The following is a 72089-nucleotide window of genomic DNA, read 5'->3' as shown; positions in this document are numbered from 1 at the left end:
AGAGATTCCCCTCTATTTCTTTTTTAAATTTAAATTCAATTTGCCAACAGATAGTATAACACCCAGTGCTCATCACATCACATGCCCTCCTTAATGCCCGCCACCCATTGACCCTATTTAGCCCATTTACCCACGCACCTCACCGTCAGCAACCTTCAGTTTATTTCCCAGAGTGAAGAATATTTCATGATTTGTCTTCTTTTCTGATCTTAACCCATTCAGTTTCCCTTCCTTCCCTTATGTATGGTCCCTTTCACTATTTCTTATATTCCACATAATGAGTGAAACCGTATGATAATTATCTTTCTCTGATTGACTTATTTCACTTAGCATAATAATCTTCAGTTCCATCCACGTCAGTGTAAATGGTAGATATTCATCTTTTCCATGACTAATATTCTAGTGTGTGTGTAACATATATATATATATATATACACATATATACATATATATATATTCATATGTATATCACATCTTTATCCACTCATCTGTTGAAAGACATCTCAGCCTCTTCCACAGTTTGGCTATTGTGTACATTGCTGAAATTAACATTGGGGTGCAGGTGCCCTATGCAGAAGACACGAACAGACATTTCTCCAAAGAAGACCTACAAATGGCCAACAGGCACATGAAAAACATGATCCACATCACTTGTCATCAGGCAAATACAAATCAAAACCACATTAAGCTCTATTTCTGTTTGGTTCACTGTTATATTCCCAGTCCCTGGTATAGAATCAGAAGCATTAAATGTACACAATAAGCATATGTTCAGTACCTACTATGTGCTTAATATATATATATATATATATATATATATATATATATATATGATGTGCCTATTATATATATATTTTTTTCAATTTACCAACATATAGTATAGCACCCAGTGCTCATTCTACTGACCTTGTAAAGCCAGACCTAGCAAAGCCTTAACAGACAAACAGGTCTGTGATATCCAAACTATGCAATCTATAGACCCCTTTCAGAAAAATGACATGTTAGAACCCCAATAGATGTAGTAGAAAATATCAGAGTTGTTCTGGTTAATGTGGCTTTAGGGAATTGAAACCAGCAGTATATGGGTAAATGTTTAAAATCAGTTCTCTGACGGGGAAAAAATAAGTAGCCCTGTATTATGGCATTCCATGGTTTTTGTGATGTAAATTTTTCCACCATGGTGGATTTCAAACTACCAACATGATGTTACTGAACATGGATTTGGGATGAAATATGCATAATTAGCTCTTTGGATTCAAGTTGGCTCCAGTACCCATCGGTTAAAAGAGTCATCTAAATCTCCCAATTCCCCCCTAAAGTGACACTCTTACAGGACCCCTAGAGATCCCCCATAACGTAGCTTAAAAATCCATGGGTTAAGATGACATCGCTATGGTACAGATGGGAACACTGAGGCACAGAAAAGATGAATCCAGGCCTCCCAATGCCTGTTAAAATGCTCTTTCCATTATTATGCTGCCAATAGCCTAATAGTTTCCCATTACCTTGCTTCCAATTTTTCCACTTTATTCCATTGGTATTCTGCCAGCAGATTTGGCCCTGAAACACCTCTTTCAGCAGAAGCAGCAGCAGCAGGTGCCAGTTGTACTCTAAAACCTTCTATCACTGCCATAGAAGCCTATTAAATCAAGTAGAGGCATCATGGCTTGATTTTCAGGAACTGCCTAAATCCAGCCAAGCTTTTCCTGTCCCTACATTTCTATATATACAGAAAGCTTAAGTCAAATTTTCTCCTTCTTTACCAGGATTCTTCTTACCCTTGCTGCCTCTGGTCTTTGGCCCTCTCTCACCTTACTTCTTGCCTGGAATTCCTTCCCCTTCTCTTTGCCTTATTAATGCTAATTAAATTTCAGGTCTCCACCCATATTATATCGTATTTGGAGAGACTTCTTAGATCATTGAAGTCCATGGGGTTTGTTATCACCTCTGTATTCCCATTATGCAAATGAGATTCTCTTATTCCCCTATTCCTTAGTATGAAATCTGTTCTGGTTGGTTTGCTTTTAAACAAATCTGCCTATCTTTTTATGTATCTTTGGTCTAATGTTTATATGTGTGTATCTGCATGCTTGCATGAGTGTTTATATGCTTATATGCATGTGTTCTCTGATTATGTCCTGCTTGAGTGTATCGATCTGTGTTTCAATGCTTTTTTGGGTGCCTATGTATGGCTGTGTATATTTGTGTGTCTGTGTTCTATGTATCTCTGCATTTATATTTTGTGTGCTGTGTGTAAATGTGCTAATATTTTATGTCTATGGCCATTTTGTGTGTACATATATGTGTGTATTTCTGTGCATCTCTGTTTATTTTATTTTTTAGTGATTTTATTTATTTATTTATTTATTTATTTATTTATGAGAGACACAGAGAGAGAGAGGCAGAAACATAGGAAGAGGGAGAAGCAGGCTCCCTGCAGGGAGTGTGATGTGGGACTCAACCCCAGATCATGACCTGAGCCAAAGGCAGTGCTCAAACACTGAGCTACCCAGGTGCCCCTACTTCTCTGTTTATATGTGCATACGCATACAGGAGGGGTCTCAACTAATATTTGCATACTGATGAATTAATGATGAATTACCAATATGTCTTTTCAAACTTTTTCCAGGAAAGTAAGCTACGGAGGTGCAAGTAGGCAAAGTCATAATGACCTCTGAATACTGGTCCTTAAAGGATATGGGTCATTTTACCTGCTACTCACCCACAGTATCTGAGCTATTATCCCATACATATCATCATCTTAGGAAGCACTGGATTTGAAGATAAGAAAAAGGTGAACTCCTTAGATTAAGGTAACTATGCATCTTCCATGATGCTTCTTTTCAACCACCTCATCATTTCTGGCTCAGTTCAACCATAGCCCTAGGGAATGGAAGAGGAAGGCACAGACTTTGAAAATAACATGAATTGAAAATCTCCTTTCTGACACTTAGCAACTATGTTACTGTGGGAATGTCCCTTTGTGTCTCTAGACCTCAATTACCTTAACTAAAAAAAGGGATTAATAATGTCTTTCTTGCAAGGTACAGCCACAGATAATGTGCCCAACCCAGAACAGAAGTGCTAAAAATGGTTGTCATATTCCTCTGGGAAGTCTTTCCACACTATTTACTAGATGCTGTCTAAGCCACATTAATTAATTATCCAAATTAATAATCCATCATGTATCACTGTGTACATGTGTATGCACATCCATTAGTGAGTCCACAATGTATATCTTGACTCTATCTAGAACAAAATCTCATAAGACGGGGTTAATGTCTAAAATTTCTTTTCTCTCCCTTATAATATCTAAAGAAGGTCTGGAAATACTCCATATGTGGTCACTAAAGGCATAAAAGGAACACAATATATTGATGCTTAACAGTATCACTTTGGGAGACACAAAGAGATGAGTTGACATCTTGTCTAGGCAGCTTCTATTCAAGTAAGTGATGTCATGTTTCTGGGCCTCAGTCTCATTTGTAAAATGGTGATTTATTCAACTTACTCATTAAAAATAGTGTCTATGACTATCTATTATATGTCAGACACTGTTCTAGGCACTGGAGATATAGCGGTGAGCATGAAATACAAAGTTTCTTCCTTTCATGAGACTTATAGTCTACAGTAGGAAACAGACAACCAACGAGTAAACTGGGAAATATACAATATGCCAAGTAGTGGTGAATTTTATGAAGAAAAAGAAAAACAACGTAAGAGAGTAAGATTAACAAAAAGGAAAGCACTAAAAGGAAAAGTGACCCAGACTCGACAGCAGAGAGTAGGCAATACACATAGGATACTCTCCCGAAGTGCCAGGTTCTGGAAAACAAGGGACATGGCAGAGCAGGGCACTCCAGGACCTCTTCTTCATAAAATCACTACTTTCAAGATCAGAACACATAGCTGACTTTCTTAACACAGAGAAGCAGACAAAATGAGGAGACAGAGAAATTTATTCCAGATTGAAGAGCAGGACAATACTGTGGCCAGAGATCTAAGAAAAACAGATATAACTAACATGCATCACGGAAAATTTAAGGCAATAATCATAAAGATACTCACTGGACTTGAGAAAATAATGAAAGACATGAATGAAACCCTTAACACAGAGATACAGAATAACATAGCAGAGATAAAGGGTTAAATAAATGAAAAGAATAAAACAAATAATAGATGAACAGCAGTACAGAAGAGGAATGAATTAGTTACCTAGAAGACAGAGTAATGGAAATTAATCAAGCTGAACAAAAGAGAGAAAAGGGAATTACTCAAGAAGAAAATAGATGTAGGGAAATCTATGACATCAAATATAATAACATTCATAATATAGGAGTCCCAGAAGACAAAAAGAGAGAAAAGGGGGCAGAAAATTTATTTTAAGAAAAAAAATAGATGATAACTTCCTTATGTGGGTAAGGAAAAGATATCCAGATCCAGGAGGCACAAAGAATCTCTATCAAAATCAACAAAAGCAGATCCATATCAAGGCATACTATAATTAAATTGGCAAAATATAGTGATAAAAAATTGAAAAGTATTAATAAAAAAGAAGACAGTAACTTACAAGAGAAAACCCATAAGGCTGGGAAGTGCCTTTTTGGTAGAACTTTGCAAGCCAGAAGGTAGTGACATGATATATTTAAAGTGTTGAATGGGAAAATCTGCACCCCAGAACACAATCCAGCATGGCTATGATTCAGAATAGTAGGAGAGATAGAGTTCCCCCAAACAAACAAAAACTAAAAAGTAGATGACCACTAAAACAGTTCTGCAATAAATGTTAAAAGGGAATTTTTGAGTGTAGAGGAGAGACCAAAAGTGACAGTATAAAGGTAGGAAACACAAAATCAGTAAAAACGAATTTTTCTATAAAATATTGATTAAAGAACTCACATGAAAAGGCTATAAAATATAATAACATCTATCTAAAATGTGGAGAGGAAAGGGAAAAGGAATGGTCAAACTTGCAATCATCAATTTACCATTGACTGTTCTTTACAGAAGAGGTTATATACAAACACAATGGTAATTATATATCAAAACCACTAATGAGTTTGCAAAGAATAAAGAGAAAGAAAAATATATCATTAAAGAAAATCAGCAAAACATGAGAGAGAGAAAGAAAAGAAAGGACCAGGGAAGATTTCCAGAAACAGTGACAAAACAAGTAATAAAATGGCAATAAATACATATCAACAATTACTTTAAATTTAAATGGACTTTGGACCCTAGTTGGCTCAGCGGTTTGGCGCCTGCCTTTGGCCCAGGGCAGGATCCTGGAGTCCCGGGATTGAGTCCGTGTTGGGTTTCCTGCATGGAGCCTACTTCTCCCTCTGCCTGTGTCTCTGCCTCTCTCTCTCTCTGTCTTTCATGAATAAATAACTAAATAAAATCTTAAAAAAAATTTAAATGGACTAAGTGCTTCGATCAAAAGATATAGGGTGTCAATCGAAAATCAACAAATGCAGGCCAACACCAAGACATATTATAATTACATTTACTAAATATCGTGATAAAGAAAAAATATTAAAAGCAGCAAGAAAAAAGGAGTCCCTAACTTACAAAGGAAGACCCATAATGCTAACTGCAGATCTCTCAACAGAAACTTGGCAAACTGGAAGAGAATGGCATAATATATTCAAAGTGCTGAAAAGGAAAAATATGGACCCAAGAATAGTCTATTCAGCAAGATTATCATTCAGAATAAAAGGAGAAATAATTTCCCAGGCAAACAAAAACTAAAGGACTTCATGACCACTAAACTGACCTGCAAGTAATATTAAAGGGGATTCTTTGAGTACAAAGGAAAGACCAAAAGTAACAAAAGAAAGAAAAAAATGAAAATTGCAAGTAATAAAATGACAATAAATACACATCTATCAATAATTACTTAGACTATAAATGAATTAAACACTCTAATCAAAACATAGGGTGTTAAAATGAATAAGAAACAAGACCCATTTATATGCTGTCTATAAGAGACTCATTTTAGATCTAAAGACACCTGCAGATTTTAAATGAGGGGACTGAGAAACACTTATCATGCTAATGGATGTCAAAGAAAGCCAAAGTAGTGATGCTTATACTGGAAAAACTAGACTTTAAAACAAAGACTGTTTCTGAAGCCTGTATCAATAATTCATTTCTATACCACAATATAGTATGGTTTACTGAAAAAAAAAGAAAAAGAAAAACACAGACTATTACAAGAGACAAAAAAAAGACAGTATAAAATCATGTTTTAAAGATTTTATTTATTTGACAGAGAAAGAGAAAGCACACAAATGGAGGAGAGGGAGAGGGAGAGGAAGAATCAGGCTCCCACTGAATAGTGAGCTCAACTTGGGGCTCAAACCTAGGACCCTGAGATTGTGACCTGAGCTGAATGCAGATGCTTAACTGACTGAGCCACCCAGGTGCCCCAGGACAGTATAAAATCATTAAGGGGACAATCCAACAGGAAGATCTAACAATCATAAATATTTGTGCATCAAACATGAGACCACCTAAATATATGAAACAATTAATACCAAACATAAAAGAACTCACTAATAATACAATAAGAGCAGGAGACTTTAACACCACACTTACATCAATGGGCAGATTATCTTAAGAAAAAATCAACAAGGTAAACACTGGCTTTGAACAACACCCTGGATCAGATGGACTTAACGAATATATCCAGAACATTACATCCTAAAGGGGTAGAATACACATTATTTTTAAATGGGCATGGGAAGTTCTTCAGGATAGATCACATATTAGGACACAAATCAGGACTCAACAATTACAAAAAGACTGAAGTCATACCATGCACATTTTCTGACCACAATGCTATGAAACTAAAAGTCAACCACAAGAAAAAAATCTAGAAAGATCACAAATACATGGAGGTTAAACAATATGCTACTAAGCAATGAATCGGTCAACAAGGAAAGCAGAGAAGAAATTATAAAAATGCAGAGAAACAAATGAAAAGACAATGACCCAAACCTCTGGGATAGAGCAAAAGTGGTCCTAAAAGGAAAGTATATAGCAATACAGGTCTACCTCAAGAAACAAGAAAAGTTTCGAATAAATTAACTGACTTTGCACCTAAAGGACCTAGAAAAAGAACCACAAATGAAGCCTAAAGTCAGGAGAAAGAAGAAAATAATAAAGATTAGAGCAGAATAAATCATATAGAAACTTTTAAAAAATGAACAGATCTATGAAACCAGGAGCTGGCTTTTTGAAAAAATTAATAACATTGATAAACATCTAACCAGATGTATGAAGAATAAAACAAAAAGGACCCAAATAAGTAAAATCACAAACGAGAGAGAAGAAATAATTAAAACCAGGGAAATACAAACATTAATAAGAGAATATTATGAAAAACTATTTGCCAACAAATTGGACAACGTAAACAAAAATGGATAAATTCCTAGGAATGTATTAACTACCAAAAATGAAACATGAAGAAATAGAAAACTTGACCAGACTGATAACAACCAATGAAATTGAGTCATAATAAAAAAAAAAAATCCAAAAAGCATAGAAGTCCAGGATACATGACATCACAGGCTAATTCTATCAAACTTTTGAAAAGAGTTAATACCTATTCTTCCAAACTCTTCTAAAAAATAGAAAAGGAAGGAAAACTTTAATTTCATTCTAAGAGTTCAGCATTACCCTGATACCAAAACCAGATAAAGACACCATGATAAGAGAGAACTACAGGCCAATATCTCTGATGCATATGGTTGTAAAAATTCTCAATAAAATACTAGCAAATCAAATCCAACAATACATTTTAAAAAATTCACCACAATCAAGTGGAATTTATTCCCTGGTTGCAAGGGCAGTTCAAAATGCACAAATCAATCAACATGCTGTATTACAATAAAAGAAAGAATAGAAAACATGTGATCATTTCAATAGATGGAGAAAATATTTAAAAAAAATACACATTCACGATAAAAACCCTCAACAAAGTTGATTTAGAGGGGACATTTCTTAATAAAAGCCATTTTTGAAAAATATGAAGTTAATATCATTCTCAATGGGGAAAAACTAAGAGCCTTTTCTCTACCATCAGGAATGAGACAGGGATATTTACTCTTAGCATTGTTATTTAACATAGTACTTGAAGTCCTAAACTAGTAATCAGACAACAAAAATAAGTAAAAGATATTGAAATCAATAAAGAAGATGTAAAACTTTCACTATTTGCAAATGGCATGGTACTTTATAAAGAAAATGGGGAAGGTTCCACCAAAAAATTCTAGAACTGATCCATAAAATCAATAATGATGAAGGATATAGAGACAGCATACAAATATATGTTGCATTTCTATGCACCAATAATGAAGCAACAGAAATAGAAATTAAGATATCCTACCCGTTTACAATTGTCCAAAAACAATAAGATACCTGGGAATAAACCTAACCAAAAATGAAAACATAGGTACTGTGAAAAACATAAAATACTAATGAAGGAAATTTATGATCAAATACAGAAATGGAAAGACATTCCATGTCATGGATTGGAAGACTAAACATTATTAAAATGTCTTCACTACCCAAAGCAACCTATACTACCCAAAGCAACCTATATTTAATGTAATCCCTATCAAAGTACCAACAGCATTCTTCACAGAGCTAGAACAAATAGTCCTAAAATTTGTATTGAACAACAAAAGACCCTTAATAAACTAAGCAATTATGAAAAAGAAAAGAAAAGCTGGACACATTCCAATTCCTTTTTCAGGTTATATTTCAAAGCTGTAGTGATCAAACACTATGGTACTTGCACAAAAATAGACACATACATTAATGGAATAGAATATAAAACCCAGGAATGAATCTAAAACTATATGGTTAGATAACCTTCAAAGAGCAGGAAAGAATATCCAATGGGAAAAAGACAGTCTTTAAAACAAATGATGTTGGGAAACTGGATGGCTACAATCAAAAGAATGAATCTTGACCATTCCCTTAACACCATACACAAAAATGAATTCAAAATAGATTAAAACAGGAAACCATCAAAATCCTAAAGAAGAAAACAGGCATTAATCTTTTTGACATTGGCTGTAGCAACTTCTTTTGAGATATGTGTCCTGAGGCTAGGGAAACAAAAGCAAAAATAAATTACAATGACTTAATCCAAATAAAAAGTTTCTGCAAAGTAAATTATCAAGCCGAGAAATCAGTGGCATTTCTATACACTAACAATGAGACTGAAGAAAGAGAAATTAAGGAGTCAATCCCATTGACAATTGCACCAAAAAGCATAAGATACCTAGGAAAAAACCTAACCAAAGAGGTAAAGGATCTATACCCTAAAAACTATAGAACACTTCTGAAAGAAATTGAGGAAGACACAAAGAGATGGAAAAATATTCCATGCTCATGGATTGGAAGAATTAATACTGTGAAAATGTCAATGTTACCCAGGGCAATTTACACATTTAATGCAATCCCTATCCAAATACCATGGACTTTCTTCAGAGAGTTAGAACAAATTATTTTAAGATTTATGTGGAATCAGAAAAGGCCCCGAATAGCCAGGGGAATTTTAAAAAAGAAAACCATAGCTGGGGGCATCACAATGCAAGATTTCAGGTTGTGCTACAAAGCTGTGGTCATCAAGACAGTGTGGAACTGGCATAAAAACAGACACGTAGATCAATGGAACAGAATAGAGAACCCAGAAGTGGACCCTGAACTTTATGGTCAACTAATATTTGATAAAGGAGGAAAGACTATCCATTGGAAGAAAGTCTCTTCAATAAATGGTGCTGGGAAAATTAGACATCCACATGCAGAAGAATGAAACTAGATCACTCTCTTTCACCATACACAAAGATAAACTCAAAATGGATGAAAGATCTAAATGTGAGAAACATTCCATCAAAATCCTAGAGGAGAACAGGCAACACCCTTTTTGAACTCGGCCACAGTAACTTCTTGCAAGATGCATCCAAGAAGGCAAAAGAAACAAAAGCAAAAATGAACTCTTGGGACTTCATCAAGATAAGAAGCTTTTGCACAGCAAAGGATACAGTTAACAAAACTACAAGACAACCTACAGAATGGGAGAAGATATTTGCAAATGACATATCAGATAAAGGGCTAGCTTCCAAGATCTATAAAGAACTTATTAAACTCAACAGCAAGGAAACAAACAATCCAATCATGAAATGGGCAAAAGACATGAAGAGAAATCTCACAGAGGAAGACACAGACATGGCCAACATGCACATGAGAAAATGCTCTGCATCACCTACCATCAGGGAAATACAAATCAAAACCACAATGAGATACCACCTCACACCTGTGAGAATGGGGAAAATTAACAAGGCAGGAAACCACAAATGTTGGAGAGGATGCGGAGAAAAGGGAACCCTCTTACACTGTTGGTGGGAATGTGAACTGGTGCAGCCACTCTGGAAAAGTGTGTGGAGGTTCCTCAAAGAGTTAAAAATAGACCTGCCCTATGACCCAGCAATTGCATTGTTGGGGATTTACCTCAAAGATACAGATGCAATTAAACGCCGGGACACCTGCACCCCAATGTTTATAGCAGCAATGTCCGCAATAGCCAAACTGTGGAAGGAGCCTCGGTGTCCATCGAAAGATGAATGGAAAAAGAAGATGTGGTTTATGTATACAATGGAATATTACTCAGCCATTAGAAACGACAAATACCCACCTTTTGCTTCAATGTGGATGGAACTGGAGGGTATCATGCTGAGTGAAATAAGTCAATTGGAGAAGGACAAACATTATATGTTCTCATTCATTTGGGGAATATAAATAATAGTGAAAGGGAATATAAGGGAAGGGAGAAGAAATGTGTGGGAAATATCAGAAAGAGAGACAGAACATAAAGACTCCTGACTCTGGGAAATGAACTAGGGGTGGTGGAAGCAGAGGAGGGCGGTGGGTGGGGGTGAATGGGTGACGGGCACTGAGGGGGGCACTTGATGGGATGAGCACTTGGTGTTATTCTGTATGTTGGCAAATTGAACAACAATAAAAAATAAATTTATTTTTTTAAAAAAAAGAACAATGACGAATCTGAGCAGCCCTGGTGGCTCAGCGGTTTAGCACTTCCTTTGGCCCAGGTTGAGATCCTGGGGACCCAGGATCGAGTCCCACATCAGGCGCCCTATGTGGAGCCTGCTTCTCTGCCTCTCTGTGTCTCTCATGGATAAATAAATAAAATCTTAAAAAAAAAAAAAAAGAAACGAGAGTTTTAAATGATACACTGGACCAGATGGATTTCACAGATATCTACAGAACTTTTCATCCAAACTCAACTGAATACACATTCTTCTCAAGTGCACATGGAACTTTCTCCAGAATAGACCACATACTGGGTCACAAATCAGGTCTTAACCGAAACCAAAAGGTTGGGATCGTCCCTGTATATTTTCAGACTATAATGCTTTGAAACTAGAACTAAATCACAAGAAAAAGTTTGGAAGAATTTCAAACACGTGGACATTAAGGACCATCCTGCTAAACAATGAAAGTGTTAACCAGGAAATTAAGGAAGAATTAAAAAGATTCATGGAAACTACTGAGAATGAAGATACAACTGTTCGAAACCTTTGGAATACAGCAAAAGCAGAGTTGAGGGGGAGATACATCGCAATACAAGCATCCATCCAAAAACTGGAAAGAACTCAAGTAACAAAAACTAACTTTCCCCCTAAAGGAGCTGGAGAAAAAACAACAAATAGATCCTACACCCAGCAGAAGAAGAGTTAATAAAGATTTGAGCAGAACTCAATGAAATAGAGACCAGAAGAATTGTGAAAGAGATAAAAAAAAAAAAAAACAAGAGTTGGTTCTTTGAAAGAATTAATAAGATAGATAAACCATTAGCCCGCCTTATTAAAAAGAAGAGAGAAAAGACATAAATGAATAAAATCATGAATGAGAAAGGAGAGATCACTACCAATACCAAGGAAATACAAACGATTTTATAAACTTATTATGAGCAGCTACACACCAATAAATTAGGTAATCTAGGAGAAATGGATGCATTTCTGGAAGACCACAAACTACCAAAACTGGAACAGGAAGAAACAGAAAACCTGAACAGGCCGATAACCAGGGTGGAATTTGAAGCAGTCATCAAAAACCTCCCAAGACACAAAAGTCCAGGGCCAGATGGCTTCCCAGGGGAATTCTATCAAACGTTTAAAGAAGAAACCATACCTATTCTACTAAAGCTGTTCAGAAAGATAGAAAGAGGTGGAATACTTCCAAACTTGTTAATTGAAGCCAGCATCACCTTTTTTCCAAAACCAGACAAAGACCCCACCAAAAGGAGAATTATAGACCAATATCCCTGTTGAACATAGATGCAAAAATTCTCAACAAGATACTAGCCAATAGGATCCAACAATACAAAGAAGATTATTCACCATGACCAAGTGGGATTTATCCACTTGGATAAATGGGCTGCATTGAGTGGGATGCAGGGCTGCTTCAGCACTCAAAAGCAATCAATGTGATAGATCATATCAGCAAGAGAAAAAACAAGAACCATATGATCCTCTCCATAGATGCAGAGAAAGCTTTTGACAAAACACAGCATCCATTCCTCATCAAAACTCTTGAGAGTGTAGGGATAGAGGGAACATTCCTCAGCATCTTAAAAGACATCTATGAAAGGCCCACAGCAAATATAATTCTCAATGGGGAAACACTGGGAACCTTTCCCCGAAAATCAGGAACAAGACAGGGATGTCAACTCTCACCACTGCTATTCAACATAGTACTAGAAGTCCTAGCCTCAGCAATCAGGCCACAAAAATAAATAAAAGGCATTTAAATTGGAAAAGAAGAAATCAAACTCTCCCTCTTTGCAGATGACATGACACTGTACATAGAAAACCCAAAAGACTCCACCCCAAGATTGCTAGAACTCATACAGCAATTCGGCAGTGTGGCAGGATACAAAATCAATGCCCCAAAGTCAGTGGCATTTCTATACACTAACAATGAGACTGAAGAAAGAGAAATTAAGGAGTCAATCCCATTGACAATTGCCCCCAAAAGCACAAGATACCTAGTAATAAACCTAACCAAAGAGGTAAAGGATCTGTACCCTAAATACCACACAACACTTCTGAAAGACATTGAGGAAGACACAAAGAGATGGAAAAATATTCCATGCTCATGAATTGGAAGAACTGATATTGTGAAAATATCAATGATACCCAGGGCAATTTTCACATTTAATTCAATCCCTATCAAAATACCATGGACTTCCTTCAGAGAGTTGGAACAAATCATCTTAAGATTTGTGTGGAATCAGAAAAGACCCTGAATAGCCAGGGACATATTAAAAAAGAAAACCATAGCTGGGGGCATCACAATGCCAGATTTCAGGTTGTGCTACAAAGCTGTGTTCGTCAAGACAGTGTGGAACTGGCACAAAAACAGACACATAAATCAACGGAATAGAATAGAGAACCCCGAAATGGTCCCCCAACTCTCTGGTCTACTAATATTCAAAAAAAGAAGGAAAGACTATCCACTGGAAAAAGGACAGTCTCTTCAATAAATGGTGCTGGGAAAATTGGACATGCACATGCAGAAGAATGAAACTAGACCATTCTCTTACACCATACACAAAGATAAGCTCAAAATGGATGAAAGATCTAAATGTGAGACAAGATTTCATCAAAATCCTAGAAGAGAGCACAGGCAACACCCTTTTTGAACTTGGCCACAGCAACTTCTTGCAAGATACATCCATGAAGGCAAGAGAAACTAAAGCGAAAATGAATTATTGGGACTTCATCAAGATAAGAAGCTTTTGCACAGCAAAGGATACAGTCAACAAAACTCAAAGACAACCTACAGAATGGGAGAAGATAGTTGCAAATAACGTATCAGATAAAGAATTAGTATCCAAGATCTATAAAGAACTTATTCAACTCAGTAGAAAAGAAACAAAAAATCCAATCCTGAAATGGGCAATAGACATGAACAGAAATCTCACAGAGGAAGACATAGACATGGCCAACAAGCAAATGAAAAAATGCTCTGCATCAATGGCCATCCAGGAAACACAAATCAAAACCACAATGAGATACCATCTCACACGAGTGAGAAAGGGGAAAATTAACAAAACAGGAAACAACAAATGTTGGAGGGGATGTGGAGAAAGGGGAACTGTCTTGCATTGTTGGTTGGAATGTGAACTGGTGCAGCCACTCTGCAAAACTCTGTGGAGGTTCCTCAAAGAGTTAAAAATAGATCTGCCTTATGACCCGGCAATTGCACTGCTTGGGATTTACCCCAAAGTTACAGATGCAGTGTAACACCGTGACACCTGTACCCCAGTGTTTATAGCAGCAATGTCCACAATAGCCAAACTGTGGAAGGAGACTTGGTGTCCATCAAAAGATTAATGGATAAAGAAGATGTGGTCTATGTATACAATGGAATATTACTCAGCCATTAGAAATGACAAATACCTACCATTTGCTTCGACGTGGAGGGAACTGGCGGGTATTATGCTGAATGAAATAAGTCAGTCAGAAAACGACAAACATTATATGGTCTCATTCATTTGGGGAATATAAAAATTAGTGAAAGGTAATGAAGGGAAAGGAGAGAAAATGAGTGAAAATATCAGTGAGTGTGAGAAAACATGAGAGACTTAACTCTGGGAAATGAACAAGGGGCAGTGGAAGGGAAAGTGAGCGGGGGGTTGCAGTGACTAGGTGATGGGCACTGAGGGGGGCCCTTGGCTGGATGAGCACTGGGTGTTATGGTATATGTTGGCAAATTGAACTCCAAAAAAAAAAGATAGTGGCTATCATTTCTATTGTTGTTATTGTATGTATTGTGTAGTTTGATTTTAAAAAATCTGAAATGCTATTAACTTCAAATCTAATAGTGCCTTGGTTGCAATTGAGGAAGCTGACGTTCAGATTTAACTTGCTCAAATTCTCAGAATGAAGTAGATGCAGAGCCAGGCTCTTCTCTATGTTTCCTGACTTCCTCTTCAATGTTCTTCTCAGGGCTACTGATCCCACTGTATGATTGAAATTCTTCCCCAAAGAAATGCTGTGCATGTTTCCTAGGACATTTCTTTACCTTCATATCTAGAAAGTCCTAATAAGAGGCCAGAGGTAGTTCAAAATACAATCACCAGGCCAGACAGAAATTGACACTAGTTGAATGAAGCACAGGTGTTCAGTTTTCCATTAGGAAAGACTGTAAAGGGTGTGTGTGTGTGTGTGTGTGTGTGTGTGTGTGTGTGTGTGTGTGTTAGGGTGTGTGGTAGGATGTTAACTGTAAAATGCAAAAGAAGGGCTCTCCAAAGCTCAGGGTTTTCTGTGTGAAGGCCCAATGGAAAACAATGACTAGAATGAGGTGGATTGAATGAAATAAACAAAAATCAAGGAACAACCAGGCAAGAGAGTTTGAATTTGAGAAACAGAGGTGCTTGACAGAAGTGCCTTGCCTGAAATTCTGGAGTCTCTTAGCCCTTTCCCAGTCCCAAACCATATGTATATGACTACCCCCTGGCAAGCATGTGGAGGAGGTAATGTCTGTTCTTGAGGTCTCACTACCCCTTTCTGCAAAGCTCACCCCTCCCCTGACCAAGGCTTGTCTTATCCTTCCAATGTAAAAAAAAGAAACCAAGCTTATTTTTTAAAGATTTTATTTATTAATTCATCACACACACACACACACACACACACACAGAGAGAGAGAGAGAGAGAGAGAGAGAGATTGAGAGAGAGAGAGAGAGCGCCAGAGACACAGGCAGAGGAAGAAGCAGGCTCCATGCAGGGAGCCCGATCCTGGAACTTGATCCTGGAACTCCAGAATCACCCCCTGAGCTGAAGGCAGATGCTTAACCGCTAAGCCACTCAGGCGTCCCTTAAAAAGAAGCCAAGCTTAGACTTTTCTTATAGTTTGTTATAAATTTGTTGGATGTATTTCTCCTTCAGGAAGTGTTTATATACTCAATGTTTAGTAGACTGTGAGCATTGCCAAACCTAGAAATAGACTGCTGGTGAACTTACAGTCACTTTGGGGCCTGTGAAGAGAAGCAATTAAGCTCCTTAGTAAGCCTAATGCCTCTCTCTTGCTGATCACAAATATGTACCAATTGAAAGTCATTGAAAAGTTCAACCTAATAGAGCATACCACTACCAGGTGAATGGGTGAGTACACTAGATATTAAGCTTAGCTTTCCCTTTAAAAAATAAACAGGATCCCTGGGTGGCTCAACGGTTTAGTGCCTGCCTCCCTCCCAGGGCGTGATCCTGGAGTCCCAGGATCGAGTCCCACATCAGGCTCCCTGCATGGAGCCTGCTTCTCTCTCTCAAATAAATAAAATATTTAAAGAAATAAATAATAGAATCCTAATGAGCACACTTGCCACCAAAGAGGTAGAGCTATTGGAGAAAGTGATTCAAAGAGCTTTCTGAATATGAGATATGGGAGTGTATATCCCTCATGCAACTTTACCCACGGTCTTGCTAATTATTTAAGGCTTAATTTGTAGAAAGCTCTTTCATACACTTAATCTCTTAAAATCTGAAGCCCACAGGCACCAACTCCCAAGACTGTTCATTTGCATAGGTGTATCACGCAGAAGTTGACTGCCGAATATTGTACAGGTCAGCAATGTTGATCTCTCCTCCCAGGCCCACCAAAAAGGAAAATAGCCCTATATTGGAGAGAGAAAACTCATCCCAAAGGTCACCCCCCTCAAACCTCTGAGTCTTGTGGAAGAAACTCAAAATAAACACAGCCTGGGAGACCAAAGACCAGAGAGACCTATTGGTTCCATGGAAAGTCAAGTCAATATCCTAGCAGGGGGAAGAATTGCTTCACTCACCCTGAACCTCCAATCCCAGGCAGGGGAGGGAAGAGGTGCTCATGTGACTTGTGCTGAAATAGGGAAGGAAGGAGAATGTGAGATGGGGCTGGGAGTCCAAGTGAGAGATACAGAGGAGGAAGGGAACTGAGTAGGCACAGACGCTGGCAGCCATCAGAAGTCTAAGCAACTTTGATATCAGGAGTCTAGAAGAAAGGACAAAAGGGATTCTGGCTGTGATGGGGCTCTTACTGGGCCTCCTGTTCCTGGGCCACCTAACAGTGGTTACCTATGGTAAGGCAGCAGAAGGGGACTGGTTACCACTGCTGGCATGGGAAAAAGGCTGGGGGGTTGGAACTGAATGGCTACTGAGGAAAGTCTATTTCTGCTGAATAGGCGAGTGTTCTCACATAGTGCTGCAGATTCTTTCAGCTTTGAGTAGGTGAAGACTGCTGAAGAAGCCAGGAGGTAAGTTTGGGAAAAAATGAAAAGGATCCTCTCTTGAAAAACATCCACATGATTTTCTAGTACTTGCATATCTCTGGGACATTAAGAAGGTGCCCAATGCCACCCAAATCCCTCCTCCATTTTCTTTCACCTGAAATTCTATAGTTATACCTTAACCCCTCTGTCTCCAGGTCTTGATGCTTGTTAAGATGCATAACCTTCAAAGAAGGAATGTTATCTAATAGCTAGATTGGACCTTAAAATTGACCTAAACCCACTCTTCACTCTTATGAACAGTGCTCAAAATATCTGTTCACATATGTCCAGTGACTGAGAATTGGCCACTTTTCCAGACTATGTAGTCTATACAAGGGCAGTTCCAAATGTTAAGAAGTTCTTCCTTGTATTTAACTAAATTCATTTCCTTGTGGCTTCTATCCTAAGTCTGCAGCTGTGTTCCTTAGAGACACATAGAACATATCTACTCCCTCGATGCTGTGACAACCCTTTAGAGTTCTGAGGGCAGACATCATGTCCCCTTGATTCATCTCTTCTCCAAGATAAACAAGCCCTAACTCCTTCAACTGGTCTTCACAAGGCTTGTTTCTTACTACCTCCTGGGGAAACTCACTTCCGTGTGAATATGGACCAGTTTTTCCAGGCTACCTTTGAGAAATTAATGCTGGATATATATCCTAAAAGAGGTCTGACTATCCCATAGAAACATTATGTCCTTGGGTATTTCTCCATCTTCTTTTATATCCATGAGAATTGAGATAGATTTTTAGGTAGCTAAGCCTAAGTAATAGCTAAGTGAGACCCAAGAACACCCAAAGGTGTTCTTGCTGAATCTCTGCTTGTTCCATATCTTTAAAGGGAGAGGCCAGATGTATGTTAGCTTGGTGTCTCCTATGTGATAAGAACTCAGCTTTTCATAGCTGACTCAAATTGTGCTACTCTATCTGTGACCAATCAAATTCTAGAACCTAAAGGTAAAAGGGATATTAAATTAAGTCTCCTGGGAGGGAAAAACTGGGCTCCAGGCCACAGAGAATTAGTGGCAGAGCTACTTCTACTAAATAATAGTGCTTTCTTTAACAGATAAAATATTTTCATTCTCTAACATGTTTAGAGTACCCCTTTTTATTTTCTCCAAATCTGTTAGCTTGAGCTAATGCATACAGAGACAGGACTGGGACTCAGGGTAACATCCTGTACATGTTAAAGGTAAATCGTGTGTGTTTACATGTGAGTGCTCTCATGTATATTGTTCCCTCCTCAGCCTGTGAAGTCCTCTAGACCTGGAAGCAGGTCTTCCTTCTGTGTGGAGTGTTCAACACTATAGACCTGAAGCTCTGGACAAACTGAATGACCATTAACACATTCCCTCTCCTTGGATCTCAGTGTTTCTAGGCTATTTTTACAGTGAGGAGGTCAGCTTGGCTGGCCTCAAAGGATCCTGCCAGCTGAGCAGCACTTTAGAACTGTAGATTCACTTCTACAAAGCTTCTAGGGGCCAGAATCAGCTGCTAGGTCAAAGACACATGTTGAAATAATCATAATAAAAATAAATTATTTTTAAAAATATAAACATAAATCATAATAAAAAATAAATTTTTATTTTATAAACATTGTAAATATTTTATTAACATCTATTATCTAAGCTAATATTCTATCCAGGAGTCAACCCAAGAGAGGGAGAGAGGCCAGACATGGAGATGTGGGATTCTGGGAAGAGCTCACTTTATGTTATGGTGAGAAGAGGAGGATTTAAAAAGGGACCCAGACTTGGCTCTATAAATGGGCCTTTGCCCAGAAAGCCTTTCCTTTCTTTGTAACTGTTACATAGGCCCCAGATTTTGCTTTTCCAAGTCCAGTTCCTATAACCAGAATGGGCTTCAGTACTGTCACCTCTTTCTCAAATTAAATTATTTTTCAGTAAAGACCCTTGAGTCGATGCCTAGCCCTGGTTTTCCTCCTGTGGAGGAAATCAATTTGAAGAAAATCAATTTTTCCCTGAGAAAGGAGAGCAAGGTCTGGGAAAGGCTTTTCAGAAAGTAGCCAGCAAATAGGGATTTTTTCCTAGGAAGTTAGGTGGATATTATCCTAGAATAACATCCTTTAAGCCATGTCAAGTAGGCCCAAGTAAGGGGTTACTAGTTTCAGTTGTGGCTATTAGATGAATAAGGTAAGAAGGCAGTGTAGCATCTTTATTCTAGGCCTCTAGGCCAAGCTCAGGTCCTGCTTTCTATGACTTTGGATAATCATGTTTCTCTCTCAGCTTGTCTATATGTATTATGGAGGAAAGCAACTAAAAGCTTTTGCAGCTCTGCCATTCTAGAAGTCTTGAAATTCTGTATTTCCTGGTACCTCAAGCCCTGTTACACCAAATATCTCAAAATTTAGTGTTTTCTTGGATCTATAATGGGCAGAATATTCCCCCAGGAGGTGAGGTTTTCCTGAAATAGATTTTCCCTACCCAGTCTTCCAGGAAAAATAGGTGTATTGCTTAATTTCACCAACATTTCATATTGGCTTTCAAGCCAGCCCTGTTGCTATAGATACGGGCTACTCTGTCCTTTTTAACTGCCTTATAATCCAACGATGGCCTATTTCCTCCTCATAACTTCGGAGGTTCCCTCAGGTCAGTGAGGGTAGCTGTTTACCTTCTCATGTGCTAACTTCTCCTTCAGGTCATCATTAGAGCTGACAAAGATCTAATCCAATCTAATCAATCTGTCCACTCTGGGGAAGACATATAGGGGACTTCTATAATATAAGAAGAATCAATACAAGTTTCTTTTGAAGGTATGAGACAGAACTGGCATTTATCCAGCACTTACTGAATGCCAGCCATTATTCTATGTGCTTTCACAGCTATAAGCTCATTTGATCGTCAAAATAACCCTCCATGGAAGGCTTATTATTACCTCCATTTTATTGATGACCTGAAGCTCAGATAGGTTTAGCAATTTACTCAAGGTTGCACAGAGATGTGGTGACACAGGTCACATGTTAAGACAAACCTTGGACTTTTATTGGTGTTATTCTTCTTACTAAATCATGTAGTCTTTTGCTATTTTCCTGATCTCGCTAGGTGCTACTCTTCAGTGTTTCCCTAGTCTCTCTGAGAACCGCAAGGATAGTTGGAAGGTGTAAGTCAATTATACTGAGGTTACCTTCACTTTGGAGATCAGAGTACAAGGTCTTTGTGTGTGTGATGCCCTGTGCCTACCCTACACTTCCTCTTTGTGATACCAATGAAGCAAGAGGAGGAAGAAGAGAAAACAAGGAAAAGAAGGAGGAAGAATAGAAGCTAGATGGAAGAAAGGGTTGAAGGAAGGAAAGAAGGTAGGAGAGGGGAAGAAAAAAATAAAAGGGGAAAAAACAGGTAATTCTTATAAATCTGGTTACTAACCCTGTCCCATACCCCTATTCTGGAATGTAGGGGAAAGAGTCAACCCTGACCTACTTTTAGAAGTGACTTTCAAGACTGAAAAATTGAGACTGGCTATTTACAATCTTGACAGACCAGAGTGGACTATATAAGAATCCCCAGGAAGTTTCCAGAGAAGGTTATACAAGCAGTTCCCCCAAGGTCAGAGAGAAGACATACAAACACATAACAAAGGCATTTTCAGCTGTTCCAGATGTCCTCACAACAGATTGCTGCCTTTTTGTCGGGAAAAGAGTGTGAGAATGCTTTTCAGAGGAGGGGCAGCAGATTTGGGAGAGCTGGAAGAAGATTAGTAAGAAAGAGCACATTAAAAAAAAGAGCACATTAAACCAAAAGGCTTAAATGGTTTTCATGGGGCTTAAGGCTGGTATGTGTGTGCTTGCAAGTGACACGTATGTGTTCATGATGATGATAATCCATGTCTGTATGCATATGGTGGTCTGGACCAGCAATAGAACAGTAAAACTCACTAACATCTGGTGAAAGTTCACCACCACCTAGAAAATAAAATTATTTAACTTCCATTTCCATTGTAGTCTTTAAGCACTGAACCATCTAGAAGTGGAAGGGACCTTAAAGAGTAATGCTGTCCAAGACCTAAACAAAGCCCACCACTTCTCCCAGACCACTTAGTCTATCAATAAACAGCTCTGATTAATTATAAAGTTCATTGTTAGGGCAAACCAAAATCTTCCCCTATCGCACTCCCATTTGTGGGTCAGAGTTCTGCTCCCTGCTCAATTTGAAACACTCCAGAAACTATGTGGTGGATTTAACAACATGGTCTCATGTTTATTTACTCTTTTTACTCAACACTTTTACCTTGGCCAAAATATGCTGGTAATGTTTTAAGAATCTCTGATGAGGACACAGGCTAGTGTGGCCACATCAGTGGTACTTAGTATTTGGCAATAAATTCCAAGAGCAAGAATCCCCCCATCCTATTATCTGTTTGACTGAAGCCTGGGAATATTGGGCTACATAACAGGCATTTATTCAGTAACATCTTACATTTTGAACCTCCTTCTTCTAGGACAGATATAAAGAAATTGTCTACATACAATCCCTCACTCCTGGTTAAAGTTAAATAAAACACAAAATCCTCAAAATAAGAGCTTATGAATGAAAATTTCTAGTAGGAAATGATGGCTCTGTCACACCCCCAATTCCTCTCCCCTATTCTTCCCTCCCCAGCACACTAATGAGAAATCTCCTATTGGTCCTACTACCATCCTTACCACAGCCAGCTCTAGGATTTTATTCAGACCTTTTTCCTCTTCAGACATTTTCCTCTCCATTCTTCCTCAGGATGGAATTTTCCAATATACATTTGGTGAAACCTAAAAGAAACCAAAAGTGAAATACAGAAAGAGATGTCAGAAAAAAAGGTCAAGTTTACAAAGTGCAGATTTCAAATTCAACAATAACTAATGATTTTTGTTAAACATTTCACACAAATTTCCACCCTCAGAATTGCCCTTTGTCTGTGTCCTTCCTTCCTTCCAAAGAAGAGCTTAGCGTTAGGGATCCAAATACTGAGACTTTCTGAGGGAGCAATAGGAAATGAGCAGGGAATATGGCCCTTTCTTTCTTAGCTCTGCAGTCCCCACATTTCTCCAGGTATATAATTACATAGTAAAATATCCCAGATACAACTATTCAACATTTGCTCCTATGCTTCCTTTGAAAAACATTGAAAGTTCTTTTTTATAGACTTACAGAATTTCAGGGTTTGAAGAAAGCTTAGAGATCATTCCTTTCATACTCTCTACATTATAGATTAATAAAATGGGTCCTCATGGTGGAAAGTGACTTATCCAGCGTCATCTCAAAGCAAGGCAGTGACAGGAAAGGAATTTGAAACTGTCAAGAGCCAAACAGTGCTGGGAGATTTCCTTCTGAGGACTGTTTCTGATTGATGGGAAGGCTGGCAGAGAATAAAAGGGAACATGGAATCTGAAAATATGATGGAAGGAAATTTGAGAGGTGTCTCAGAAGCCTCTTGAAGTCCTCCACTGCCATCCTAGGTCCCAGGTGGGTGTGCCATCTATGTCTGCTTTCTTCCTCCTCTTCAGGCCATCCCATCCTAGAAGCACCTGAAAGTGTGACAGGGCCTTGGAAGGGGGATGTGAATATTCCCTGCACCTATGGTCCTCTGCAAGGCTACACTCAAGTCATGGTAAAGTGGCTAGTACAGCGTGGCTGGGACCCAGTCACCATCTTCCTACGTGATTCCTCTGGAGACCATATCCAGCTAGCAAAGTACCGAGGCCGCCTGCAAGTGAATCACGAGGTTCCAGGAGATGTGTCCCTCCAACTGAATACCCTGGAAATGGATGACCGGAGCCACTACACGTGTGAAGTCACTTGGCAGACCCCTAGTGGCAACCAAGTGGTGAGAGATAAGATCATCGATCTACGCATCCAGAAAGGTATGTCACTGTGAGAGTAGGAAAGCACTGATAGACAAAGACCAAATAGAAGACTCTAATCCTAGAAAACCTCTAGAAACCCAGATAATTTTGTTCACTTTTACACAGGCTTTTTCCAGTCATATGTGTTAATCAGGAAATGTGGAAAGGCAGAGGGTCCCTCAGGGTCATCACTCTCATAGTATAATTTAAGAAATGTTGGGAAGGGTTTCTGGCTTTTAAATCTCTACCCCTTCAAGTGTCCCAGAAATTTTAGCATCCACACCCTGGTTGCGCTCCTTGGACTCTGGTTCTTGAAAGTCATAAAAATGAGTATATCTATCTAATCAGGATATTAGAGGGTAAATAGATACTGACAAAGAAGCTCTGGGGAAAGGGATACTGGGTTTAGCCAAGATACATTTTGCTGATTTGACAATTTTGTGAAAACCCTGGTCCTGGTAATCCCTGATAATCCAAAACTACTGCCAACAACCCAAAATCTCTGTCCACTAAAGCCTAAAGAAACCTCTCTCTCTCTCTCTCTCTCTCTCTCTCTCTCTCTCTCTCTCTCTCTATATATATATATATATATATATATATATATATATATATATATATATATCTCAATTGATTTTTAACTCTGGATTATCCAAAATGTTGATAACACAAAACAGTACCTAATATTCCAAAGGAAGCTATTTTTATTTACATTATCCTATTTCTTACTCCCCTCCTAAATAAGTAGCCCTTTTTATTGTCCTTTGCAGATATATAATTATCTCTATACCTAGCAAGGATGACTCAGCCTTGTCTTCACATATCCTTATAACTTCCCAGAGCCTCTGCTTTTGTCTTCCATTTGCAGTCTCTGTTTCCAAACCCACAGTGACGACTGGCAGTGGCTATGGCTTCACAGTGCCCCTGGGAATGAGGATTAGCCTTCAATGCCAGGCTTGGGGTTCTCCTCCCATCAGTTATGTTTGGTACAAGGAACAGAACAACAATCAAGAGCCTATCAAAGTAGCAGTGTTGAGTACTCTACTCTTCAAGCATGCTATGGTGGCTGACTCTGGCTCCTATTTCTGTGCTGCCAAAGGCCGGGTAGGCTCTGAGCAGCGCAGCAACATTGTGAAGTTTGTGGTCAAAGGTGAGCAACCCTTTCTTTTGGTGATCCTTGCAATGGACCATCTTGTACTGAAGATACCTTGTACAGAGAAGAGAGTTTGTATGTGTGGAGATAGAGGGTGTCCTGGGTTGCACAATCACAAAGAAAGAAAAATTCTGGACTGATGATAATAAGGCTGGAGACAATGCCTGTCATGTTGTAGGTTAAGAAGATAAAGACAGTAAAGGGGAAAGTGACATTCACTAATTAAATCATATTTGCCAGATACAGTTCACAAGAATTTAACACGCATTTTGTAATTGAATCCCGTATCTATCTCATGAGATAGCTATAATTACTCTCATTCTACAGAAGAAACTGAAAATCAGAAAGGGACATTTATTTGCCCAGGAGCTCACAGTTAGGAAGTTCAAGTTGGAACTTGCACACAGATAACATACTCTTTCCATTATGTCTGATTGTCTCTTATGGTTGAATCTTATTTATTTGTTTGTTGTCTTTTTTTTTAATATAGTTGACACACAGTGTTATATTAGTTTCAGGTAGACAACATAGTGATTTGACAAGTTTATACATTATTCTGTGTTCACCACAAGTGTAGCTGCAATTATATCACTATTACAATGTCATTGACTATGTTCCTTTTACTGTGCCTTTTAAACTTCTTTTATTCCCTAACTGGAAGCCTGTATCTCTCATGTCTCCTCACACATCCACTCTGGCAAAAATCAGTTTGTTCTCTGCATTAATGGGTCTGATTCTACTTTTTGTTTATTCATTTCTTTGGCCCGATATGGTCTTTTTATGTATGTATGTATGTATGTATGTATGTATGTATGTATGTATGAGAGAGACAGAGAAAGCACTAGCAGGAGAAGGACAGAGGCTGAGGGAGAGGGACAAGGAGACTCCTCGCTGAGTAGAGAGCCTGATCCAGGGATTGATTCCAGGATCCCAAGACTATGACCTGAGCTGAAGTCAGACATTCAACCAACTGAGCCATCTAGGCACCCCAGTATTTGCCTTTCTTAGTTTGACATATTTCACTTAGCTTAATACCCTCTAGGTTCATCCATTTTGTCTCAAATGACATAAATTTATCCTCTTTTATGGCTGTGTAATATACAGATATTATATCACACGTAATATATATCACACCTTCCTTATCCTTTTGTCTATCGATGGACACTTAAGTTGCTTTTATATCATGGCTAATGTAAATAATGCTGCAATAAACATAGAGGTATACATATCTTTTCAACTTAGTGTTTTGATTTTCTGTGAGTAAATTCCTAAAGTCAGAATTATTGGATCATATAGTATTTATATTTTTAATTTTTTTGAAAACTTCCACATTGTTTTACATAGTGGCTCTACCAGTTTGCATTCTCACCAATAGTGTATGAAGTGATTTCTCCACATCTTCACCAATACTTGTTATGGCTTGTATTTTTTATTTTAACCATTCTGACAGGTATAAGGTGATATGTCATTGCTTTTTGTTTGTTTTGTTCAGTGAGGATTTTTTATTGTTATTTTATTGTTTGTGTTTAGTTTTGCTTCGTGAAATAAAAACCCAGATATCTACATAGTTTCCTTAATACCACCCCCCCCATCTTCTTCTTAAAGTCAAATGAAAGTTCTGGTTGAAGTCGCAATGAACATTGGCTTTGGTAAATCAATCTGGCTATTTCATACAGCATTATCCTGGGATTACTACAAACTATGTACATAAAGGCTGCAGGCTGAGGTTTAATTGAACAGCCCAGCAGTGATATAACTAAATGAATTTTGTTGCCTTCCAAGAGATCACCCTGGAAGGGAAGACATTTATTCCAACAAGGCTGCCATTTCCCAAAATACGTTGGGAACTAACTGCTTTTAAGTACTTATCCTAAGAGCCACCTGAAAATTGCTATCCTCAGAATATAGCACTGTTTAAGGAAAATGACCATGCTGGCTGTATTTAGAATAGGAAACTAATGTTAGTTTGAGACTTCTAATTTTATCTAGAAGGATTTCTTTCCCGAAGTTGAGTTGTAATGCATATGTGTGTGCTGTACGGTTTGGTCTACTAATTGGAGGAACAAGGGCAATCTCACTGTTAAGGAATTATATGGTCCAATTCTCTGAGAGTTGACAATATGGTCAAGCAGAGAGAACATTGCATGGCCAGAAAGTCCAAATCTCTGAGAGTTGACAATATGGTCAAGCAGAGAGAACATTGCATGGCCAGAAAGTCCAAGAATTTTATACTTCATAGAGATAAGTTGAAAATTCTCACCTTTCTGTGAATTAGTTCCTAGCCCATTTGGGAAAGACCTTGCTTACAACCAATCAACTTGCCTATTCCTTATCAAAGTTTATGCTTACAGACAACATAGCTGTTAGGCAGTGTTTAACAATGCCCCCTACTGATGAAAAAGGAAACAGGCTCAAAGAAGGCCTTGTACACTTCCCTGCTCTCCGAGACTTCTTTCTTCTATACCTCAAACTGGCTCCATGATTCTGGTTCCCTGTATCATCTCTGACTATGTAGCTCTGAGCTGTCATCCCTTTGTCTCATCCTTTACGCAGTGCCTCAGTTCTGGGAAGGCCCTGTATGCTTTGCCCTTTTTCACACTCATGGACTGCTAAGCATTCCTGATAAAACAAACACACAAAATAGCAGAGATGAAACTGATACCACTTTAATTTCATGCTGTATAATGTGAATTGCCCATCCTTGTGCTATTTACCAGTTTTCTTATTTTTGTCCCATTCCTGATAGCAGGAGTTCAGAACATTTTCACTTTATTTTGGGCCTCCAGACCTACTCTCATAACATGAAGTTACATCCTCCTTCTTTGAGAATATCCAGAGACACATGAGTTGTGACTTTTTTTTTGTATTTTTTTATTGGAGTTCGATTTGCCAACATATAGCATAACACCGAGTGCTCATCTCATCAAGTGCCCCCATCACTGCCCATCACCTAGTCACCCCATCCGCCTTTCCACCTCCCTTTGCACTACCCCTTGTTCATTTCCCAGAGTTAGGAATCTCTCATCTTCTGTCACCCTTACTGATATTTTCCACTCATTTTCTCTCCTTTCCCCTTTATTCCCTATCACTATTTTTTATATTCCCCAAATGAATGAGACCATATAATGTTTGTCCTTCACTGATTGACTTACTTCACTCAGCATAATACCCTCCACTTCTATCCACGTTGAAGCAAATGGTGGGTATTTGCGATTTCTAATGGCTTCTAATGGCTGAGTAATATTCCATTGTATCTATCTATCTATTTATCTATCTATCTATCTATCTATCTATCTATCTATCTATCTATCATCTATCATCATCATAATCATCTATTTATCTATCATCTATATATCTATCTATAGAAAGATATATAGATGATATAAATAGATATATAGATAGATATAGATGATATAGATATCTAACAATACGTAAGATAGATAGAGCATAGATAGATAGATAGATAGATCTCACATCTTTTTTATAATAAATTTATTTTTTATTGGTGTTCAATTTGCCAACACACAGAATAACACTCAGTGCTCATCCCATCAAGTGCCCCCCTCAGTGCCCGTCACCCATTCACCCCCACCCTCCGCCCTCCTCCCCTTCAACCACCCCTAGTTCATTTCCCAGAGTTAAGAGTCTTTATGCTCTGTCTCCTTTCTGATATTTCCTACCCATTTCTTCTCCCATCCCTTCTATTCCCTTTCACTATTATTTATATTCCCCAAATGAATGAGAACATACACTGTTTGTCCTTCTCCGATTGACTTATTTCACTCAGCATAATACCCTCCAGTTCCATCCACGTTGAAGCAAATGGTGAGTATTTGTCATTTCTAATGGCTGAGTAATATTCCATTGTATGCATAAACCACATCTTCTTTATCCATTCATCTTTTGATGGACACCGAGGCTCCTTCCACAGTTTGGCTATTGTGGACATTGCTGCTATAAACATTGGGGTGCAGGTGTCCAGCGGTTTCACTGCATCTGTATCTTTGGGGTAAATCCCCAGCAGTGCAATTGCTGGGTCATAGAGTAGTTCTATATTTCACTCTTTGAGGAACCTCCACAGTTTTCCAGAGTGGCTGCACCAGTTCACATTCCCACCAACAGTGTAAGAGGGTTCCCCTTTCTCCACATCCTCTCCAACATTTGTGGTTTCTTGCCTTGTTAATTTTCCCCATTATCACTGGTGTGAGGTGGTATCTCATTGTGGTTTTGATTTGTATTTCCCTGATGGCAAGTGATGTGGAACATTTTCTCATGTGCTTGTTGGCCATGTCTATGCCTTCCTCTGTGAAATTTCTGTTCATGTCTTTTGCCCATTTCATGATTGCATTGTTTGATTCTTTGCTGTTGAGTTTAATAAGTTCTTTATAGATCTTGATACTAGCTGTTTATCTCTCATTTGCAAATATCTTCTCCCATTCTGTAGGTTGTCTTTTAGTTTTGTTGACTATTTCTTTTGCTGTGCAGCAGCTTTTTATCTTGATGAAGTCCCAATAATTCATTTTTGTTTTTGTTTCCCATGCCTTCATAGATGTATCTTGCAATAAGTTGCTGTGGCCAAGTTCAAAAAGGGTATTGCCTGTGTTCTCCTCTAGGATTTTGATGGATTGGATTCTTGTCTCACATTTAGATCTTTCATCCATTTTGAGTTTATCTTTGTGTATGTTGTAAGGGAATGGCCTAGTTTCATTCTGCTACACATGGCTGTCCAATTTTCCCAGCACCATTTATTGACGAGACTGTCCTTTTTCCAGTGGATAGTCTTTCCTACTTTATCGAATATTAGTTGACCATGGAGTTGAGGGCCCATTTCTGGGTTCTCTATTCTATTCCATTAATCTATGCATCTGTTTTTGTGCAGTACCATACTGCCTTGATGATCACAGCATTGTAGTACAACTTGAAATCCAACATTGTGATGCCCCCAGCTCTGGTTTTCTTTTTCAATATTCCCCTGGCTATTCAGGGTCTTTTCTGATTCCACACAAATCTTAAGATGATTAGTTCCAGCTCTCTGAAGAAAGCCCATGGTGTTTTGATTGGGATCGCATTAAATGTGTAAATTTCCCTGGGTAACATTGACATTTTCACAATATTAATTCTTCCAATCCATGAGCATGGAATATTTTTCCATCTCCTTGTGTCTTCCTCAATTTCTTTCAGAAGTGTTCTGTAGTTTTTAGGGTATAGATGCTTAACCTCTTTGGTTAGGTTTATTGCTAGGTATCTTATGCTTTTGGGGGCAATTGTCAATGGGATTGACTCCTTCATTTCTCCTTCTTCAGTCTCATTGTTAATGTATAGAAATGCCACTGATTTTTGAGCATTGGTTTTGTATCCTGCCACACTGCCGAATTGCTGTATGAGTTCTAGCCATCTTGGGGTGGAGTCTTTTGGGTTTTCTGTGCACAGTATCATGTCATCTGCAAAGAGGGAGAGTTTGACTTCTTCTTTGCCAATTTGAATGCCTTTTATTTCTTTTAGTTGCTTGATTGCTGAGGCTAGGACTTCTAGTACTATGTTGAATAGCAGTGGTGAGAGTTGACATCCCTGTCTTTTTCCTGATCTTAGGGGAAAGGCTCTCAGTGTTTCTCCATTGAGAATGATATTTGCTGTGGGCTTTCCGTAGATGGCTTTTAAGATGTTGAGGAATGTTCCCTCTATCCCTATACTCTGAAGAGTTTTGATCAGGAATAGATGCTGTGTTTTGTCAAAAGCTTTCTCTGCATCTATTCAGAGGATCATATGTTTCTTGTTTTTTCTCCTGTTGATATGATTTATTCCACGAGTGTGGAACCAGCTTTGCATCCCGGGGATAAATCCCACTTTGTTATGGTGAATAATCTTCTTAATGTACTGTTGGATCCTATTGGCTAGTATCTTGTTGAGAGTTTTTGCATCTGTGTTCATCAGGGATGTTGCTCTATAATTCTCCTTTTTGGTTGGGTCTTTGGTTTTGGACTCAAGGTGATGCTGGCCTCATAAAACATGTTTGGAAGTGTTCTATCCCTTTCTAACCTTCGGAACAGCTTTAGTAGAACAGGTATTGTTTTTTCTTTAAATGTTTGATAGAATTCCCCTGAGAAGCCTTCTGGCCCTGGTCTTTTGTGTCTTGGGATCTTTTTGATGACTGCTTCCATTTCCTGCCTGGTTATTGGCCTATTCATGTTTTCTATTTCTTCCTTTTCCAGTTTTTGTAGTTTGTGGTTTTCCAGAAATGTGTCAATTTTTTCTAGATTGCCTAATTTATTGGCATATGGCTGCTTATAATATGTTTTTAAAATCATTTGTGTTTCCTTGGTATTGGTTGTGATCTCTCCTTTTTCATTCGTGATTTTATTAATTACAGTCTTTTCTCTTTTGTTTTTAATAAGGCTGGCTAATGGTTTATCTATCTTATTAATTCTTTCAAAGAACCAACTCCTGGTTTTGTTGATCACAGTAGTGAATATTATCAACTACCCTCTCTGCCTTGACATTTCCCTACCTATTCCTTCTTGGCTCAGAGTTAAGATATGACTTTCTTCTCTCCACAGCAAACCCTCCACCTGTGCTTTTCACCTCAGCTAATCTAACTCCCTGCCCCACTTAGTAGTCTATACTTAAGCCTAATATGTATGTATGTATGTATGTAGGTAGGTAGGTATTATAATATTTATGTATTTAAGTCTAATATACATATGTGTAAATAACATCTGCCACTGCATTTCTCTCCGATGATCACTACCAATGTTCTGAAAAGGTTTCCATGTGATGTCCCTCTTAATTCACTACAACAACTTTGTAAACTGGAGTCATCACTGGTCTCTAAATCACCAAAGCTCAAGATTTCTTCATTCACCCCCATCCTCCTCAACATCAAGGTAGCAGTTGACATTTCTTACTCCTCAAGGATCTTTCAACCTATACTATCAATATCACCATTCCATCTTGGTTCTCCTAAAACCTATCTGACTTATCCTTCTCAGGCCCCTTTGCTGGCTTTTCCTTACTTTATCTCTTTGACCATAAGTGTTGTCATAGACTTATTTTGAAGTTTTGGCAATATCTATGACTCTCTCCTCTCCTTTACCTTTCATATAATCATCAATATCAACAAGTGCTGTGAATTTAACTACTAAATCAGCTCTCTTATTAAGCTCTGTCTTTCTTTTCCCATATTCTCATAGTTTCATCATCTTTTTTTCCTGAGCAATTTAAATAGCCTTTTAAATAACTTCTCTATGTCCATTCATCCTCACCAAACCATCCACTTATTCAGCATTTATTGAGTATCTATTTTATGTCACAAGATATAAAATCCATGACTGGTTCTTGATGGTCTAGCAAAGTACTTGGAGCACAGGATGCACTTAATGAATATTTGTAAATGAATGAACAAAATAGGCCACTCCCTCACCTTCAAAATCCTCACCACACTGTTGTCAGAATTATTTTCCCTAAACTTACGTTGGGCAATTTTTATTCTTTCCTCAGAAACCTTCTGTTACTCCCCATGGATCCTTCTACCAAAAAACAAAGCCTAAACTCCCTTAGTCTGTCCCCAGGCTACCCATCCAGGCTTCGCTCTCCACATCTGTAACATAACATGCTGTTCTTCTTGTCTGCAATGTTCTTCTTTCTTAGCCTAAAGAAATTCTATAAGCCTTTCATTGACATCTTTTTAAAATTAGATATACTTTGCATACTACAACATTCAATGTATGCTGAATATATATATATATATATATTGCAAATATATATATATTATATATATATATATATATTAACGAATACAATTCAGTGGTTCAGATGGTCGTGCAAACATCACCATTATCTACTTCCAAAGTACATTAATCACTCCAAAAATAAACCCTACGCCCATTAAAGAGTCCTTCTCATCTCCCATTCCTCCAACCCCTAGAAATCACTAATCTACTTTCTGTCTCTACAGATTTATCTATGATGAGTGTTTGAATTGATAGAACCATACGATATGTGACTTTTTGTGTCTGGTTTCTTTTACTTAGCAAAATGTTTTCAAACTTCATCCATATTGTAGTATGCATTCTTTTTATTGCTAAATAATATTTCATTGCATGGATATAGCATGTGTTATCATTCACTCATCAGTTGATGGGAATTTGTATTATTTCTACTTTTTAGCTATTATGAATAACATTATTATTAGCAATCATGTAAAAATATTCATGTGATTTTTTTTCCAATTCCCTTAAGTATATGACTAAGAATGGAATTGCTGGGTCATACAGTCACTCTATGTTTAACTTTTTGAGTAACTGCCAAACTCTTCTCCAAAGTGGCTGCACTATTTTACATTCTTATCAGCAATATATGAGGGTTGCAATTTCTCCACATTTCCATAAACGTAGTTTCTATTGTATTTGAAATTATAGCAAACTACATGAGTGTGAAATAGTATCACATCATGGTTGCAGTTTCCATGTCCCTAATCACTAACGATGCTGAGTATCTTATCCTTTGCTTATTGGTCATTTATATGCCTTCTTCGGAAAACAGCTTATTCAAATACTTTGCACATTGTTTTTGTTGAAGTGTATTTGACATACAATATTATATTAATTTCAGATGTACAACATGGTAATTCTTTTTTTTATCTTCATTTTTTTAAATAATAAATTTATTTTTTATTGGTGTTCAATTGCCAACATACAGAAAAACACCCAGTTTTCATCCCGTCAAGTGCCCCCTCAGTGCCCGTCACCCATTCACTCCTACCTCCCACCCTCCTCCCCTTCCACCACCCCTAGTTCGTTTCCCAGAGTTAGGAGTCTTCATGTTCTGTCTCCCTTTCTGATATTTCCTACCCATTTCTTCTCCCTTCCCTTCTATTCCCTTTCACTATTATTTGTATTCCCCAAATGAATGAGACCATATAATGTTTGTCCTTCTCCGATTGACTTATTTCACTCAGCATAATACCCTCCAGTTCCATCCATGTTGAAGCAAATGGCAACATGGTAATTCAACATTATGCAGTGATCCCCATGATAAATCTAGCTACCATCTGTTACCATATAAAGTTGTTAAATATTATTAACTATAGTTCCCATGCTATACATTGTATCCTTGTATCTCATTTTATAATTGGAAGTTTGCATATTTTAAAATCTGATTATTTGCCTTTGTAATTGTTGAGTTTAAGAGTTTTTTAATATAATCTGAATACTAGATTATTTTCAGAGTATTATTTGAAAATATTTTATCCCCTTCTGTAGGTCGCTTTTCACTTTCTTGATAGTGTCCTTTGATGTGCAAAAGTTTTTAATTTTGATGAAGTCCAACTTATATATTTTTTTAATTTGATGTTTGTGATTTTAGTGTCATATCTAAGAATCTACTACCAAACCCAAGGTCATAAATATTTACTACTATGCTTTCTTTAAAGAAGTTTATAGTTTTAGCTAGTATTTAGGTCTTTGATCAATTTTGAACTAATTTTTTGTATATAGCATGAGATAGGGGCCCACTTTCATTATTTTATTAACTGGTTGTCCCAGCATTATTAGTTGAATAAACTGTGCTTTCCCACTGAATGGTCTTAGTGGTCTTGTCAAATATTAATGACCAAAGATATACAGATTTATTTCTGGACTCTCAATTGTATTATATGGTCTATATATCTATATTTATACCAGTAGCACATTATTTGATCTCCATAACTTTGTAGTAAGTTTTGAAATTGATAAGTGAGTCTTCCAATTTTGTTTTTCTTTTTCAAGAATTTTTTGGCTGTTGAGAATCTGTGGCAATTCCATATGGATCTATATTGATCCATTTAGGATCAACTTTTCCATTTCTGTAAATAGTTAATTGAGATTTTGTTATGATTGAATTGATTCTACAGATTTGGACAGTAATTACCACTTTAACAATATTAAATCTTTCAATTCATGAGATGTTTTACCAGTTATTCAAATCTTCACTCAACAGTGTCTTGTAGTTTTCAGTACACAAGTCTTGTACTCCTCTCCTCTAGTTAAATTTGTTTCTGAGTAACTTACTATTCTTGATGCCAGTATAATAGAATTGTTTTCTTAATTTCATTTTTCTTGGATAGTTTATTGCTAGTGTACAGAAATACAACTAATGTATGTATGTTGTCCCTAAATCCCAAAACTTTGATAAACTATTTTGTTAGCTCTAATAATTGTGTTATGAATTCTTTTTTTTTTTTTTTTTTAATTTATTTATGATAGTCACAGAGAGAGAGAGAGAGGCAGAGACACAGGCGGAGGGAGAAGCAGGCTCCATGCACCGGGAGCCCGATGTGGGATTCGATCCCGGGTCTCCAGGATCGCGCCCTGGGCCAAAGGCAGGCGCCAAACCGCTGCGCCACCCAGGGATCCTGTGTTATGAATTCTTTAGGATTTTCTATATATGATTATGTTATCTGAAAATGTAAATAATTGTATTCTTTCTTTCCAATATGGATGCTTTTCTTTTCTGGTATAATTTCACTGGACAGCACCTACAATACAATGGTAAATAAGCATGGTGAGATTGGACATTATTGTCTTGTTTTTGATCTTACAGGAAAAGCATTCAGTCTTTTACCATTAAGTATGGTATTAACTGTGTGTTTTTTTAATTTATTTTTTTATTGGTGTTCAATTTGCCAACATATAGAATAACACCCAGTGCTCATCCTAGCAAATGCCCCCCCAGTGCCCATCACCCAGTCACCCCCACCCCCCACCCACCTCCCTTTCCACCACCAGCATAATACCCTCCAGTTCCATCCACGTTGAAGCAAATGGTGAGTATTTGTCGTTTCTAATGGCTGAGTAATATTCCATTGTATACATAGACCACATCTTTTTTATCCATTCATCTTTCGATGGACACCAAGGCTCCTTCCACAGTTTGGGTATTGTGGACATTGTGTGGGGTTTTTTGTAAATATTCTTATCAAGTTGAGATAGTTGTTTCTATTACTAGTTTATTGATTTTCTTAATAATTAAAGAACATTGGATTATGTCAAGTGCATTTTCTGTGTCTATTAAGATGATTGTATATCCTCTATTCAATTAACAGAATGTATTGCATTAACTTATATTCTTATGTTAAACAAATCTTTCCTTCCTTGGATAAACCCTAGTGGTCATGTTGCATAATCCTTTTAATATGCTGCTGGATTTGATATGCTTGTATTTTACTAAGTAGTTTTACATTTATATTCAGAAGAAATATTGATTCTTTTTTAAGATTTTATTTGTTTATTCATGAAAGACACACACACAGAGGCAGGGACATAGGCAGAGGTAGAGGCAGGCATTCTGAGGGGAGCCTGATGCAGGACTCCATCCCAGGACCCCAGGATCAGGACCTGACCCAAAAGCAGATGCTCAACCACTGAGCCACCAATGTTCCCTAGAAATACTGGTTCTTAGTTTTTTTTTTCCATGTTTTTTTTCTGCTTTTGTATCAAGGTAATACTGGTCTCATATATGAAGTTGAGAAGTGCTACCTCACCTATTTTTTTAAAGAATTGGTTAAGAATGAGCATCTTTAAATCTTTGGTAGAATTCACCAGCGAAGCCACCTGGGCCTAGCTTTTACTTTATGGGAAGGTATTTGATTAGAGGTCCAATCTTTTTACTTGTTAAAATTCTGCCTATTCAGGTTATCTATCTCTTCTTTAGTCTGTTTCAGTAGTTTGTAAGTTTCTAGTCATTTGTGTATTACATCTTAACTAATTCATTGTCTTACAGTTGTTCATAGTATCCCCTTATAATTATTTTTTACTTCTATAAAGTAAGTAGTAATGTCTCTTTTTTTCATTAAAGATTTTAGCAACTTAAGTCGTCTCTCTCTTTTCTAGGTTGGTCTGTCCAAAGGCTTGTCGATTGTGTTGATCATTTCTAATAACCAAATTTTGATTTTGTTGATTTTTCTCTATTAATTTATATTTACTATTTCATTTATCTCTACTAAATCTGTATTTTCTTCCTTCTGATTGTTCCCTGTTTAGTTTGCTTTCTTCTTTATAATTTTCCTTCTTTTTTAAATTTTTTATTGGAGTTCAATTTGCCAACATTTAACATAACACCCAGTGCTCATCCCGCCAAGTGCCCCCCTCAGTGCCCATCACCCAGTCACCCCAACCCCCCACCCACCTCCCTTTCCACTACCCCTTGTCCATTTCCCAGAGTTAGGTGTCTCTCATGTTTTGTCACCCTCACTGATATTTCACTCATTTTCTCTCCTTTCCCTTATTTCCTTTCACTAATTTTTATATTCCTCAAATGAATGAGACCATATAATGCTTGTCCTTTTCTGATTGACTTATTTGGAGGGTATTATGATGAGTGAAATATAGTTTTCTTTTTAAGTTGGAAGATCATATTATTGACTTGAGAGCTTTCTTATTTTTTGATGTAGGTATTTACATATATTATTTTTTTCTTTGATTAATGCTTTCACTGCTTTCAATAAGTTTCAACATATGGTGTTTTCATTTTTTATCATCTCAAAGTGTTTTCTAATTTCCTAATGGTTTTTAAAATTTAATCCACTGGTTAATTGGGAATGTGTCATTTAATTTCTACATATTTGTGATTTTCTCTAATTTTCATTTGTTAAGTATTTTTTAAATTTCATTTCATTATGGTTGGAGAAAATACTTTTCATTATCTTAATTGTTTTAGATTTACTCAGCCTTAATTTGTGGCTTAACATGATCTATTCCAGATAATGTTCCATATGTACTTGAGAAGCATGTGTATTCTGCTGTTGTGTGAAGTGTTCTGTGTATGTCAGTTAGGTCTATTTAGTTAACAGTATTGTTCAAGTCTTCAATTTCCTTGTTGGTCTTTAGTCTATTTTTTAAATCCATAATTGAAACTAAAGTACTGAAATCTCAAACTATTATTGTTGAATTTTTTATTTCTCTCTAAAATTCTGTCAGTTTCTACTTCATGTATTTTGGGGCTCTTTTTGTAGAAGCATATATGATTATAATTGTAACATCTTCTTGATGGATTGACTTTATAAATGTCCTTTATCTCTGATAACAATTTTTGTCATTAAGTTTATTTTGTTGGATATTCCTAAAGCTACCCCAGCTTTTTTTTTTTTTTTTAGGTACTGTTTCCATGGCATATCTTCTTCCATCCTTTTACTTTCAAACCATTTAGGTGTTTGAATCCTAAATACAATGGTAATGAGTTAGATTGTTTTCCTTTCATGAAAGTTCACCTTTTTAACTTTTTAAAATTTGAGTACAGTTGGCACGCAATATTACATTAGCTTCAGGTGTACAACATAGTGATCTAACACCTCTATATGTTATGCTATGCTCACCACAAGTGTAGCTCCTATATTCCAACACACAATGCCATTGAAATATTATTAACTATATTCCCTACCTTGTATCTTTTATTATCATGAGTTATTCTTTCCATAATTAGAAGCCTCTATCTCCCACTCCCTTTCACCCACTTTGTCCTTCCCCCAACTCCCTTTCCCTTTGGCAACCATCAGTTTGTTCTCTGTATGTATAGGTCTGATTCTACCTTTTACTTGTTCATTTATTTTTTAGATTCCACATCATTCTGTTTCTTATTCACTCTGACAATCTCTGCTTTTAAATTTGATAATTTAATCTGTTCATATTTAATATAATTGCTGATAAAATAGGATTTATGTCTGCCCATTTATTTCATATATATATATATATATATATATATATATATATATATATTCTTTTTATTTTATTTTTTAAAGTTTTAATTTGAATTCCAGTCAGTTAACATACAGTATAATATTAGTTTCAGGTATACAAAATAGTGATTCAACACCTCCACAAAACACCTGGTGCCCATCACAAGTGAACTCATTAATCCCCATCACCTATTTAATCCACACCCCCATCCACTTCCCTTCTGGTTAGCTCTCTATGGTTAAGTTTATTTTATATATATCTTCTTTATCTTATTCCTCTCTTGCTCTATTACTAATATCTTTGATGTTAAATAGATATTATTTAATGCACCCTGTAATTCCCATGTTTTTTCTACAATATATTTATATTTCTAGGTGGTTACCATTAATTCTTAATTTGCAACAATCTACTTTGTATTCATATCATCTTAATTTCAATAATATATAAAAAATTTGCTTCTATATAACTTCATCTCCCATCCTTTATGCTGTTATTGTAACAAATTATATCTTTATATAGTATAATCACATCAACATTACTGCTTTATGTAGTTGTCATTTATTTTTTTCCTTTCAATTTTTAATTTAAATTCTAGTTAATCTATAATATGGTAAAATTGGTTTGGTTTCAGGTGTAGAATTTAGTGATTCATCACTTACATATAAGACTGAGTTCTGAGCACAAGTGCTCTCCTTAATACTATCACCTATTTAGCCAATCCCCCACAAAACTCCTTCAATCAACCCTCAGTTTGTTCTCTATAGTTAAGACTCTCTTATGGTTTTCTTCTCTCTCTCTTTTTTTGTACATCCCATATGTTCATCTGTTTGTTTATTAAAATCCACATATGAGTGAAATCATATGGTATTTGTCTTTGTATGACTGACTTATTTCACTCAGCATAATACATTATGGCTTCATCCACGTCATTGAAAATGGCAAGATTTCATTCTTTTGAAGGCTAAGTAATATTCCGGTGATAGATAGATAGATAGATAGATAGATAGATAGATTTATATATATATTTATATATATATTTATATCTATATATATCTATATATAGATAAAATATAGATATATATAGATAAAATAATTTGTATTGACTATATCTATATCTCTTATCTATATCTATCTATATATATATATATATATATATATATATTCTTTATCCATTCATCAGTCAATGGAAAGTTGAGCTCTTTCCATTATAAACATTTGGCTGTTGTTGATAATGCTGCTATAAACATTAGGAAGGATGTACTCCTTCAAATCTGTATTCTTGTATCCTTTCGGTAGATACCTAGTAGTGCAATTACTGGATCATAGGGTACTTATATTTTTAACCTATAGAAAAAGCTCCGTACTCCTTTACAAGAGTGGCTGCACCAGTTTGCATCGCCATTACCAGTCTAACACCTTTCATCCTTGCCAACATATGCTGTTTCTTGTGTTGTTAATTTTAGCCATTCTGACAAGTATAAGGTGGTATCTCAACATGGTTTTGATTTATATTTTCCTCATGATGAGTGATATTAGTATCTTCTCTTGTGTGAGTTAGCCATCTGAATGTCTTCTTTGGAAAAATGTTCATTCATGTCTTCTGCCCATTTCTTAACTGGATTATTTGTTTTTGGGTGTTGAGTAATAAGTTCTTTAGAGATTCTGGATACTAACCCTTTATCATTGGCAAATATATTCTCCCATTCCATAGGCAGCCTTTTAGTCTTGTGGATCATTTCCTTTGTGATACAGCAGGTTTTTATCTTTATGAAATCCTAATAGCTCATTTTTCCTTGTTTTCTTTGCCTCCAGAGACAAGTGTACTAAGTTGCTATGGCCGAAGTAAAAGAGGTTGCTGCCTGTGTTCTCTAGGATTTTGATGCTTTCCTGTCTCACATTTAGGTCTTCCATCTATTTTGAATTTATGGTTGCGTGTGGTGTAAGAAATTGGTTCACTTTCATTTTTCTGCATGTTGCTGTCCAGTTTTCCAACACCATTTGTTGAAGAGATTGTCCTTTCCATTCGATATTCTTTCCCGCTTCCTCAAAAATTGATTGACTATATTGTTCTGGGTTCATTTTTGGATTTTCTATCTTATTCCATTGATCTATGTGTCTGTGTGACAATATGTGTCATATTGCCTTGATGACTACAGCTTTGTAATATAGCTTAATGTCTGGAATTATGGTGCCTCAAGCACTGTTCTTATTTTTCAGGATTGAAAAAAAATAATGCTTTGGTTATTCCAGGTCTTTGTGGTTCCATACAAATTTTAGGGAAACTGTAGTCTGTGAAAAATGCTATTGCTATTTTGATAGGGATTACATTAAATGTGTAGATTTCATTGAGTATTACAGACATTTAAAATGTTTACCCTTCCAATCCATGAGTATGGAATGTTTTTCCATTTCTTTGTGCCCTATTAATATTCATTCATCAGTGTTTTAGAAGTTTCAGGGTACAGATCTTTTACCTCTTTGGTTAGGTTTATTCCTAGGTATCTTATGGTTTTTGGTGCAATGGTAAATGGGATAGATTCCTTGATTTCTTTTTCTGGGGGATCCCTGGGTGGCTCAGCAGTTTGGCTCCTGTCTTCTGCCCAGGATGTGATCCTGGGGTCCTGGGATCGAGTCCCATATTGGGCTCCCTGCTTGGAGCATGCTTCTCCCTCTGCTTGTGTCTCTGCCTCTCTCTCTCTGTGTGTCTCTCATTAATAAATAAATAAATAAATAAATAAATCTTTTTTAAAAAAGTTGAATACGTCCTTGCTGATTTGGATTCTTTTTATTTCTCTATGTAGAGTGTCATGTCATTGGCAAAGAGGGAGAGTTTGACTACTTCTTTGCCAATTTGAATGCCTTTACTTTTTTTTGTTGTCTGATTGCTGAGGCTAGGACTTCTAGTACTATGTTGAATAGCAGTGGTGAGAGTGGACATCCCTGTCTTGTTCCTGATCTTAGGGGAAAGGCTCCTAGTGCTTCCCCATTGAGAATGATATTTGCTGTGGCCCTTTCGTAGATGGCTTTTAAGATGTTGAGGATTGTTCCCTCTATCCCTACACTCTGAGGAGTTTTGATCAGGAATGGATGCTGTCTTTTGTCAAATGATTTCTCTGCATCTATTGAAAGGATCATATGGTTCTTGGTTTTTCTCTTGCTGATATGATGAATCACATTGATTGTTTTACGAGTGTTGAACCAGCCTTGCATCCCGGGGATAAATCCTACTTGGTCAGGGTGAATAATCTTCTTAATGTACTCTTGTATCCTGTTGGCTAGTTTCTTATTAAGAATTTTTGCATCCATGTTCATCAGCGATATTGGTCTATATTTCTCCGTTTTGCTGGGGTCTTTGGTTTTGGAATTAAGGTGATGCTGGCCTCATAGAACGAGTTTGGAAGTACTCCATCTCTTTCTATCTTTCCAAACAGCATTAGTAGAATAGGTATGGTTTCTTCTTTAAACTTTTGATAGAATTCCCCAGGGAAGCCATCTGGCCCTGCAATTTTGTGTCTTAGGAGGTTTTTGATGACTACTTCAATTTCCTCCCTGGTTATTGGCCTGTTCAGCTTTTCTTTTTTTTCCAATTCCAGTTTTGGTAGTTTGTGGTTTTCCAGAAATGCGTACATTTCTTCTAAATTGCCTAATTTATTGGCGTATAGCTGTTTATAATATGTTTTTAAAATAATTTGTATTTACTTGGTGTTGGTAGTGATCTCTCCTTTCTCATTCATGATTTTATTAATTTGAGTCTTTTGTCTTTTGTTTTTAATAAGGCTGGCTAATGGTTTATCTATAGTATTAATTCTTTCAAAGAACCAACTCCTGGTTTTGTTGATCTCTTCCTCAGTTCTTCTGGTCTCTATTTCATTGAGTTCTGCTCAAATCTTTATTAACTTTCTTCTTCTGCTCGGTGTAGGATCTATTTGCTGTTTTTTTCTCTAGCTTCTTTAGGTGTAAGGTTAGCTTTTGAATTTGAGTTCTTTCCAGTTTTTGGGTGGATGCTTGTATTGTGATGTATTTTCCCCTCAGGACTGCTTTTGCTGCATCCCAAAGGTTTTGAACAGTTGTATCTTTATTCTCAGTAGTTTCCATGAATCTTTTTAATTCTTCCTTAATTTCCTGGTTGACCCTTTCATCTTTTAGTAGGATGGTCCTTAACTTCCATGTGTTTGAGGTCCTTCCAAACTTCTTGTTGTGATTTAGTTCTAATTTCAAGTCATTATGGTCTGAGAATACGCAGGGGATGATCCCAGTCTTTTGGTATCTGTTCAAGCCTGACTTGTGACCCAGTATGTGGTCTATTCGGGAGAAAGTTCCATGTGCACTTGAGAAGAATGTGTATTCAGTTGCGTTTAGATGTAAAGTTCTGTAGATATCTGTGAAATCCATCTGGTCCATTGTATCATTTAAATCTCTTGTTTATTGGGATCCCTGGGTGGCGCAGCAGTTTGGCGCCTGCCTTTGGCCCGGGGCACAATCCTGGAGACCCGGGTTCAAATCCCACATTGGGCTCCTGGTGCATGGAGTCTGCTTCTCCCTCTGCCTGTGTCATCGCCTTTCTCTCTCTCTCTCTCTCTCTCTCTCTCTCTCTCTCTCTCTCTGTCACTATCATAAATAAATTTTAAAAAATTAAAAAAATAAAAATAAATCTCTTGTTTCTTTAGAGATGTTGTGTTTAGAAGACCTATCGAGTGTAGAAAGCACTAGATTGAAGTCACCAAGTATAAGTGTATTATTATCTAAGTATGCCTTAACTTTGATTCTTAATTGATTGATATATTTTGCAGCTCCCATATTCGGGGCATATATATTGATGATTATTAGGTCCTCTTGTTGGATAGATCCTTTAAGTATGATATAGTGTCCCTCTTCGTCTCTCACTACAGTCTTCGGGGTAAATTTTAGTTTATCTGATATAAGGATGGCTACCCCTGCTTTCTTTTGAGGATCATTTGAATGGTAAATGGTTCTCCAACCTTTTATTTTCAGGCGGTAGGTGTCCTTTTGTCTAAAATGAGTCTCTTGTAGACAGAAAATAGATGGGTCCTGTTTTTTTTTTTATCCAGTCTGAAACCCTGAGCCTTTTGATGGGGTCCTTAAGCCCGTTCACGTTCAGAGTTACTACTGAAAGATATGAGTTTAGTGTCATCATGATATCTATTCAGTCCCTGTTTTTGTGGATTGTTCCATTGGACTTCTTCTTAAAGGGGAATTTTAAGAGTCCCCCTTAAAATTTCTTGCAGAGCTGGTTTGGAGGTCACATATTCTTTCAGTTCCTACCTGTCTTGGAAGCTCTTTATCTCTCTTTCCATTCTGAATGAGAGCCTTGCTGGATAAAGTATTCTTGGTTGCATGTTTTTCTCATTTAGGAACCTGAATATATCCTGCCAACCCTTTCTGGCCTGCCAGGTCTCTGTGGAGAAGTCTGCTGTTAATGTGATATTTCTCCCCATATAAGTTAGCGATCTCTTGTATCTTGCTGCTTTAAGGATCTTCTCTTTATCTTTGGAATTTGCAAGTTTCACTATTAAATGTCCATGTGTTGAATGGTTTGTATTGATTTTAGGGGGGGGAGATCTCTCTGTTTCCTGGATCTGAATGCCTGTTTCCCTTCCCAGATTAGGAAAGTTTTCAGCTATGATTTGTTCAAATTCATATTCTGGACCTCTGTCCCATTGGGTGCCCTCGGGAACCCTGATTAAATGTAGATTTTTCTTCCTCCTGCTGTTACTTATTTCCCTTAATCTATCCTCATGATCTTCTATTTGTTTGTCTCTTTTTTCCTCAGTTTCCCTCTTTGCCATCAACTTGTCTCCTATGTCACTCTCTCGTTCTTCCACCTCGTTAACCCTCGTCATTAGGACCTCCAGTTTGGGTTGCATCTCATTTAATTGATTTTTAATTTTGGACTGATTAGATCTAAATTCTGCAGTCATGAAGTCTCTTGAGTCCTTCATGCCTTTTTCTAGAGCCACCAGTAGCTTTATACTAGTGCTTCTGAATTGGCTTTCTGACATTGAGTTGTATCCCAAATTTTGTAACTCTGTGGGATAGAGGACTGTTTCTGATTCTTTCGAGGTGAGGTTTTCCTTCTAGTCATTTTGCTCAATGCATAGTGGCGAAAAACAAGTTGTATTGGAAAAAGGAATAAAAGAGAGAAGAGAAAGTAGGAAAGTAAAAAAGAAAAAAGAAAAAAGAAAAAAGAAGACTAGGAAGAGAAAAAAAGAAAAAGAAGAAAAAAAAGGAAAAAAAGGTGGGGGGCAAACAGAAATCAAAAAACAAACAAAAAAAACGGGGGGGAGTATCCTCTGATTCTGTATACTGTAAATCTTTCTACTTCCCCTGGAACTTTCCAGTACTGCTTGGTCAATAATTTGGTTTTTCCTGTCTGTCTAGCTGGTCTTCTGGGGGAGGGGCCTGCTGTGCTGATTTTCAGGTGTTAGCATTTGAGAGAGCTCCTCAGCCCTCTGCCTGGTGCAGGGCTCAGTGAAAGATGTTTAAGCTGTTTATCCTGTGAGGTCACTGTGAGACTCAGTGTGGGTATTTTATCCTGTGAGGCCCCAGGAGGAACAACAACAGTGGCGGCGGTCAGCTCTCCAGCCCTAGATTCAGCTCCTGCAGTAACTATGGAGCTCTCAGTCTGCAGGGGGCTAGATGCTCCGGGGGTGGGGCCACTGATCTGCTCAGCTTGGGGCAGGAATGTCGTTGCTGTCCTGTGCCCTCCTGGATTCTGCCTGTCCCGGGGGAGCACCGGATCTTGGGCTGTGTCCCCAGTGTCCTGTGCTTCCGGGCCTGCGCTGCTGGAATTGCGCTCCTGGCAGCACAGCCTCCTCTGCGTGGAGCCTCCACCAAGCCACCTCCGAGCTGCTCCCAGGGCCGCGCAGCCCCCTCCGTGGGACGACTCTGCCCAGCCCCTCAGAGCTGCTCCCGGGTCTAGCCATGCGCAGGCTGTAGCCCTTTAGGGAGCTGGGCCGTGGGGTGTGGCGTGCTCTCCCTGGGGCGCAGGTGCTCTGTTAGTGTCCCAGGGAGCCTGAGGGCATCCCTGCCCTCCTGGGATCCTGCTCTAACTCTCTGGGAGTGCCTTTCTGCCCGGGAAGATTGGTGAAGCTCCTGCTTCTCCGGGACGGGGCTCTCCTGTCCTGGGGGCACTCGCCCCGGCCTTAGCCCGGCTCCTTGCGGGGCCCCTCCCCCTTGGATGCCTTTTGTTCCCCCCCCCCCCGTCTTCCTACCTTGATAGCGTGAACTCTTCTCACTGTAGCATTCTAGCTGTTCTCTCTTTAAGTCTCAGGCTGAATTCTTAGATTTTCAGGATGATTTGAAGGTTATCTAGTAATTTGGTGGGGACAGGTGACTTGGGGACCCTACTCTTCCGCCATCTTGCCCTGCCCCTCTAGTGTTCAGAATCTTTAGTTTCCTCTTTGTCCTGGAAACTTTTTTTTTTTTTAATGATAGTCACAGAGAGAGAGAGAGAGAGAGAGAGAGGCAGAGACACAGGCAGAGGGAGAAGCAGGCCCATGCACCGGGAGCCTGACGTGGGATCCCACGTCTCCAGGATCGCGCCCTGGGCCAAAGGCAGGCGCTAAACCGCTGCACCACCCAGGGATCCCTGTCCTGGAAACTTTTTATCTCTCTTTCTATTCTGAATGACAGCCTTTCTGGATAAAGTATTCTTGGTTGCATATTTTTTTCCATTTAGTCCCTTGAATTTATCATGCTGGCTCTTTCTGGCCTGCCACATCTCTGTGGACAGTTCTGCTGCCACCCTTGTGTTTCTGCCCTTGTAGATTAAAGACCTCTTGTTCCAAGCTGCTTTCCGGATTTGATCTTTATCTTTGAAATTTGCAAGCTTCATTATCATAAGTCAAGGTGTTAGCTTATTTTTACTAATTTTGGGTAGATTCTTTTTGCCTTTGGGACTTGAATGCTTGTTTCCTTCCTCAGATTAGGTAAATTCCCAGCTATAATTTGTTTAAATAAGCCTTCTGTCCCTCTCTCTGTCTCTTCATCTTCTATGACCCCTATTTCACTTTATGGAATCACTGAGTTCTCTAAGTCTCTCTTCATGATCCAGTATTTGTCTTTCTCTCTTCTTTCCAGGTTCATTATTTTCCATCATTCTATCTTCTATAATACTGACTCTCCGGCCTTGTTTATTCTTGCTGTTAGAGCCTCCATTTGTGACTTCATTTCAGTAATAGCATTTTTAATTTCAGCTTGACTAGGTTTTAATTCTTTTATTTCTTCTGTTAGGGATTCTTTAGTGTCTTCTATGTTTTCTTTTTCAAGCTCGGCTATTATATTTATAATCATTGTTTTATTTTTTAAGATTTTATTTATTTATTCATGAGCGACTGTACAGAGAAAGAGAGAGAGAGAGAGGAGAGAGGCAGAAACACAGGCAGATGGAGAAGCAGGCTCCATGCAAGGAGCCCAATGTGGGACTTGACACCTCCCTCCCCCCCAGACTCCAGGATCAAGCCCTGAGCCAAAGGCAGACACTTAACCACTGAGTGAGCCACCCAGGCATCCCTATAATCACTGTTTTAAATTCTAGTTCAGGGATGCCTGGGTAGCTCAGTGGTTGAGCCTCTGCCTTCCGCTCAGGGCGTGATCCCAGAGTCCAGGATTGAGTCCCGCACTGGGCTCCTTGCAGGGAGCCTGCTTTTCCCTCTGCCTATGTCTCTGCCCCTCTCTCTCTTTCTCTCATGAATAAATAAATACAATGTTTAAAAACATAAATAAATTCTAGTTCAGATATCTTGCTCATATCCATATGGATTAAGTCCCTGGCAGTGAGTACTGCCTTCTGTTCTTTCTTTTGGGATGAATTTCTTCATCTCATCATTTTGTCCAGAAAAGAATAGAAGAAAAGGGAGAAAAGACAGCAATAAGAACAATAGGGAAAAAAACAGAAAACAAAACAAAACAAAATTTTAAAAAACCAAACCAGAAACAAAACAGAAGAAAACAAAAAACTAGATCCTGGGTGTGTTTTGGTCTGCTTGTTAAGAGAAACTAGGTCCCAATGTAGGAAAGAAAGAAAAACATATATACACAAAAATAAAATAAAATCAAAGAAAGGAAACAAAATTAATATATATAAAACATATATAATTTTAAAAGAATAAAAAATAGAAATAATAAGAAAATAGCTGAAAATAACACTGAAAGACTAAACAATTTTAAGTAACTCATGAATGCTATATTCTGTTTTCATCAAGAGCTGAAGTTTTGCAGTTGTCCATGATTCATAAGCTTGTTGCTAGCCAGTTGTTCCTGCTGGTCTTCTGTGGGAGGCACCTGTTGAGCTGATCCTCAGGTGCCTTTGCTGTTGTTTTGGAAACATTCCTTCATTCCCAGGAGGCTGGGCTCAGAGTCAGTAGTTCCAATTTCCACTATGTGGTACTGTTTTGCTCCCTGAATGCTTTCATCACAGATAGGAGGGATGAAAATGATGGTACCCCACTCTCTAAGCCAGAAGCTGAAAATTCAAGGATCCTGATATTCAGTAAGCCCTAACAGAGAAGCAGTCTATCACCCCTGTCTCTCTGGCTTCTGTCTGAATTCTGTATTCACCCAGCCTGTGACTGAGTGTTTTTATCTGAAGCACATGACTCAGTTTCAAGATTCTGAATTTTATAGACTCCTGCAGTGTGGACTCATGCTGTTCCTCCTGGTGGAGGGAAGGGGATCTTTCCACATCTCTGCCTTTTGCTGGACCCCTGCCAGGAGAGTAGTGGATTTACTGTGCAACAGTTTGCAGTTTATGGCAACACCTCACAGAAAGCCAGCACATCGACATGTTTTTAGCTGGCTTCCCCACTCTTATACCTGGGGACTTTGCTGTACTCAGGCACCCCTGTTCTTATTATAATCCTGGAAATCCTGAGACAGTGCTTTCCCACCTGGGATTCCATCCTGCTTCACCACCTAAGCAGCTTTAAGCCAGGGACATCCCCCACTGTATCAGAATTCTAAAAGTTCTGATTTTGTGTTCCACTGCTAATAATACTTTGAAGTAGCCTCCTTAAGCCAGCTTCCTTCCCTCCATCATATCCTCAGATATATTACCCTGGATTCAAATCTCTGCACCCCCTACCTTCCAAAAAGTGGTCACTTTCCTTTTGGAAGAATTGCAACATTTCTTATCTCAGATCTCTGATAGATTTCTCAGGTGTTCAGAATGATTTTATAACTATCTAGCTGAATTCCAGGGACTAGAGAATTTTAGGACTATTCTTCCACTATCTTAACTTTACCCACACCTCAACTTACATTTATTTTGATTAGATCCCTGGCCATTATCTCTTCCAGTTATTATTATTATTATTATTATTATTATTATTATTTTGGAATGAGTTCCTCCATCTTGGCATTTTGTTTAAACCTCTGTTTACTGTGTGTTAGGAAAAGCTGTTATGTTTCCTGCTCTTGAAAATAATGATTATATTAAGAAGTGGTCATATACTGTTCAGAGCATGGTGCTTTAGGAAGGTTTTTTATTTTTATTTTTATTTTTAGATTCTGTGCTCCACTCTTCTGTTGGCTACTCTTTCTTTCTGATCAGTTTTCTTGCAGTTTCTTCTTGCTTGCAGTGTGGAGTGTTTGGACATGGTCTGGTGTGTGGCAACTTTTATCTAGTTATGTTTTGTTGTGCTTATTAGGAAAGGCTAGATCTTATTTCCCCTAGAACTGAACTTTGTAGCACTCTATGATCAGTAGACTTGCTGCTGGTCTTCTAGATAAGGGAACTGCTGCGCTGGTTCTCGGCCTATATGTCCTTGTATAGATGCACCTGCAGGGTGCAGTAGGGCAGCGCTCAGTGTAAGCTGTTCCAGCCTCCACTGGGATCACCATGTTGCTCACTGAAGTCTGTCTTTTCTAATGGGCATGGAAAAAATGGTGTCACCTCACTCTTTCATCCACAGAGAAGGGAGTTCACATCTGTTTCTGTTCAGGAAGCTCTCAGAGAAGAGTGAACAATCTTCCTTCTTGTGTCCCCTCTTGTGACTTCACTCTGTCTATGTCTGAGCCACCTGTTACCTGGCTGCACTGTATTCTTGTGTTTTATTTCAGGCATGTGGCTGGGTTTCAAAGCTCCAAGTTTTGGGGACCTGGCACAGTACAGACCTGCACTGATCCTCTGGGGGAAGGTGTCACCATGCTTTGGCTGGTGCTATTTTTTGCTAGAAATGCAGTCACATGACCATGTGGGGCTAGGAGTTTATGGTAAAGCATAACCTAAAGCTCGCTTCCAGGTTAGCAGCCTTCAGCAACTGCCTCTGCTACTATGCTAATTAATGGGGCTGCTCAATAGCACCCACCTTCTCTTTTGTCCCCTGAGAGTCAGTGTCACCTCTCCCAAATGCACTCCAGGAAGGGGAACTCTTTCTCCCCGTGCAACCCAGGGGATCCTCAGACCACGTTGTCTGCTCCTGGGCTTTTGCCCTCCTTCCCCACAGGCACAACCTTGTGTTGTACACCGTATCTTCTTTAACCAGGTAGTGCTGCTATAAACATTGGAGTGCATGTACTTTTTCAAATCATTATTATTTTGTTGGCTTTTAGATAATTACCTCGTAGTTTAATTGCTGGGTCAAAGGAAATTCTATCTTTAACTTTTTGAGAAATCCCCATACTGTTTTCCAGAGTGAGAAATCAGTCATAAATCTTATTGAGAATCTCTTATACATGATGACTTGCTTCTCCCTTGCAGCTTTCAATATTGTTTCATGGCTTTTGCTTTTAATTATGTGTCTTGGTATAATTTTTCCCCTTATTTTCCTACTTGGAGTTCCTTGAACTTCTCATATTTCCAGAATAATGCTTTCATCAAATTGGAGTTTTTTATGTTATTTAAAAATAATATTTTGTCTTTTTCCATCCTCTATTTCTAGGACTTTTATTATGTGTAAATTGGTACACTTGATGGTGTCCCACAGGTCTGTGAGGTGCTGCTCATTTTTCCTCATTCTTTTTCTTTTATGTTTTAGTGGCTAATTTCAACTGTCATCTTTTCAAATTTACTGAGTCTTTCTTTTGCCACTTTAATCAGCTCTAGTAAATTTTTCTCCCTAGTGATTTTTTTTCTTTTGGTGATTTTCCCTTTCAACTCCAGTATTTGTAGATGGTTTCCATTTTTATAATTTGTGTCTCTTTATCAACATTCTCTATTTGGTTTGAATCAGCTTCATTTCTTCAGTTCTTCAAACATGGCTTCCTTTAGGCTTTTGAACATACTTAAAATAATTTATTTAAAATCTTTGTTTAGTGGGATGTCTGGGTGGCTCAGCAGTTGAGCATCTGCCTTTGGCTCAGGTCATGACCCTGGGATCCAGGATCGAGTCCCACATTGGGGTCCCCCACAGGGAGCCTGCTTTTCCCTCTGCTTGTGTCTCAGACTCTCTTTCTGTATGTGTCTCATGAATAAATAAAATCTAATAAATAAATAAATGAAATCTTTGTTTAGTAAGTCTAATACCTGTGCTTCCTCAGAAACAGTTTCTATTTATTGATTTTCTTACCTGTTTATGAGATTTCTAGTTTTCTTGAATATCTCACATTTTTATTGAAAACTAGAGTTTTTTAAATAATATAATGTGACAATTCTGGAAGTTTGATTCTCACGCTTTCTCCAAGGCTTATTGTTGGTATTGCTTGTGTGCTAGTTTCTGTTTATTTGTTTATTGACTTTTCTGAATTAAACCAGTATAGTTTTTTATATTCTTTGTCATAGATGGCCACTGAAGTCTCTACTATATTAGCTTGGTGGTCAGCTAATGATTGAATAGAGATTTCCTTAAATACCTGAAACCAATAAATTTCCCAGTCTTTCCTACAGGGCTCTGTTGCCTGTTGAAATATGTCTTTACACAGGCAGACTTTGTGTCATAACTTTCACTCCCTACTTACACAGAGTCTCAAGGCTAGCCAGAGGTAAAAGCCTATGACCTTCTCATGTCTTAACTGAACATGCACACAGCACTATGCTTGGCAGTGATCTTCTAGATTCTTAGGAATGTGTCAAAGATTTTCAAAGCTCCCATTGACATTTCATTCTTCAGTTTTTCTTTTTAAGTTTTTTGATCAGTCTCTTGTTTCCCTCAACTGTTATCCATTGTCTCAGACAGCTGTGTGACACATATATCTCTCCCCAAGGGAGAGTCTTAGCACCGAGTAACCAGTAAAGACAAGTCTTTTGAGTCAGAAAATCACTGCACAGGTCAAATAATGAGAGTTGTTTGGGAATTAAACTGCTCTACTCATTCAAGGCTACTATTGGCCTGGGGAGGAGTAATGGGGTTAGGGAAACTTAAAATGGCACAAAATTGCCATTATTAACATTAAGGTATTTTTCTTCTAAAAATGTTCCATGAATTGATGCAAACCCTTGGCTATTGTTTTAATTTGGGGGAAAAAGTTGATTTGAAAAATTTTGCCAGTTATTGTATTGCTTTTGTGAGGAAACAAATATCCAGAGGTCATAACTCTACCATTTCCATTGACATTACCCACAGCCACCATCTTTGTAGTATTTTCTAAGTCTCTCTCAAGAAAATTAATAGCTAAATTTCAAAAGTTAGTAAAAACAAAATATGTCTTTCTAATCCATATTGAAAGACCCTCTGGACTCTAGTTACACATTCCTTGGGAGTCTATGAACTCTGGTTTAAGAATCCTACTTTATAGTGATGTGAAGGATGCCTAACTTTTCGGCATCATGAGAAAAGTGTTGAGAGAGGTCCAGGTGTGGACTTGACTGGCATTAACTTACTTATTTTTAGTTGGCTTTCTTACTTGCTAACTTCTGTAGAGCATTCAACTGTTCACTCAAGGCTGCCACAGCCCTTGACTAACCTCGCTTTTCCTTGCAGACTCCTCAAAGCCACTCAAGACTAAGACTGAAGCACCAACAACCATGCAATCTCCCTTGGAAGGTGAGTTTTATTGTGGCTCTGTGGATGCAATAGAGTCCTGAAATGATGCCATGGAAGGCAAAGGAGGAGACTCTATGCCATTATATAGGTAGTAAGAGGTCACTGAGTTCCTCGGAGAAAACACGGCAATAACAGAATGGAAATAAAAGAAAGGTAGCAATGATTAAAAAGTTGTGAAAAATGAAATAATAAATATGTATACTTTTCTTTGTGAAAATTTCTGAACCAAAAGTAAGAAAGTTAGAATACTCATGTTGGAAAAGAGAAAATTCTGACTTCTATTTAGCTCTTAATCTGATTTGCTGTGGGACTTTGGATATGTTGCACTGCCTCCTCCATGGCCTCTTCCCACCACTAACAGTAAGAAACCAAGATACCTCATCTCATAGTACTAATGGTAAATAGATGGCCAGGATTTCTGGAAAGCTCAGCATAGATGCCCAATGAAAGTACTCAAACTTTGCAGTCACCTTATACCTTATAGTTCTTGGCTAGAACAGAGGACTCAGATCCTAATACTTTGTTTTCATAGAAACATCTACAGTGAAATTGATTTGGAAGTGGACCACTGAAGTGGATGTCTACCTTGGGGAGGCCAGTGCAGAGCCAGGTAAGGGAAAGCCAGGATTTCTATCCTTCCCTCTTGGCTCCGAACTTTGCAATTGAAACTTTGCACAATAAACACTATTCTGTGGCTTTTTGACACAATTGTCAAAAGCCCTGGAGATGAGCACAGTGCATGGGATTGAGAGGGAGAGATACAAATTAATTAATGAGCAAAGCCAGAGTGGATTTAAGTGTTAGATGTGTTCTTAGCTGGTTCTCTATTGCCACAGTAATACACCTCACCTCCCAAACACTCTGAACAATAATAGGAATGGGACCATGACCTCAGCCAACTCTCCTGGGAAGATGGGCATTGGACCACGTAAGGGTAATTTCAGGGCCTCATTATTATGTAAGCTCTTAACCAGGGTTCACCAAGCACCTTGCAGCTGATTTTTTATTTCTCCAAGGTTTCAAGGATTCCTAAGTCATGATCTCTAAGATCCAAACCTCAAAGAAAAGCTTTTTTTGTGTCTTATCTGGAACTTATAGTCAGCTTGTATGCACAATCTAGGGCAACACTGATTGTTAAAATAATGAAAAACTTTTATGGTAGTTGATAATTATATGCTTTCATTAATCACTGAGCAACCTACTATCACCTGATCTGCTCTGCCTTATTTCTTAGAACTCTCCAGACCACACATGGTCCTGCAACAAAAGTGTTGATGCCTGATATAGCAGGGGGTCTCTGAGACTCTATGTTTACAGTCAGTATCTGTTTTAATTTTTTGATGCTAAATAATGATGACTAGCACTAATGGTTTCATCCTCTGATTGTGTATCAATAATGGTGGATTTCTTAATGTCCATGTACTTCTCCCCTTCTGATTGCACAGCTTTTTGTCTATCTTTAGGCATAGCCCAAATTTGTTTTGTGGGATACCTTTATATTGCCATCTTCTATAATTCCATACCTCTTGCAGGGCAGCATCCAATGAGACAAGGGAGATTAGAAGATAATTTTTGGAGAGTTGGTTTGATAAAATGAGAAAATAACCTGGGGGAATAAAAATTCTCAGAATCTTGGCTGTGTGCCCTATATCCCCCATCAGTGTTTTTTGTTTGTTTGTTCATTTGTTTTTTCATTTGTTTGTTTTTACTACTTGGATCCATGTACAAAGATTACATAATGTCACAGGGAATCTGGGAGGTTCAGTCAGTTTGGCATCTGCCTTGAGCTCAGGTCATGATCCCAGGGTCCTGGGATCAAACCCCACATCAGGCACCCTTCTTAGCAGGGAGTCTGCTTCTCCCTCTCCCCTGCCGTCACTCATGCTCTTTCTCAAATAAAGAAATAAAATCTTAAATGAAGAGAAAAGATTATATAATGTCTAATATACTTGTAGCTACAGTATCCTGAATTTAGGGGGTGAGACCAGGGGATAGAGATAGGGAAAGGAATTTCACTGTCCTTAGGATTTGTTGTTGCAACTGGCTTTATTTTCACCAGACCCGAAAATATTTTGTCTTAGAAATCTGGAATATTACTTAATCATAAAAAAGAATAATACTTTGTGGTTTGCAAAATCATGGATGGATCTAGAAGGTATCATGCTAAATGAAATAAGTCAGTCAAAGAAAAACAAATACCATATGACTTTACTCATATGTAGAATTTAAGAAATAAAACAAATGTAAAAAGAAAATAAGCAAAAAAAAAGAGTCTCTTATGGTTTGCCTCCCTCTCTGTTTTTATCTTATTTTTCCTTCCCTTCCCCTATGCTCATCTTTTTTGTTTCTTAAATTCCACATGAGTGAAATCATATGGTATTTCTTTCTCTGACTTATTTCGCCTAGCATAATACCTTCTAGTTCCATCCATGTCATTGCAGATGGTAATATTTCATTCTTTTGGATGACTGAGTAATATTATGAGATATTATATATATATATATATATATATATATATATGTATATGTATATCCATTCATCTGTCAATGAACATCTGAGATATTTCCACATTTTGGCTATTGTGGACATTGCTACTATAAACATTAGGGAGAATGTGCCCCTTTGAATCACTATGTTTGTATCCTTTGGATAAATACCTAGAAGTGCAATTGCTGGGTCAAGGGTATTTTATCTTTAACCTTTGAGGAACCTCCATGTTTTTCAGAGTGGTTGCACCAGTTTCCATTCTCAACACCAGTGTAAGATGCTTCCCCAAGGGGAAATAAATGTTTTTCCTAGAAGCAATTGACCAGAATATCAATAAGGTAGAATTTTTGTGAAGCGGGAAGTCAAGGGACTACTTTCTCTTAAGAGTAGGTGAAAAGCTCTATTCATGGCCCCAAGGAAAGCATGGAGGACTAGTTCAAATGCCCAGGCCAATTAGCCATCAATTAGAGGGTTTGGAAGAATATGTTTATACATGGAGTCTGTAGCCTCTGGAAGTCTTTCTCATAGGTTTAGGGTCTTGTTTGTCTCTCTGGTTAGCTAATAAAGGTATGAGAAAGTTAAAAGTAGAAAAGAAAGAGTTATGGGCTGGTCTGGGCTGGTCCTTGGAATCTCTGTTTCTGAATTCATTTTCTTTTTTTTTTTTTTTAATTAACTTTTATTGGTGTTTAATTTACCAACATACAGAAAAACACCCAGTGCTCATCCCGTCAAGTGTCCACCTCAGTGCCCGTCACCCATTCCCCTCCAACACCCGCCCTCCTCCCCTTCCACCACCCCTAGTTCGTTTCCCCGAGTTAGGAGTCTTTATGTTCTGTCTCCCTTCCTGATATTTCCCAACATTTCTTTTCCCTTCCTTTATATTCCCTTTCACTATTACTCATATTCCCCAAATGAATGAGAACATACACTGTTTGTCCTTCTCCGATTGACTTATTTCACTCAGCATAATACCCTCCAGTTCCATCCACGTTGAAGCAAATGGTGGGTATTTGTCGTTTCTAATTGCTGAGTAATATTCAACCATATACCTCTTGGTCTTGTTTTACCTCCTAGGAAAGGGCCTGCCTGTGTTTTCTATTGTTCTCATCATTTCTCTATGCTGTATTGTGGTCTTCATCATGGCTTATGTCATGGTCTGCCGGAAGACATCTCAACAAGGTGAGTGATGAGTACTATTGAGTGGCTTTTGCTTATTAATTCATTCTGACAATATAGTAAGGCATAATTTCAAAGGGCTCCCAGCCTAGTTTGGGATTGAGGGTAGGTGTGCATGGAGACAGACATGCAAGCCAACAATGACAATATGATTATGGAAGTCTTTTTGTATATTTTTTATTGGAGTTCAATTTGCCAACATATAACATAACACCCAGGCCTCATCCCATCAAGTGCCTCACTCAGTGCCTGTCACCCAGTCACCTCATTCCTCCTGCCCACCTCTCCTTCCACTACCCCTTTTTTGTTTCCCATGTTAGGAGTCTCTCATGTTTTGTCACCCTCTCTGATTTTTCCCACTCATTGTCTCTCCTTTCCCCTTGTAATCCCTTTCACTATGTTTTATATTCCTTGTATGAGTGAAACCATATAATGATTGTCCTTCTCTGATTAATTTACTTCACTCACCATAGTACCCTTCAGTTCCATCCACGTCGAAGCAAATGGTGGGTATTCATCATTTCTAATGGCTGAGTAATATTCCATTATATATATATATATATACCACATCTTCTTTATCGATTCATCTTTTGGTGGATACTGGGGCTCCTTCCACAGTTTGGCTATTGTAGACATTGCTGCTATAAACATTGGGGTGCAGGTGTCCTGTTGCTTCACTGCATCTGTATCTTTGGGGTAAATCCCCAGCAGTGCAATTGCTGGGTCATAGGGTAGTTCTATTTTTAACTCTCTAAGGAACCTCCACACAGTTTTCCAGAGTGGCTGCCCCAGTTCACATTCCCACCAACAGTGCAAGAGGGTTCCCCTTTCTCCACATCCTCTCCAACATTTGTTTCCTGACTTGTTAATTTTCCTCATTCTCACTGGTGTGAGGTGGTATTTCATTATAGTTTTGATTTGTATTTCCCTGATGGCAAGTGATGCGGAGCATTTTCTCATGTGCTTGTTGGCCATGTCTATGTCTTCTTGGGTGAAATTTCTGTTCATGTCTTTTCCCATTTCATGATTGGATTGTTTGTTTCTTTGCTGTTGAGTTTAATACGTTCTTTATAGATCTTGCATACTAGCCCTTTATCTGATATGCCATTTACAAATATGGAAGTTAACTCACAAATTTTTGGTATCCAGCTCAGTACAAAACCATCCCTGTAATGGGTTGTCTAACAAGGATGCAAGAGAAACAAAAGTCACAATTGCCTATTCAGTCCCTGTCTTCTGCATAGCTGCCTTCCCTGCTGCATCTCTCCCTGGATAACCTATCATGTCTTCCCTGCCAACACTGAGGTTTCTAAGAGTGACTGGCTTTGCTTAAAAAGTTACCATATGCACTTTTAAACAAGCCTTCTGGGTCAGGCCTTAGGCCCTTCTGCTATCTCTTCTTCTGCTGCTTCTCTTTAAACACCAGGAGGAAGTTCCCATAGCACTAAGACATAGTCACCATGCCTCCAGATGTCATTCAACTTTGGCCTCTTGCCACCAGAAGACCATAAGGAAACAACTTTGCCAGCTCAAGGGACTAGTTGTGTCCAACATCACTTCCCTTTTTTCAAGGCCAGACAGCTTTTAAGATTTTTATGTAACAGGCCAGGGTTCAGTTTTGCTCCTGAACTGTTAGTCTAGTGCTCTGATATTCTTTTAGTGCTCAATAAATATCTAATCATATCATTCTTGATTGTATTGGTCTTCTCTCAAGTACCTACTAAGTGATTAAAGTGAGACTAGTTGAGATGTTTGGAATTATAAATAAAAACTTTTCATTCTTGGTCTTTTTCTTTCCCACCCATGCCACTTTAAGTTACTTCAGAGATGGGCTCATCTGGGACATAATGAATGTTTGGCAAATTAGTACCCAGCTGCCTTCCATTCCCTCCCTTGTTACCCAGCCAACTACACCTGGATGACTCTCTTAAATCAGTTATGAAGCTGAAAATGAAGGAACCATTCTTATGTTTCAGGAGACTGTGGATGCAGAGATAAAGGGCTCCCTTTCCTTCCAAAGTATGAATATATCACCCTCAAAATTTCTACCTCCTAGAATTGTAAAATCTTTGCAGTAGTTGTATTCATCATAATTTATCTCTATGCCCTGGCCTCTTATTACAATTTTGAGTAGGAGGTCAAAGCAAGGAAGTCTTTTTCCTCAAGCGTAAATGGGAAATAGGAGTGTAGGGGTGTGTGTGTGTGTGTGTCCACTTGTGTGTGTGCATGCATGCATACAGCTTTATTTCAGTCTCTTCTATAAAAACCTTATTTAGGGTGGCTCATGACTACTTCCTTTCCCTCATATAATTCATGTCAAATCAACCTCTTTGCTCTTCACGGAAGCTGTTTGGGTTCCAGTGCGGTCCCAATTTCAGCTCAGTTTCACCAGGAACTTCTCTCCTTTGGTATGATTACAGAAATCAAAACAGTACAAATAAATGAACAAGAAGGAATCCTCTAATTCAACACCACCAACCTGCCAAGTCCATGGTCTAAACCTCAATGTTTTCCTCATGCCCATATGCCAGATTCACATTGTTGGTGAAAGGAGCAACTTGTTTTTCCCCACCCATCATGCTTACAAGCCTCTGAAACAGGGACCCACCGAGTGGAAACTTCAGCTTCCTTCATGAAACAGCTGTGTCCAGACCCCACACCCTCAGGGAAAAAAAATTATCTCTTCCCACTACCCTTAAAGAAAGAAATGACTGGGGTTAGAAAGAGAATCCTAATTACATGTCCACTGGTAAAAGGAGCCCCAATCCCAGGGATATTCCCTTGACAACCCCATAGAACCTATGGACCTCCATGGATTCTCTTGTCTCCAAAGGCTTAGAGATTATTGATTTTAATCCTTCCATATTACACTTGAGGAAATAAAGCCTAGAGAGGAGCAGTAACAGTAAAACATCACACACATCAAGTCAGTGGTAGAACAGAGACCAGAAAACAGGTCTGTGAATTCCTAGGAGCATATTCATTGCAGCAGAAAACTTCTGGGTATCATCTTTGACCAAAAACGAATACTCTTTTCCATATAAGACAAGCCAGGAAGAGAGTCCTAGGTATAGGACTAGCCAAAAGCTACAGTGTTGGCTAAACAAACATGAGAGGAAAACAGCAGATGGCTAGTGAGTGAAAGCTGCAATAGGAGATCCTCAAAAGAAAGAGAAGATATGATGTCCCTCTGTGGCAGTTTCCCAAGTATTGGCCAAGAGATTTCACCACTTTTCCACAGAGAAATATTCATGTTGCTTTCAATTATTTGTTATGTAACATGTCTTAACTAGATGCACCTGTATATTTATCTTGGAGTGTATTAGCTAGATAATTTTCATTAGAACTGATTTCAAAAATTTGTAATGCTGATGCAAATTATATATATATATATATATATATATATATATATATATATATATTTGATAGAATTTAAAATTGATGTTCCAAAATTTGTTTAACAATTTATATTCTCACCAGCAATGTAGGAGATTTCCTCTTTCAGCAGACATAGTACAGTGGGTAAAATCAAACTTCATATCTAACAATTTTATAATTGAGAAATAATTTCATTGTTCAGCCACATTCCACTTATTAGTGACTTTTACTGAATCTATTTATTGATTTTTGGGTATATTATTTTTCTAGGGCTGCCATACAAAGCACCACAAATTAGGTGGCTTAAAACAATAGAAATGAATTTCTCCTGTTCATACACATTTCCAACATTTCTAGGGCCTTGCCACGTTCTGTCTGGAACCTGCAGAGGAATCCTTGCTTCTCCATAACTGTGAGAAATTTGAGGACAAAATTTGAGGTTCCTTGGTTGCAGCTGCAGAACCACCGTCTCTGCCTCCACCCTCTCACGAAGCCTTCCATGTCTCCATCTGAGTGTCTTATTACAAACACACTAGTCAATTGAATTAGGAGGCCACCCCACACTGTCATCATCTCATCTTTACTAATTACATCTTAGCACCCCATTCCCAAATAAGGTCACTTTCTTAAGTTCTGAGTTCTACAACTATAAGGTATTTTCTTTTGGAAGATACAATTTAATCTAGGATATAGGGGAAGAAGAATCCTTTCCAAGATGTTTGTAATTGTTAATTTTTTAAATATTCAACATAGTTGCTTTGCACTGAAATGAAACCTAATAAAATAAACATTAAGACCATAAAAAAGAGATGGCCTATAGGGAAAAAAAATTCCATGATGAGATAGGCATGAGAAATGCTACCTTCTACAGATCTCTATTGGATATTTCTAATACAACATAGAATATTAAAAGCTCTGAAAATCCTGCAATAAAGCACCTGTATTACTTTGAGTTATCAAATAATTCCAAAACATATTTTCCCTCTGTGTCTACTTTTTTTTTTGCCCTTCTTCTCCAGCCCTTGACCCTATTTCTCAGGAGGAAACCCCTCAATCTTGATTCTTACCTCACATATCCTACAGAATTATGATGACTACAGTTTAATTTTCTTCACAAAATTCCTGGACAGCATTTTGACCCAAAACCAAGAATAATGATCTAGTATGAAGTCAATCAATCAGTAAACATTTATTATTTTCTGTACCCAGAATATTGAGCTACATGCTGGAGTGGAGATTGAAAGGGAAGATAGCAATCAAGGAAACATAGTGTTGTCTTCACAATTTAGTGGGGACTTCAAAAATAACCCCTGGAAAAGTCTGCTAACATTTCAAGAGGTGATATTGGGCAATAGGAGAAGGTTCCTCAAAGAGTTAAAAATAGAACTGCCCTACAACCCAGCAATTGGACTTCTGGGGATTTACCCAAAGATACAGACGCAGTGAAACACCAGGACACCTGCACCCCAATGTTTATAGCAGCAATGTCCACAATAGCCAAACTGTTGAAGGAGCCTCGGTGTCCATCAAAAGATGAATGGATAAGGAAGATGTGGTATATGTATACAATGGAATATTACTCAGCTATTAGAAATGACAAATACCCACCATTTGCTTCAACATGGATGGAACTGGTAAGTATTGTGCTGAGTGAAGCAAGTCAATCAGTGAAGGACAAACATTATATGGTCTCTCATTTATTTGGGAATATAAAAAATAGTGAAATGGAATAAAGGGGAAAGGAGAGAAAATGAGTGGGAAATATCAGTGAGGGTGACAGAACATGAGAGACACCTAACTCTGGAAAAAGAACAAGGTGTGGTGGAAAGGGGGTTGGGGTGACTGGGTAATGGGCACTGAGGGGGGCACTTGATGGGATGAGCACTGGGTGTTATGTTATATGTTGGCAAATTGAACTCCAATAAAAAAGAAAAAAAGAAAAAGAAAAGAAAAGAAAAGAAAAGAAAAGAAAAGAAAAGAAAAGAAAAGGACCAAGGCAAGGAGTGTTTGAATGAAAAAGAAGAAAATATAGGTTAAAATATAGGTTAATAAAGGTCCTTGGGGAGGCTGGACTTCGGCTAGGCCAGAATAATGAGAAATAATTGAATAGGCAGAAAACAATGGAGAAAGTATTACCAGAAGGAAAAAAAGACATGAGGACAAGGTAAAAGATAGATAAGTTCAAAATGTGTTTAGAAGCCCAGGCTGAGGGGGATCCCTGGGTGGCTCAGTGGTTTAGCGCCTGTGTTCAGCCCGGGCATGATCCTGGAGTCCCGGGATTGAGTCCCACGTCGGGCTCCCTGCATGGAGCCTGCTTCTCCCTCTGCCTGTGTCTCTGCATCTCTCTCTCTCTCTCTCTCTCTCTCTCTCTCTCTCTCTCTCTCTCATAAATAATTTTTTAAAATTAAAAAAAAAAAGCCCAGGCTGAGTTTCAGGAAAGTGGGTTTCTAAGCTCTGTCATGAAGCTTGTGTAAAAATTTTGGTGTTCTTATTGGGAGACTCTGTAAAAGGAATGTGAATAAAGAAAATATATATCAAAGAGTATTTCCATCCCTGGGTCCTATATACCTTTTCAAGACCATTATATCCCCCTCAGGCTCTGACAATGTAGAAACAGTCCAGGGCTATAGCTTCAAGAGTTGCTTTATTTTTCCCCTGGCAACATCAGGGTACTTCAGTTTCCTCAAAGTCACTGAAAATAACTTATGAGAGCTTAGTTCATGTTTGGCGAGTGATCTTTTATCCAGCTGGCAGTTTATTTGTTGTATCCCAACTCTTCTGGCCTGGAGCTGTTAGGCATGTGCCGCACTTAGGGTATTTGACAAACTGACACTCTTCCACATGGAGTGTCTAACTCAGCTTGTCAAATACACGGAGTGTGGCACTGCAGGAGGCGAGGCCAGGGGTTTCAGTAGGAATGCAAGATCTTCCTGGGAGATGTGGCCCTGGAGGGAAAGAAAGAAAAAGGAGTCACACCTTGAGCCCCAGAGAAACTGCAGAGGCAAGGGACTAGCCTAAATATAATAGGGAAGTGAGCAAAATAAGCATAAGGCTCCCAACCAGAAGATGAATCCTAAGAGAAGGCCCAGTTGGGACTGTAGATGAGGCCCCAGTGCCCAGACAGGGGTCCTCAGGCCTGATAGCTGTGGCATTTCTTGGGGTTCCAAGCTTCAGTGTGTTCCTATATGCAGTAGGGAGAGAATTTGGTCATTGTCCTGCCTCTCTGACCTCAGGAAAGCACCAGGCCCCAGAGTCAGTGTCCATGGCCCCCCTTCCCAACCCTCCCACAGTCTTGTGGCTATAAACATAGACTTTGAGGTTAAACATGGACTTGACTTTGATTCTACCATTAAGTAGCTAGGAAACCTCAGTAAATTATTTCATGTCTCTGAGCTCCAGTTTTCCACATCCACAAAATGGGTATGAGTACCTACCTAATAAGTTATTGTGAAAATAGCATGAGGTAATATATGTAAAGCCTTTAGTTCAGTATTTGACACATAACAAATGTTCAAAAAATTTAAGTTGTGCTACAAAAAGGAAAGCAAGGGCCATTGACAATTGATTTAACAGAGTCAGAACTGATGAAACAGTAATACTTCATGGCCTCAGCCCTGCCTAACTTGGTCTCCCTTGTACTATAAGGACTAAAGAATGACAGCTATAAAATGACTATCATCTATTCTTACCCACTCATATCATAAATGAGAAAATGAAGGTTCATATTGAGGAAGAGAGTTGCTAACAGTTATACAAGTTGTTCACAGTTTGGGCTGTGGTCTATATCATCCCATTGTGCCTTTCAGCTTTCCTCATTGGTTCTTTTACCTCTCTATCCTATATATCTCTCTGATAAAAGGGAGACACATCTATAAGGATGGAAAAAGACAAATGGTAGACTTGACAGTGAGGCACTGGGATCTTTCCACCTACAGCCATTAGGGAAATAAGGAAGCTGCCAGCAGCATGGTTACATCTTGAATTTCTAGAGGAGTTCCCTTGGTAACACCTATATCCTGCTGATAAAAATTCCAGGTTATCTGTGCAAATGCTTCACCCTCCCTACTGTGGCAACTGATCTGTGACAAAGTAGGTGACCTATATTAAATTCTGGCATGACAAGTGTCAAACATTATAAGATTGTCAGGAATAGAAAACCACCCCATGAGGCCAGAATGCCCTGTCTCAGCTAAGACAAGGCAGAGAGACTTGTCTTTTAGGAAAAAAAGAATTTAAAAAACTTAACTCTTTTAGCTGATGAGGGAGTGACATGCTTCTCCAATTTGATATGTAGGAGTGACTTTGACTATAAGGTTGTAAACAGTTTTTCCCATCCCCTCATTTCCCTTACCTATTCAGTCCACCTCAAGTCAACTATAAGTGTGGTTCTTTTGGCCAAAGCAACAATCTTAGTCACCATATATGGTATAGTGGGAAAAATCAGACAAACTTGGATTCTAATGATGCCTTGAGTACCAACTACCCAATCGTAGCTTTGGGTAAGCCTTTCTTTGAGCTTCAGTTGTCTTCTCTGGAAATGGGGACAAAAAAGACTTACCTGGCAGAATTGTTAGGCAAGTGTTCAGTGAGCTCTCCAGAGCTTCCCATATGGCTCAGTCCCTGGAGCTATGGGTGGAGGCCAGCCAAGAAAGCTGATTAATAGAGTTTGAGTTCAGGAAGGCAAGACAGAGAGAACTGGACTGATGCCTTTTATTTCATCATCTTCATTGGCTACCAGCTCCAGTGAGAAGACCTGGATAAACTGGAGATGTCCGCAGCCTCCTGAAAGCCCTTTCTAACTTAATTAAAAAGAGAGAAAAATATGAAGTATCTTAAGATTCCTTCTTAATACACTCAAAGTTGAAGAGCCTTATAGACCGTGTCACCTCAATATTAATAGAAGGAAGTTAGTGCTGAGCTGAAACCAGATAGGTTTTATTTCCACTCTTGATGTTCTAGTCCATGTGTCTTTAAAGAGTGTATATAAGAAAAATAGGTTCAGCTGAAAAAGACTGGTCAGACCCCATAGGAAGAAGATGTAAATATCTACAGAGAGATATTAAGGAATTCTGAAAGCTCTTCTCTTGGTCTGTCATACTACACAAAACATTATTTGTCCCCTGATCTATCCTGGCAGGGTTAGCACAGCAAGCGGCAGGACTTGCCCTGCATCTGATCCAGTTGGGCCTCCTCATACATACAGGAGGAAGTCTGGAATTGTTTGTAGGCATGGTTCATGCCTGCATTCATCCCCACCCAGAGATATTTACTCAGCATCACTCTTATGTCCTGTCTCAACAGGGGGTGTGTGTGACAACTATCAAAATAAGGGATATAAAAACTAAAAGAGTCTCTATGTGCTATCCATCTAATATTTCCCCTCCTCTTCTTTGCAGAAGAGGCCAAAAAGTGAGACTTAGTATGGAAAGACGACTTGCTCAAAGATACATAGTGGGTAAATGGCAAAATCAGGACTGCTACTCAAACTTCCTGACCCCTGAGTCCAGAGCACATGCCACTTCCATGTGACTATCTCCTAAATAGCCTGTTTGAGGAAGACATGTCATCCTCCTTGCTTACTATTAGAAATATTGAGATAAAAAACCAATGGGAACCTTCTTCCCACCCACCCTTGACCCAGGATCCCTGAGGAAAGTACAAGAAGAATGGGGTAGGCAGGTCTAAGCCACCTTTGGTAGCCAGAGACACTGTCCAAGTTTGTAAATCCAAATAGAGAGGACAAATGGATAGTATACCTGTTACTGGAGTGATGCCTTGGTCTCAGAGGAGGCAAAGGTTCCATGGTGATAAGCCAAACTGCAGAGGCCAGAGGTGACTGGGCTTTTTGCCTGGAACAGGAAGGCTGTGTGTTTTGAAGGGCTTTTAGTGTCTTCAAGAGGAAACAGAAATGAGGAAGATAAGACTGAGGTTAGCCAACGGAAATCTGGGTACAAAATGACAAAACAGTGTTGTGAAAGGGTCCACTACTGCAGCAACAGTCCTCACGGTCATGTTCCCTCCAACCCTGCCAACTTGTAGCTAACCTTCTGGTTCTCCAAGCTGCAAAGAGTTGAAATAGAAAACCTCTCACTGTCTCAGGTTCTACCTATGGGCCAGGGAGATGTCTCTGATGTTAATGATGGAATCCTGAGATGTCGCTGTTGAGACATTATCAAATGAAATGCCACATTGTCAAAATTGAGAAACAGATCCTCTGAGAGATGAAAGAAAAAGGCTGATATCAAAAAGTGAATTAGTGGCATAGTTGAAATTTAAATACACTTCTATCAACTCCAAAGCATGGATTCTCTCACTGTCAGTATACCCCCGGTCCTGAAATATCCTTTGTACTTCCCCCTTGACACATCTTCTCACCTGGGACAGCTACATAATTTGCAAGGCCTAGTGAAAAATGAAAGTGAGGGGCCTCCTATTAAAAAATATAGAATTTAAGAATGGTGACAGCAGAACTTTAACCCCTCCTTGTGTGGGGTCTTTTTTTAATATTTTATTTATTTATTCATGAGAGACACAGAGAGAGAGGCAGAGACATAGGCAGAGAGAGTAGCAGTCTCCACGCAGGAAGCCTGACGTGAGACTCGATCCTGGGACTCCAGGATCACGCTGTGGGCCGAAGGCAGATGCTCAACTGCTAGCCACTCAGACATCCTGTGTGGGGTCTTCCTAAGCATGGAGACCTGGGAAATTTTATAGATCACATGGCTACAAAGCTGGCTCTACTGGCACAGCTCTGACCACAGATCATATTTTGGCATCCAGCAGCTTACAAAAAGAAAGAAAGGAGGAAAGTCACATCTATTAATAAGATTACATGCTTTACATGTGTTATCTCATTTAATCATCAACTCTCTGGCATATTCCCATCCCTATGAGAGGATGAAGAAACTGAGGCTCACAGAAGTAAAATGACTTGCCTATAAACACAAAACTAAGAAAAAAAATGGAGAAAACAGAATTTGCACTCAAGTCTTTTTTACTCCAAATTTAAGCATTTTCCACCCTCCCATACTGGCTACAAGGAGAGAAGAAAGTAGTTGACCTTGAAAGGAAAATATGATGCCAGACCCTTAAATGCAATTGTAACTTTGAGACTTCATTAAAAGTGTGAGAAGAAAGTGAGTGACTTCCTAGCACCATGTGTTTGCAATCCTTGGGAAGTTCCCATTTGCAGCCTGGGAGACATTGGATTACCATTATGCAGTGTTCTACATCATGAATCCTGATGACATGGCAGAAAGGAGTGGCAATTTTTCAGTGCTTTTAGGATATACTTGTGATTGCTTTCAAAGATTGTAGTTTTCAAGTTCCAGTCCTTATTCTACATAGCATAAGTAAGACCCTGGGCAGTGCTCAAGCCCTGGTGAATAATCTATCCAAGCTACATACAGTCTTACAAATTCAAGTTTAAGAGAAAAGACTATGTGCAGGGAGCCAGGAGTCTTGTGCTCCAGTCCTAGATACGTTAGCTCTGTTTCCTCCCTTAGCTTTGGTTTTCCATTTAATCAACAGAAACTGGACTAGATGATCTTAGTGGCCTCTCCAACTTAAATATTCCCTGGTGGCTTCTTTATAAACCTCTCTATCCCTGCTCTCCCTCACTGTGGGCTTCCTTGTGGTCACAGGGTCCAGAGACTGTGGGGACAGATTGGGATAGAGATTCAATTGCAGTCACACTACTCTGCAGAAACTTCCTTCTACCAGAATAATTTATTGGTTTAGTCCTTAAGACCGGTTTCCCCAGATATGGCTTCTAGAAAGATTCAGTTCCTTTTTATATTTGGTTTCTGACTAAAGCTTGGGGTGGAGCCAGGATTGCCCTGTGGGCATTTTCCTAGGGAGGGACTCCCTTCTTTCTACTAACTCCACAGAGATTGAATAAATTCATCTGCCCACTCTTTTCTTCCCCTCACCTATCAGTAATCTACTGGATTTTTAACAGAGGCCTTCTGGAGACAATGTTTTTACCTAAAGTACTAATTGATAGTGGTTGCTTTGAACCATATAGTATGTCCATGAAAGAGAGCATTAGGACCCAGGAGGACCTGAAAATCATGCCATCTATGCAAAAGACCTGAATTAGAGTAAAAACATTAGGATCCTCCAAATTACTCTTCACCTCACAAGCTCACAAGCACGAAGCATGCTGGGAAGGGCCCACTGTACAGCAACAGCACACAGGGAACTTTCTTCTAAGTCTGTTGTCCAACCAAAAGACACACAATTCTCTCATTTTGGATGTTTTTTGACTTGGCTAAACCTATTAAGGGGGAAGAGGAAGAAGAGAGTTGGGTGAGGAGAGCTGTTAGTCAGTGCTGGAGTCCCACACTATAGACACATTCATTTATTTACTCAGTACTGGAATAGAAAGAACAACGGAATTTTGAGTCAGAGTCATTGTGTCTTGGACTGTAGGTTTTAGTCTGTGAGTTATAGACCCACCTCTATAAATCATTAATTATATGTCTTTGAAAAATCATGCACAGCCTTCTGGAACCTCAGTCACCACATCATATTTAGGTATTCCTGGGCAGGCACGTACCCAAGGAATTGTGTTTTTCTTCAGTGTGAGATAAGTAATTTGACAGAAGTACAAAGTGATGTCAAAAGAGTGTGACTGTTCCAGGGCAGGGGGTAAGGAGGTAGTTCTTGGAAAAGTAGGATTTTAGCTAGATTTTAAAAGATAGAGAAAATAATTATTCTCATTGTCTCTGAAAAGCTTTCTCTGACGACCCTTCTCCCAGTGAAAATAATTGCTCCCTGCAGTGCTTGCCTCTAGTGTTAAAAACCTGTTCATACTATACTTATGTGTCTATATCTCCCAGGAGACCAAAGCTGCCAAAAGTAGGAATCATGTCTGACCCCTTCCTTTCTTTACAGTGCCAGACATGAGATAGTTACCCCAGAACTTCAAGTTGAATAAATGAATGTGAAAGTGCATTTAGCAAAGAAAGAATCCTTATAGCCCAAGTTACCCACATTCCTTAGCTTACCTTATCTCCATGAAGGCCTCCCTTTAACTTCAAGTTTATTTCCCTGCTCATTTAGTCCCACCTCTTATTGGAAGCCTGTCAAGAAAGGCTCCAAGAACAATTGCAAAGCTAAAGCCACTTCTTGTGCAAGAGGCCAGTATATACACACTCCACCTTAACCCCGGTGGTTCCTTGTACATATGATTGCACCGGAGCTTCCTCTGAAAAGAAATCAAAGGCTGATGCAATCTATAGGGAACCACCTGCCAGGATGGAAAAACTTCATATATACTTGGGCCTGGAGACAGGATATTTACTGTGATGTTCCCCACAAGTCCAGTGACATTGACAAGAAAAGTGACAGCAATTGACCTACCAACTACAGTTCAACTATTCAACAAGGATGTGTGGAACACTTACTGGCTGCAAAGCTCTGTGCTTGGCACCAAGGGGAAAATAAATATACAAAATGCCAGTAATATACAACTAATAGAATATGATGTGAGCTATAAATTTTCTAATAGCTACATTAAAATTTGAAAAATAAATAGGTGAAAGTAATTTTGATAATAGATTTTATTTAACCCAATGCATCCAAAATATTATCTTAACCTATAAGCAATGTAAAAATGTATTAAAGAGATATTTTACATTCTTTGAAATGTAATGTGCATTTTATACTTACAGTACATCACAATTTGGACTAGCCATGTTTGCAGTCCAATTGCCACATGTAGCTAGTAGCTAATTGGACAGCACATGTATAAAATGTGGTCCCTTCCCTCAAGGAATTTACAGCCTAGTCTAGGAGCCAGAATAATAAATAAGTATGTACAAGTAACAGCTACTATAGGGAAGGTGCACGTATGGAAAAAAGAACTTCACCGGAAGTTAAGAGTCTGGGCTACAGTCTTTCCTCTGTCACTGGTTCTTTGTGTTATGTTGAGTAAATCCCCCTCTTTCTATGGGCCTCCATATTTCCATCTCTCCAATGAGACTGGACTAGATTTTTTTCATTGAACAAATATATGTTGAATGTTTTCTAAGTATCAAGGCATGGCACAAGGCACTCAGGATACAGAGATGAACAAGGCACATAACAATGCTTGCTTTCTTGATATTTGCAATGTAGTTGAAAGTAGTTATTAAACAAACAGTTGTGGGTAAATATGACAAGAAAGTGGGAAGAACAGAGAGCTGGGAAAACATGTGACAAGAAAAACATAATCCACCAGGCTTGGATAGGTCAAGTAAACCTCTCAAAAGAAGTAATCTTTGATGGCTGTCTGCAGAATGAGAAGAAGTGAACCACGTGAATAATTGGTGAACTATCATTCCAAGCAGAAGAAGCAGAATATGTAAAGACTCTGTGATGGCAAAGAATGTGTTATATTCCAGGAATACAAGGAGACTCAAGTGGCCTAGAATTAAGTGAGCAAAGGAAAGAATAACTCAAAAGAACAGTAGTAGAGAGGTAAGCAGGGGGCCAAAGTGGGAAACATCTTATAAACTACGTTGAGGGTTCGAAATGTATCCAATGAGTCATGGATAGCCAGAGAAGGTACAGATGATGCAGTGTTCTTTCATCTCTAAGATAAGAAAATAGAAACTAGAACTAGAATGCTAGAACTTGGTTTAGCATTGATTTATTTATTTTTTTTAATTTTTATTTATTTATGATAGTCACAGAGAGATAGAGAGAGAGGTAGAGACACAGGCAGAGGGAGAAGCAGGCTCCATGCACCAGGAGCCCGACGTGGGATTCGATCCCGGGTCTCCAGGATCGCGCCCTGGGCCAAAGGCAGGCGCCAAACCGCTGCGCCACCCAGGGATCCCTAGCATTGATTTAGAAGGCAGTTAATTCCTACATACTTCTCTCTAGGGTTAGTTACCATGACACTTTTCCTTAATGTTCTTGTCCTATATTTGCATATATCTGTTTCTATAGGCTCATCTAAAGAGTGTCAACCACCATAATTTGTATGGCAATAAGTAGTTTAGAATCCCCAATTTATAACCTGAACTTCTCTAACCGAAAAGCAGATGCTATGATGTAGATGGTTAAATGTCTCTTAGTGTTAAAGAATGTCACAACTATGTTAAGTGGGAAATAAAAATATCAAAAATGCTCAAAATGGGCTCTTGCCTGGTTACAAGTATTTCAGGTCATCCTGTGAGACCTTGTGCTATAGTGACAAAAGGATTGAGCTTGCAATTCAAAGACCTGACTTTGAATTACAATTTACCACTTTCCAGCTGTAGGGGCTTAGGTAAATTACTAATATTTTTGACTATCCATTTCCCTATTTCAAAATTGAGGCAAGAAATAGGTACCTCATGGGATTTTAGGAAAGGGATATACCTGAGAACTTTTGTCAAAACTAAATAATACAAGTTAAGAACCCCAAAGACTACAAATTTCACAATAAGGGACACTGCTCCTCTATTCTCAGTTCTAGGAAGAATAAGAAGTAAAAAAAAATGGAAGTGAAAAGGGTTTTTTTTAGTGTTTATTATACTAAATATTCTCATATCCATTATATCACTTATTCTTCTCAATAACCCTATAGAATAGGAATCATTCCCATGTCAAAAATTAGGGCACAGAAATTCAAAGACATTAAGTAATTTCCCCCAAAGTCCCATATTTACTGAGATTCAGACTTTTATTGGCTATACCCCTAAAAGGCATGAGAGGGGCTACTCAAGAACTCAACATTTCCTTTGGATCCTTAAAAACTTACAGGCCAGCCACTCCCTCAGCCTTATAGAAAAATGAGTCATTCCATGAGATTACAAGCTCTATGAGAGCAACAACAATGTCTGTTATGCCCAATTTTTTATTAAGTTGCTATTTTTTTTTCTAACTTGATTTTGGGAGTTCTTTACATATTAGAGAATTTTTTATTTATTTTTTAATAATAAATTTATTTTTTATTGGTGTTCAATTTGCCAACACACAGAATAACACCTAGTGCTCATCCCGTCAAATGACCCCCTCAGTGCCCATTACCCATTCACCCCCACCCCCCGCCCTCCTCCCCTTCCACCACCACTAGTTCCTTTCCCAGAGTTAGGAGTCTTCCATGTTCTGCTCCCTTTCTGATATTTCCTACCCATTTCTTCTACCTTCCCCTCTATTCCCTTTCACTATTCCCTTTCCCTTTCATATTCCCCAAATGAATGAGACCATATAATGTCTGTCCTTCTCCGATTGACTTATTTCACTCAGCATAATACCCTCCAGTTCCATCCACGTCGAAGCAAATGGTGGGTATTTGTCATTTCTAATGGATGAATAATATTCCATTGTATACATAAGCCACATCTTCTTTATCCATTCATCTTTTGATGGACACCGAGGCTCCTTACAGAGTTTGGCTATTCTGAACATTGCTGCTATAAACATCGGGGTGCAGGTGTTCCAGCTTTTCACTGCATCTGTATCTTTGGGGTAAATCCCCAACAGTGCAATTTCCCTTTGTATATTATAAGAATTGCAAATATTTCCACTAGTTCATTTGCCTTTTGACTTTGCTTCTAGAATTTTATATTTTTGTTTATTGCCAGTGTCTTCTACCAAGCTCTTTGAGGGCAGCGATTTTAATTCATTTGCAATATTCCTAATGACTAGAAATATGCCTTGTTTATAGTAGGTACTCAATAAAACTTTATTGATGAAATATAATTCCTCCTGTTGCACAGGCCTGAAAATGAGGTGACAACTAAATACTGAATGCCATAGTCCTCCTTTCACCCTGGTTCCTGATGACCTGGAACCTGAAATTAACTAGAATTAAAGACTCATTGAAAAAAGACCTGACAAAGAGTATCAGGAGACCTGAGTTTCAGGCCCAGCTGTGCCATGCCTTGTTGTATGACATTGGGAAAGTCCCTTCTTTGCTCTAGATGGTATTTATTTTTTTAAAGATTTTATTTATTTATTCATGAGACACACACAGAGAGAAGCAGAGACATAGGCAGAGGGAAAGGCAGGCTGCATGCAGGGAGCCCAATATGGGACTCGATCCCGGGACTCCAGGATCACACCCTGGGCCAAAGACAGATGCTCAACCACTGAAAGAC

The 72089-nt window shown here is 38.4% G+C and overlaps 1 protein-coding gene and 1 long non-coding RNA gene across 5 annotated transcripts; one reads left to right on the top strand and one right to left on the bottom strand.

Annotated features, from left to right (window-relative positions):
- The first annotated feature begins 16974 nt into the window (after positions 1-16974).
- VSIG4 (V-set and immunoglobulin domain containing 4) lies at positions 16975-60470 on the top strand. 4 transcript variants are annotated; one of them, XM_041740297.1, is made up of 7 exons: positions 16975-17152; positions 22838-23194; positions 24042-24323; positions 51910-51972; positions 52505-52582; positions 55534-55638; positions 60033-60470. In XM_041740297.1, exons 1-7 carry the CDS (start codon positions 17098-17100, stop codon positions 60071-60073), a joined length of 981 nt encoding a protein of 326 aa, XP_041596231.1. In that variant the 5' UTR covers positions 16975-17097; the 3' UTR covers positions 60074-60470. The 4 variants fall into 4 exon arrangements, with proteins under 4 accessions (XP_041596231.1, XP_041596230.1, XP_041596232.1 ...); XM_041740296.1 differs by lacking the exon at positions 60033-60470 and adding an exon at positions 59371-59989; XM_041740298.1 differs by lacking the exon at positions 60033-60470 and adding an exon at positions 57062-57305.
- Positions 60471-61638: 1168 nt separating this feature from the next.
- LOC121483111 lies at positions 61639-64909 on the bottom strand. Its single transcript, XR_005985694.1, has 3 exons — positions 64770-64909; positions 63572-63812; positions 61639-61958 (listed from the first exon to the last, which is right to left on the bottom strand). It is a non-coding gene; the product is annotated as an uncharacterized LOC121483111 (long non-coding RNA).
- Positions 64910-72089: the final 7180 nt, after the last annotated feature.

The sequence above is a fragment of the Vulpes lagopus genome, chromosome X (assembly GCF_018345385.1).
Source record: "Vulpes lagopus strain Blue_001 chromosome X, ASM1834538v1, whole genome shotgun sequence".
NCBI lineage: Eukaryota > Metazoa > Chordata > Mammalia > Carnivora > Canidae > Vulpes > Vulpes lagopus.
Note: the sequence above shows the minus strand (reverse complement) of the source record. Positions and strands in the feature narration are given on the sequence as shown.

What these genes read in the sequence shown, in the direction of transcription:
- VSIG4 (XM_041740296.1), top strand. Translation starts at nt 17,098, where the DNA reads ATGGGGCTCTTACTGGGCCTCCTGTTCCTGGGCCACCTAACAGTGGTT. An exon ending in CCTAACAGTGGTTACCTATG is followed by an intron (nt 17,153 to 22,837) that starts GTAAGGCAGCAG and finishes CCTCCTCTTCAG; the next exon opens with GCCATCCCATCCTAGAAGCA. An exon ending in CCGGAAGACATCTCAACAAG is followed by an intron (nt 55,639 to 59,370) that starts GTGAGTGATGAG and finishes CAACATTTCTAG; the next exon opens with GGCCTTGCCACGTTCTGTCT.